Here is a 60,948-nt window from a genome sequence, read left to right as displayed (position 1 = left end):
TTATTTCAAAAGGAAAATAGTATTCTTAAACCTATAAAAGAGGTTCATACCTCATATTGAAGTAAAAGTTTTAAAGACAAAAATGATATAAATGATAAAATTTAGTTCATCCCATATTAGAGAAAAGAGAGGTTCCAACTTGATTAGTTTTTATTTTTCTCTTTTTTTGTTTAATAAGATTTATTCATAAATTAAACTCTTTGGAAGTGATTACACAGCTTGAGTATATTTGTGATTTTGATTTTATTTATAAAGAAATTGGAAGAACCTTCGTGGTTTGTGAGTGAGAGATTATATAGATACGTTGAAAGAATTCAATAGACTTTTTAACTCAAAGCAAATACTGTTTTAAGAGAAGATATTTTGGAAGATAATTTTCTTTTGTAAAAGTTGTTAACACTTTTGTAAACTAGTGAAGTATGCCTTTTAATGTATGTTTGGTTATAGGATTAAATAAGAGAGAATTAAATTATTCCTAGATTTTTTTTTTCAAGGGATAACATTACCAATCCCATATTATAATTTTAATCTACTATTTGGTTTATAAAAGACTATATGAAGGATATTTAAACCAAATTATTAGCCGATTGGTAAAGTGACTATAGCTACTAGCATAATCATCACCCTAAAACATGCTAAAGACTAGTTTTGCAGTTCTTTTTTTAATCAGAAGAAGGAGACTTCCAAATGGATCATTATTTGGGTTGCAACTATGATTTAGAACATTTAGTTAGAACGCAATAATAGAGTGCTTATTAATATATATAAAGATGTGGATGCTCTTCATCATAAAATAACCTCCATATTTTATTGCTGGGCAGGATCGCAATGAAGGGAGGCAAAAAAAAGGGCAAAAAAGATGGTATAGGTGATGGAGATCAAGGATGATTAACTAAACTAGGTTTGCTGCTTCCCTACTTAGATGAATATTTTGGTTTTGTGTTTAGTTATCTTGTGCTAGAGATGAACGTTTGAATTTTTCTTTAATTGTCTATACTTTGATGTAGTTGCTATGTTTTGTTTAGGTTGGAGTTTTATGAAAGTCCTCTGTTTTGATTTGTTGCTAGCTTAATGGTTATTTTCTTTGATTAGTGGAGTGCCATGCTGAACTCAGTAAGTTTCTTAACCTATCAAGTCGAAACCTCTTTTCTACTCTGGTTATGATGTTTTATTTTATTTAAATGAAATAGAGTACTATATACTTTTTATCGAAAGAAAAATAAAGTAACGCCAATCACTATCTTAAATTATTATTAATTATCTCAAACTTAAATTGTATCATAAAATTAAATTATATTAATTATAAAAATTAATCACGTTCAATTCAAACTTTTATAGAATAATCATATACATAACTTATTCTATAATACATAAAATAAAAATATATATTATAAAATAAATATCGAGTTAACTCGAGCTGAGCTCGAGCTGAGCTAAGTCGAGCCCCCGGCTCAACTTGATTACTATTTTGAGTAAAAGAATTTAAGTTTGACTCGGCTTCGCTATAATATCGAGTTGGAGCCGAGCTTCCGAGCTAATGAGCCTGGGGCTATTTCGACAGCTCTATCCCAAACAGTACTGAATAAAGGTTGACTAGCTTTCTAATTGTCTTTACTGAGAAGAATAAAAGAACTCTATGATATGACCCACATAAAAATCTTTTAGGACAGCGCCAATCCATCTCAGCTACCAATAAAAACAAAAGAAAAATAAGAAGAAAAGAAAAGAAAAGAAATGGTTAGCTCGCCAAAGTGGCAGCATATAACCGCGTTCCCTCTCCCGACCCCATTTAATCCCCTTCCTTTCGCACCAAACATAGTAAGTTCTAAGTCTCTTTCTCTCACCTCGCATTCGCTTTTCTCGCTTCCGCTTTCCAAATCTTCGACCAAAACCCTAACTCCGCCCCGCCGATCTCCGGCGAAAATGTCGGCCTCCGACGGAGAGAATAAGACGGAGGAGTTGGAGAATGCAGAGGCGGCTTATGGCGAGCTGCTCTACTGCGGTGGGACGAACTGGGATGCCATGGGCCGGAAGGTTTTGGGTTCGCTCGCCGTCAACTTGGTCTCTCCGACGCGGCTACGGCCCCTTATGGGAGTGGATATTCGTTTCGTAGCCTCGGGCTGTAGTGAGTTCGATCTCTTCTTGCGTTGCTCGTTTTGTTTGGATGCTACTTTTTTCTTGTTGTTGCATGTTCGATTCATTTGGATATAGGCATTTTGTTTGTTTTCTCTCTTTCTGTGAGATATTTGATCTTGATTTTTTTCTCGTAACTATATAAAGTCATAATTTTTGGTCACTGAATGTTGTGTTTGACTCTTAAGCAAATTTTATTTACATGTGGTTTTTTTCATTCTGCGCTTGGAAGTTTTGCGTTGTTGTGCTAGGCTGCATTTTGATAGGTTTATGCCTATCGAACTTGAGAAGATGTTTAATTTATTTAGTAGTCATCAACTGGTGGAGTGCCTTAAGAATGTAGTACTCCAAGAACAAAATGCGGTTTTTTCTTAAGGATAATTTATTCGCATGTGATATTTTCTCTATGCCTGATTTTTTACGGCTGTTTATATATACTTGGAAGAAAGTTATATTTGAAGTTGTTGATCTGCTCATACATGCTTCTGTATATCTTACTTTTTCCAAGATTGCTGTATGGCTCCTTCTCTTGATTTGTTGCCTTGACTATAATCCAAATCAGTACTATAAGTTCTTGAGTCCTATTTAGAATTGGATTGTGGCCAGTAAATTCCTGAGTATTTAAATGGAAGTTTACATACTACTTCCTCTCAATTCTCCTCTAGTTAACCTTCCGCATATATTGGGATTATCTTCTCTTTTCCTCTCTCTTTTCTCCTCTAGTACAATGTCCTGGGTTGATATTTGTCCCATTATGTCAATGCCCCATTATCACAACTAAGCCCGCCTCGTTATTCTATTCAGATTTATTCTCAAGTCTGCACGTCACCTTTACCCTTTGCCGTTTAAGGGGTAATCCAAATGGACCTAGACCTTCTACTGTCTGATTTAGATATTCTGTATTTACAAGTGCTTCATCCAGATTTATTTCAGTAGGCTACTGTAACCATATGAACCTTGTCCAATAGCGAAGATAAACAGCTAGACGAGAAGCAACTAAAAGTTGCACAAACAATAACTCTTTATCCTCTGGTTGAAATCTATCTCTGCTGAACATGATAACAGATGAAATTATGCCCTCAAATCTGATGCAGTAGCAATAAGCTAAGCAGTACTGTGATAGTCATGCTAGTGGCATGCAGAGTATTGATTATCGTTTGATATTGCCAACCAACACAACTGGCACAGCATTGGCCCGCAATCAATATGGGTCTACATGTTCCAATACAGGTTTGTGTCAAGTACTCTTTCGTATCAATCCTGATAAGACACCAGCACAATATGCGGAAATCATGGACAGTAATTGAAAATTGCTGTAGAAGAACTTGTGTATGATCCTATACAAAGCAGGAGATCATATCCATTCAAAATTTTGTGAGGTTGGTATTAGAGATTGCAGAATCACTATTGACAACCTGATTAGATGAAATGATCTTGGGTCTCATCAAATTTTGAAGACCCTGTATTTGTAGATTGGAATACATTTCTGGCTGACTAGGCCACCTGGCCTTATAGGCAGAGGTGAGTATTAGTTGAGAGGCCAACAATAAGACAAATCAAGTTGGGTTTGGAAGATTCCACTTGCCCTACAAGCTATACTATGGGCATAACTTATGAATTTGGAGGAGGTTCACATTAGTTATTCATATTACAATCCACTCATTATTTATAGATTGAACTGCTCTTCTTTGTTTTTGTTACTAGCAACAACCATGAAAAAGAATTGCTTGAAGTGGTTAGCATTGTTGATATACATCTATGTATTTTATCCATAGAGGCATATTTGACTATACTATACATATACATGTATAGATAATACATAGATAAAAGTGGTGCATATTCCTAGTGTCATATCCAAGGTTTCAAAACTCGGTATGGAGATTGAGATTGGCCATTAGAAAAAATGAGACTTATTGGTTATATTGGCTGTATTGGCTGTATTGGCTGTTTGTATTGGATCAGACTATATTTTATTATATAAAATTCTTAATATTATTTTTAAAATGCACAAAATATTTTAAAAATTGAGAAAAAATAAAAAATGAATAAGAAAATAAAAATTAGTCATATATGAGGCCTAAAAACTAAAAAAAAATCACTAAAAAACTATGATGCATTCCAATTTGAATTTGACAATTTTTTAATGAAAAGAAGCTAAAATGTGGGTGAAAAAGAGAAAGAAAAGAAATGAGAAGAAAAAAACACTCATCTGAGTTCACCTGCATAGTAGTCGGAGGGGCTTATTGGATCAACCATCGAATGAACTCGGTAAAGTGTGAGGGGTGGGATGAGAGAGTGTGTGTAAGAAATAGAGGGCAAAAATTGAAAACTTAAAAATAAGGCAGCCGAGGGCATCAATTGTGGGAGATATATTTTAGAATTTAGATTCAAAATGAATTTTTAATAATTTTTTAGTTTTGGTCGATAAGGTAGAACGGGTTGATCCTAGACTGATCTGACTCGACATCTTCTAATTTTGGGAATCATGATCATATCCTCATTTTTAAGATTGTCATATTGATGACTGATTTGACTCGACATCTTCTAATTTTGGGAATCATGATCATATCCTCATTTTTAAGATTGTCATATTGATGTATCAATATTGTGTTGTATTCGTATCTATATCTGTATCATGCTTTACAATGTATTGAAAGGCAGCCACTCAGGCGGTCATCCCATCGCCTAGTGCTAAGGTGGATGCTAAGGTGGTTTAGTATTTTTAATACTAAAATTTCTTTAATAATAAAAAATAATTATATATGATAATATATATGTATATATTAATGTAGTATATATAAATATTTTAATAGTGTAATTTACAATCATAATAATAAAATATCATAATTTACAAATATGTATACATATATATATATATATTTATATTACATATTTTATTAATGTATTTAAAATTAATAAAAGTGGCTCTATGGGTGCATGTAGCTATTGAGAGGGAGAGAATTTTGGGTGAGCACGTTGCCTTTTAAAGCTTCTCCCTTTTTTTTGAGACAGTCCTTTCTGGCTTTCTTTAAGAGGTCCCATTTAGAGAGAGAGAGAGAGGGAGAGAGAGAGAGAGAGAAGGCGATCGCCACCTTAGTAGTTGCTTGCTGTCGTTGGCGCTGAGAGTGAAAGGGAAGAAGAAAGAAGAAAGAAGAAAGAAGAAAGAGAAGAGGAAAAGAGAAGAAAGAAGAGTTACTTGCTTGTTATTGACGCTCCCGTTGCTGCTATCGCTTGTTATCATCGATCAAGAGAGAAAGGAGAGGAAGATGAGGGGATTGGGTATTTGGGTTAGGGCTAGCAGTTCTTTTTTTATATCCGTTGGATAGTGCGACTTTACCCAATCTACTATAACAACTAAGCGGGTCGCGCAGGTTGCCAAAAGAAAAAGGCAGGCCGCCAAATGACAAGGCGGCCCGTTCAAAAATAAATGGTGGCCTGCTCGCCATTAGCAGGTTGCATAACTGCATGGCAAGGTGGTTGGGTTGCCACCCCGCCAAGGTGGCCGCCTTTAAAAACATTGATGCTTCATAACACTACAGTGTTGCCATATGGCAATGTACGACATTTATGAGATTTTCTGTTTTTGGTTCCATCACGGGGAATAATGAAGTAGTACTAGTTGCGTTATCTTCCATGACAGGCTATGATATAATTAAAAATGAACTCTTGGCTAGATTATGCCTAAACCACAGCTGTACACTACTACTTCACAGCATATGTAATGTTTCTTTAATATTTTACTGTATGTAGTGCTTTATAGCACTCCTAAAAACAGAGCTCTTATATTGAGCTTTCAGATATTCCACTTTTTTCCCCTCATCTAAACTAGTATACTGTCTTCATCCTACGATGAGTTATTTTCTGGCTTTCTTTTTTCCTGCTATGCATGCTATCAGATAAGTGTTACTCTTGAAGTGCCAGTTATATGAATTATGAAGTTATAAACTATGAAGTTTGCTTCTCTTTTGCACTATGTTACTAAAAGTGGTTTGTTTTGTTTTTCCTATTTTTTTTGGGGCCAATGCAAAGTTCTTCTTGTTCATAAAGAATGTTATTGTCTTCCACTCTTCCTGTCATCAAAACTAGTCCAGCATAACATGTTCTGCCATTAGCTGCATATATGCTTGTTGATACTATTTAAACAGTCAGTAACTTGGTAACTATTTGCCAATGATACTGTAGCTTCTTGCCATTGTGTGGCTCTGGATGTTGAAGGCCGCTGCTATACATGGGGGCGAAATGAGGTATGAACACTACTTCGTGACTGTTGGATTTTGCCAAATACTTAATCTACAATATGTTGGCAGAAGGGACAGCTAGGGCATGGTGATACCCTTCAACATAATATGCCAACAATTGTGTCTGAACTATCCAAGTAAGATTTATTGGCAACTACTACTTTTAGTTGCTTGAATCAGCACAAATTTTTTTGTGATATGTCATTAAATAGATTTGTTAAAATATAGTGACAGTGTCAGCTTTTACATATATTGCTCATTTTGAGTTGTGGACACTGAATGCATATCATAGTTCCTTTTGTTAGCTTGTTATAAGTAGTTCCATGTGCAATTTTTGGGATTTGTAGACAACATTACTTAACTGGACAGTGATGTGTACATTTATATTTATCTGGCAAAATAATTAGATCTTTTGAATTTTGTTTTAAGAACAAAAGGGTGGCAACTTGATGCCTTATCAAAACTTTGCTTTATTTTGAAATTCACTAATTGTTAGATGTCACTTTGTGCCCTAAGGAGTTCCTGTTCTTGACCTTAATCATTTGTTGATATCCCATTGCTTATATATCATTTTGTCTCATATGATTCATCAACTTATCAAAGTGCTATAGTACAATTGTTGGATCTAGGGTGAAATAGTGAAAAAAACAACATAAATTGTGCACACAGAATTACATAATTTGCCAATTTCCTACGTCAACGAGAGAGGGAGAGAGCCACTGGTTTTACTATTTTTAAAAGGAAGGTGCACCATGACATATAGATATCTGGAAATCAGGGGTTTTGTTGTGCTTTTCTCCCTCAAGCAACTTTCCTTCTATATTTATTCTTTGAGAATATAAGCCTCTCTCTTCAAAGGCAATCATCAAATTATGTTATTACTATTTCTGAATCTATCTATTCTTAGACCAATTTGGGCTGACGAGAATACTAAAAATGAGATAAAACAACTTGCTTGTAGGGAGATTGGACTGGTTGGTTTCATAACCTTCTATTCCTGTGTCTCCCTTAGGTTAAAGTCTCTTGTTAAAAAGTAAAGATTTTTAATTTTATATGAAAAGCTATATTCACTTCCATTGGAAATATTACTTTAAAGAGTTTCATGGCTTTATATATGCTTTTTGATCTTCTCTTGTGCAAACCCATTATGTCCTTTCCTTCGATGTACCGCCATCATCTATGTGCATGTATTCCCATACAATAGTTTGGAGAGTCCTGGCATGTGCGCTGGTGCTTGCATATCTGCATACTGGAGCAGCTGATGCAGAAATTTTGTGATCACCGTTGGAAAAATAGAAGAGAGAAAGAGAGGAGGAGAAGTAAACTAGAACTAACACTCAATTTTATAAGTAGTGTATTCTCCATCATACACCACTTCTCCTTAAATAGAGATTAATACTAAAGCAAATAAAACTCCTAAAATTACTAGAAATCCAATCTAGATGGGAAACTAACAACTATTAGGAAACTAAATAATTAGGAAAGACATTTAAAATAGGAAACTACATAGAAAACCTACATAAGAAACCTTTTGAAATTAGGAATCCTATAGAATTAGAAAACCTTTGAGAATTAGGAAACCTTAAGATTAGGTTTCCTTTTAGAAGTGGGAAAGACTTGATACTACATCACATATGGATCATATATGCATTGAATAAGCATGTGCCTGCACTTCATGTGATATAACTTTCAGTTGTATTTGGTTTTAATGGATTTGAACTTTTATGATATGGCCATCTCAGCCATCTGTCAATTTTATCCAATTGGAGGCTACTGACAATACAAGTAACTATCTTCCCATTCTTTTCCATCTCTCACCCCAACCCAAAGATAGAATTTAGATCAATCTCTGTATAGTCAGCTATGTTCAACTAAAATTAATGAAGCTGGTATAACACTTCTTTGCTGCTGCTTCTTCGGGAAATCTTTCACAGGCTTCTACCAAGAATTGCTTGTATGATTATTGTAATTCTTATAAGTAATATTTGCATCTTTTTCTTTTGGCATTGTATGTAGTTTGATGAGGCATTAAAAACTTCTATTTCTAACAATGGTCAGTAGATGAAAGTTAAACAACTACTTGACCATAAGTATTTTTATTACTATTTTGCAACTGTTATCTGAGAGATTGCTTTCCTTCTGTGAAAATTGCAAATAATACTTTTAACCATGCCACCTCTCAAGTTGTTGCCCATTCCAAGGCTTGCATCGGCGGACTCAGAGTTTGTGCAAATCAAAGCAATTTAGGTGTCTTCTTGTAGGTCAAATTATAGTCGTAATGCTTCTGTGTTTTAGTTGTTTGAGTTCAGGAACAATACGAAGCTATTCTTCATTGCAGATTTTTCTCATTCCGGATGTTGGTGATATATAGTGTTCTTTGATGATTCACCCTTCTTTGGTGGCTACTTGTGCTCATGCACTCAACTCATTGTAATATTTCAAGTGTATTAAATTATTCATTGACTTGGTCCAGATGGAACTGATTTCTTGGATAAAGGAGTTGATATGATGATTTTTCTTTGCAATCCTGTCTGATTTGCTGTACTTAGTTCCATGGAACAATTATTTCTAAATTTACTATCAAATTATAGGTTATTATGTTCTGCAAGCTTTTCAACCCCGTTTATAGTTTATACTTTATAGCATTACATTGTGCATGTTGTTAGATGCTGTCAGGTCACATTTGCTGCATCATATAAGACAGTTGGATGACACTGAAGCTGACATAAGGTTGCTGATGGTACAGATATAAGATTGTAAGAGCAGGCGTTGGAAGGAATCATACAGTTGTTGTAAGTGAAGATCGGAAATCCTTTTCTTTTGGTATGAATAAGCATGGACAGTTGGGAACAGGTTCTACGAAGAATGGTATGTCTATCTTTTGGTCGGTTATGATTATGCTATGCGTTACAAACTTGCTACCTTAATTATATTTCTTATTTTATTACCTTCTCAAAGTCATGCATTTGAAATATTGAATGAACTACAATATGGAGAGACCTAACTGAACAAGTTATGCCACTAATTATAACAATTTGTATCTCTGGTCATTTTTAGTAGCATCCAATGTTACTCCTTTATTTACATCAATTTTGTCAATATTGCTGTTTTAAAAAGCGGAAAAGGCGGCCGCCATGGCGGGACGGCGCACTGGCCGCCTTGCCTTGTTGAAAGGCACCGACAAAAGGCAGCCAAGCGCCTTGGCAGGTTGCCTAGGTGCTAAATAGCGCTAGGCGGGCCGTGACTTGGTGGGCAAGCGCTTCGGCTCGCCAAGTCGAGATGCGGTTATTAGTGAGTGGGTCGGGTTTTATAGCTGATCGAGTTTAATAAAACTAACCAATATAAAAAAACCAAATGCCACGCTGATCTCTATTGTTCTCTCTCTCTCTCTCTGTGTGTCTCTCTCTCTTTGTCTCTCGCTGCATATCTCTCACTGGCAAACTCTAGAATAAGCTCTTTCATAGCCGGCAGTAGGGAAAAACGACGACACAGCGAAGGCGACAAGCGGTCGGCAGTAGCATGCGATGCTCTCTCTCCCACTCTCAGTTAATTTCTCTCACAATGATACTCATCTCTTCTCTCTCTCTCACTCACTCTCTCAGTCTCTCTTAGTTTCTTTCTCTCCCACTCTCTCGCATTATGAATCAATGGGTTTACTGTTTTCTTTTCCCAAGCTTAAATTTTCCTAATTTTTACTAGCTTAATTTTTTAATTACTTTTAATCTGCTATGATATACGATTATAGGAATTAATTAGAAATTTAGAGGAGTTAATTGCTAATTGGTTTATGATTTATTGAATTAAGATATGAGAAGGAATTTTTTTTTTCACTGTCATGCATTATCAATTGGGAGAATTACTAATTGCCTGCTATTTAAGTATATAGTTTCTGATTAGATGATTTTGAATGGCACGGTGCTTGGCACAGGGTGTGCTAGTGGCATGGCATGTAAAGGCATGCTACTGGCACACAAGGGTGTGCTGAGGTGTGTTGCTCGGCACATCTTGTGTCGACTAGCACGTGCCGTTGGCAGGGCCATCGTTGGTGGAGAGGGCATTTAATATTGCTAGCCTCATCTCATTTGTAAGATGAGGTCCTTTTGGGTTCTTATACCTAGAAGAAAGAACTTAAATAAAATCTATTATTGCCAATTTTGCAATGTGTGGGCAACTACTTAGACACAGTGTCTAGGTAGCTAGTGGAGCTTGAAAGTGAAATTGGTTAGTGTCATATTATATACATGTCTAACAATTAATTCTATTAAAAATCTTGTGTATTGATACACTATGACAGTCTTTCTACTTTTTAAAATTAAGACATAATACCAAGGTTTTAACTTTGTAAGTTTCTGCAGCATAATGTGTGTTACTTAGCATGTATTGTCCCGGGATGGTAAAGGAGCGCAGAAATGTTGTTGCCAAAGCACCAACCATTTCTACTTAGGTGGTGACCTGTACTAATTATTGCTTGATGGCCCATTAAGAGCTCCTCACTGGTCTGGTTCTCCTAAAATTATTAATAACAGCTAATAATTATGTCATTTTTATTTAGGGGAATGAAGTGAAAAATGATCTATAATGCAGATTACCTTGACATGATGCATACAATTATTCATCTCTAGCAAATCTTGAGTTATTTTAGCTTGTGATAGATAGACAAGCTAACTTCATTGTGAAGTTTGGGCCAAAAGATTTGATTTAATAATTAAGTCATTTTCTGTTGTTTTCCAGAAATTGAACCATATCCAGTCCCCTGTTTGGTTACTGAAGCAACAAATGCTGTTTGTGGTGCTGATTTTACTGTATGGCTAACACAGACTGAAGGCTCCTCTATACTGTATGTTTTGCAGGAATATGATTTTTAATTCCTAAATACATTTATCTTGGTTCAGTGGATTTGAACTTATAGGCCTGTAGTAAATAGGGCTGCACATCAATTTTTTGAAGAATTGTTCTCTTCTACTATGGTATGTAGGTCAGGTGGTCTTCCGCAATATGGCCAACTTGGACATGGAACTGACAATGAGGTCTGGATGATCGTTCCTTTGACAGGAGCTATTAATAAATTTACCTGTGATACATTTGATGTGTTTCATCTTGCAGTATAATGTGAAAGATGGATCTGTGAAGCTAGCTTATGAGCCTCAGCCTCGTCCACGACCGATAGCTGCATTATCTGGGAAAACTATTGTAAAAGTTGCTTGTGGGACAAATCACACAGGTTTTCTCATGACTTTTCCTTTTATTCCAAGTTATCATGCATTCTGACAAAAAATTGATGTTGTTGTTCTCTTGATCCACGCATTTGCGTCTAGTTGCTGTCGATTCAAGCGGCTTTGTTTACACGTAGGTGCCATAACCATTTTCATTGTTTTCTCCTGCTTGTATGATTTTTTTTCATTTGTTGTGATTAACTAAGTTGTCTTTGTCTTCGTATCTGCGTCTTCTTTTCACATACATGGCTAGCATTCATAGTATTAAGAATTCTTCTGATTTTTAAATTTCTCTGAACTTTGCTTGCACTCCCTTTTTCTTTTTTTGCCTCCAGATGGGGATTTGGTGGATATGGAAGGTGAGCATGGTTAAAAAGCAACTTTTTGGTTCATTTTTGTTTCTCTTTGGTTGGATAGTAACTACACTAGGCTGTAAATATAAAACAGATATGTTACGTCTGAGCTAGATGAATATGAATTAGTTCTTTCAAAAATTTCCTTGATTTAGGCTGGGTCATCGAGAACAAAAGGATGAGTGGGTTCCTCGTCTTGTTGAAGTATTTCAAAAGCACAATGTTCTGCCACCCAGTGCTGTGGTTTCGGCTGGTTCTGCCAGTTCCGCTTGTACTGCTGGTAATCCCTCTTATCCCTGCAAGTCTGATATGAATGCTTCTTTTTCTTGATTTAATTTTATTTTCTTTAACTCCAGACATTAGATTTTTCCCTAATAATAGCTTGGTTTTGTATGTTGCTTGTGTATGCCTTTCTATGTCATTTTGACCAACATGAAGGCAATATTTACTCTTAATTTCTTGGTTTAGGATTTTGGGTGTAAATTATTCTTGTCCTTTATTACTTAATTTTAAACTGATGGTACCAGTTTCCATCTACGGCAAGTTTAATGCTTGTCTTTATAGTTTATACTAAATCAGAAGTGTCTTAACCCTTGGTGATTATTAAATTAATTGAACTATTTCACATGATGGACAAGAAGTCTGTGATTATCGACATGTGCTTTAAATGTGTCCTATAGCTGCCCTTTGTTAGTTACAGGATTTGACGTAATGTATGTAAACATATGTTACTTTGCACATTCATGCATGAACTTTTCAGCCACACCCAAATTGGCTTTCCGAATTGTTTTAAGAGTTGAGAACCTGATTGGATGATTTGATCGTAGTATCCAACCTTTTTATAGGATCCCATTCATTGCTTTAATGTGATATTATTTTTACTGTATACATGCAACTTCATGTTTTTCAACAAAGAGAGAAACTTTCTGTTGTTGCTTCTAGATTAAAAAATTCGCTGAGTCAGACACATGCTTATGTTTCACATAATAGCATGCATCTCTATTCTATCTGCCACAGTCAATAGAAATTTGTATTCATCTATTTTCCTGCTGGAAAAGTTGTTTTTAATTGAGAAGTATGTCCTGCATATGTGCATCAGAAACTCAAGATACATTTTTATAAGTTGAGACTGTTTTCTTTGGTTTCATGTGTAGTTGGTTTTTTCTTTATTTGCTGAGGAGTTAAAAGTTTTCCATTATTTCTTTTATAACCTTGGCTTGTTAACCTTCACTGAATTGGCTCAGCTGGTTCTTATTAAGCCCCTTAACCTGGCCACTTCATGACAATGATCAACCTTTCATAAATCTCAGCAACCTAACTACTATTGCATTTGATTTTGATGTAGCTAACGGTGAAATTATTTATTTTGAGCCCTTCACAGTGTGAAAGAGGTGGAAAAGATATCCCCAAGGTATTCCCTTTGTTTGAGTTTAAACACTCTTGCCCTTCATTCCTTCCTCACCAGGCGAGATGTCTACATTATTGATTTATTGTGATTGATTAGATGCCTTCCATGGTAATGATACCTTGCTTCTCCTATTTCTCAAACTTGGAACAGCCATGGTTGTTCTTTTGATGTGACACTTTAAGGAGCCAAGTACATAACATCGATTATTACGAGATCACAACTAGAACATCACAGGCTATGCTCTTAGCACAACCTGCAGCTCATCATTGACCAAACTTTGGATGTACCTCACATGAAGACTGTCTGTCCCTAGTGGTGGCAATCGGGTCGTGTTAAGTAGGTTTGGGCCGGGTTAGATTCATCTTGACAAGAACATGACCTAATTATTAAATGGATTGCATTTAGTATATACGAACATGACCCATGTAACTCATTTAATAAACGGGTCATGTTAACATGACCCATTAACATAGTACGATAATCTATTTAACATGACACAAATAACATTTACCCATATATAAATCAATATTTACTGATTTATCCTATATAAATGGTCAATTATACAAATAAAATAGTATCTTTTCAACTCAAAATTTATACAATACAAAAATAACAGTTCTAAGCATTCAACCATAAATTCAATTCGAATAAAATCCATACATTAATTCAACCATTAACAACCAACATTAAGTAAATAAGTCTAGATACTAATTTTAATTTTAGCTTCTAACCTTCAAATCTAACAATCTCCCAATTACAATAAATCAAATATAGTTTCAAATTCACAATTTTACCACCAACATCTACCAACATTAAGTACATAATCCATTATAAATTACAAATAGTTTGAAATAAATAAATAATAACATTGAGCTCTCTGTTTTATTGTTCAAATATTACGATCCTGTCAAAAAGAATAAAAGAGAATGTAAATAACTAAGATAAGGATGATAGAGAAAAAGAAAGGCTTAGATTCTCATACCAAACATCAATATTATATATAGAAACTATTGCAATAAAAATTTGGTGCCAGTGGCATAATTGATCTTTTTATATAGGTTTCTTCTTCATTATTAATTCTAGGAGCATCTGCCAGCAGATGCGGCCCAACTTTTCCACTAGCTTTCTGGCTACTAACTGGTGAAGAGAAAATAAAACGATTACATTGAAACCAAAGACATGGACCAAATGCATACAGATATGCAAGTGGAAATGAATTTCATAAAGTTGATACTTCCCCTCTACAGTTTGTATATGACATACGTTGGAAATTAGTTCAGCATATTCACATTTATGATCAAGGGTAAAAAGGCATATGGATAAGATGCCACTATAGGATGAGTAAGATATTTGACAAAAAAATTCTGAGGGAAACAATATTCATCAATTCTTCTTAAAACAGAGGTCATACTTCATCTTATAGGCATATTGCAAGAAACGCCATGATCCATGATCAAACCTGATCTGATACATTCTTAAAGATCCTACTTTGATCTTGACAAATGTCCCAGTCATCGAAGATGTCTAGTAAAATTTTTGAGCAAAGTTACAGCAGATTTTAGTACACGTACAGTAAAAATATGCTAACAAGCAGATCTAAGTATTTAACCAGCAGATCTAACAATGCAGTAAAACATTGGAACATATAATGCTACTAGCAAATTGGAACATGTCAATGCAGTAAAAGATTAGAGTAAATCAGTGATTAAACAAATCTAACAAACCAATTGAATAGATCTAAAGCATTGTAGTAAAAATGGTTAGTGAAAAATGTAGTCAGCATTATAGAGAATATCTCAATGCCATCGCAAAGCAAGCACGAATTTCATCATACTTGATGTACCATTCTAGTTAAAAATCTCAATTTTGCTAATATAGTTTGATCTACAACCTAGAACATGAACTCATAAAACCCCTAAAACCAATTAAGCATCTAATAAAGGCCAGCATACCAGCTCTTCTTGATGTACTCAGCCCCTTCGGGGTGGAGTGGAAGAAGCGGAGGATGTGGGAAATGGGAGGAGGCGATGACCATGTGGAAGAGTGAGGAGATCTGATGGGCCACAATGGTGTGAGGAGTGAGGAGTGAGGAGATCTGGCTGGCGACGACAGTGTGAGAAGTGCGGAGAGACGAGGCTTTCTTTTGATGGGGGATAATACCGTTGTGAGAGTGAGTGAGCGAGTTAGAGACTTAGGGATTTAGGGTTAGCAATATATATATATCCATTAGGTTTGCGAGTTGACTCTACTCGATCCGTATATTTAAACGAGTTAAATTGGTCAAACAGGTCAGTGGTATAAACCTGAACATGACCCGATTAATAATTGATTTAGGCGGATTGAACCATTTATAACCCGAACTCAATTAAACTAAACCCAAACTGGTATATCGTGTCAGGTTATCGAGTCAATTCTTGCCACCCCTAGCTGTCTCTCCTATTTGGTTAAGAAGGGTTGAAACATTCAACTTTATGCTGATAGTTTATTGTATATTTTATTGTTGAACCTGCCCTAATCTTTTATAATTTAGATTATTTGGCTGGATTTGGGATCTTTTACACCCAAATTTTACTCCCTGAGCTAACCCAAAAGGACTAATTATTTCTTATTCACTTTCTTTTTCTCACTATTTTTTGAGTCAAACCCGTACCCTCTACATGTCCTCTTTCCTCTTATAATATCCAGCATGATTGTTATGTCAACACTGCAATTGGGCCTTAGATACCACGGATTAATTGAGAAAAACTAAAGCAACCAAAGATATGTATAGTTGTCATCATATGATATTTTCTCTATTCTATCCTTTTATCTTATTTTCCTTTTCTTTTATAAGAGAGATCTCATTGTTACTAGTGGCTGCTGCCACCTGTATAAGTATGATTTATCCCATAGTTCTTTGTGTGTTCGTGTGGTATTTCATTCTGCAAAACTTTCTATTACTTTTATCATGGATGGCTATGCACTTGCCGTGCCGGTAATGGTACGGCATTTGGCACGGGGTGTGCCAGTGGCACAACCTCGTGCTGACCTGTGTCGAGTAGTGTCGAGCTGGCATGGCCCCGTGCCAGTCATTATGCCATATGGAGCCATTCTTTTTAAATTTTTTTAATTTTCATCAGTCATTGTCAAATCAACTGATCAATTGATCATTTAGAATGCTTAGATAAAATTGATGATAATGAGACTAGAGATGATAATAATGATAGTGATGGTGATAGTGATGGTGATGATGATAATAACAAGATTCAGTCCGTTGGCGGTGATAATGGAGATAAGACATGTGCCTTTGTTACACAACCTTTTTAGAGGTATTTTTTTTATAGAGGACTTAAGTGTGTAGGTAACAGGACATTAGGAGAGGTGCACCCACAGGATGATGAGTTTATTATAATTACCATTATATTAATCACACCCACTAGAGCCAGAACATCATTATTATACTCTATATCTATAATCTGCATATGCTTATGGTGTATCTGTCGTTCATTACCGTACATGTACAATATTCATATCATATTATAGGATAATTATAAAATTTCTATTTGTATGAAGACGATGTGAGACGTTACAATAAGCAATACTATCACTGAATAAGTTTTGAAGAATATCGACAGTATTTAATATAATATTTTTGTGTTATTCTTGTGCCGACAAATGAAGTATTTGATTCTCCTTATCATTTTACGTATAAGTAGATATTAATTTTAATTATTAAACTATTATTGATTAATATTATGTGTTCAATTATATTATAGAGTGTTCAATCATTAATATTAGTTTTAATGAATGTCTTCAATTATAGTACGTGTTGAAGATTATTTAAAATTTAACTGTTGCTTTATCTTTAATAAAATATGTCATTTACAAAAATAATTTAAAGATAAAACATTATAATGTAGATTTTAAACTTTTAATACATATATTTAAACAAAAAAACTAAAGATTGACATTTCGAAGACGGAAAAAACATCTTTAAATATCTTAAATAGTTTATTAAAAATATTTTAAATGTGTGCCACTGGCACGATGGAGCGTGCTGAGGTGTGCCGATGGTGGCACGACACGGCCATCGTTGACTTTTAAACTTTTTTACTGGTTTCCTAACTCTTGTTTAAGATTTTTTATTTTATTTAAAAAAAGAACTTGAAATTGCCAAAAGCAAAGGCGGATTTTTACCTATAGAACCTCAAACCTTTTATATGGATTATATAACACATAACAGGCTAGAAATAATTATATTCAACATAAATAGTTGTGCATGCATATTTTTAGATTCCTGTAGTACTGCATGATGTTATATTCTTAAGCTTTTTTTAGTACTTTAGTGGCACCAAAAATCTATATGTTTCTTTTATTTATTTTTTAATTTGTGGCTCGATCAAAGTCATGCCTAGTTGTTTATCTTAATCATATCTGTCTTAAGTGGCTTATTTTAAATTTGAAGGAAATATTTTATGTTTATCTTTAATCTCCTCTTGCATTATCTTTGAGTTGATTTATGTTTAATTAAATGGCTATCTCTTGAACTCTCCCTAGTTGATCAACCAATTAGATGGTACTACTAATGAAATGGTGGGAAAATTGTATTTTCCCATACTAAGTATTTTTCATGGATTTTGCACTTCAGACCCTACCTTTCAGTTTTACATTTTGATCCCACTAGTTCAGATTTTATTCTCAGCAGCTTGTACGTTTCATAAGGTTGACAGAAAGGGTTCAAAGAAAGAATATTCAATTAGAATCAAACTCGATTTTCTGAAAAGTGCTTTGTGCGTGAAGTTGGGAGAAATTCAGAAAAATTGCTCCATCAAATATTCTTGTTGTTAAGTTGATAGAGTTTTTGCTTTTTTCAGGAGGAGGGCAGTTGTACATGTGGGGGAAAATGAAGAACACTGGTGATGATTGGATGTACCCTAAGCCAGTTATGGATTTAAGGTCCCTTCCCTCATACTTTCCTTTTTAGACTGTTAGTTAAAGCTCTTACAATCTTAATTTTTTTTTCTTTCTTTTCCTGTTTAAGAAGCGTTGCAACTACTACTTTTTTAAATTACTACAAAGAACAGAAACAATAAATGATCATAAAGCCTCCCACTAAAATTAAGCAAGATTAGGTTCAACTTATACTTAATAATTTAGTAAGTCTGAATTTATAACCAAAAGAAAGACCAAAAAGAATAATGTATCAACTCTTAGTCTTAGATCAAATCAGCATGGGCTAAAGATAGGTCTAAGCTTCAAGAATTCATAGATAGCTGTAAGATTTTCTAGTGAGGCATTGAAATGATCAAAATAGGGTATATAAAGTAGGATATTGCTCCCACCCAATGTGAAGGTAATGTTTAGCCTTACGTCTTGCCTTCATCTTCAACCTTGGGCTCCAATGGTTCTCATTTAATTGCAGAAAATTCCTCAACAAAAAATGCATAAAAGTAGAGCAAAGTGATAAAGTAGAAATCTACAATGATTATGGCAGGTTTTTAGAAAGGAGATAGCGATGGAAATCCACAAAGACTATTGGAGGGATTTAGTGTAGAAGAGAAAATGAGATATTTATGTGGAGAAGAAAAATACTAGATTACCTTCCAACAATTTCTTCCTCGAGGGGCTTCGTAGATTTTATAAAAAAGAGGGGACGACGAAATGTTAAAGGGAGTTAATAAGTCATGTTGGTAAGTCCAAAGGATCCTTGGGAAATCCAAAAGTTCCTTGGGAAATCCAAAGGTTGAGTAGAAAGCCTAAGAGTTTTCTTGAGGATTCCAAAATGTTTAGATCTAATTACCTAGACTAATAACCAATCCAATAGCCAAGCAAAATAGTCCAGACATCCCTCCGCACATTAGGCTAATATAATAATTGTTTAAATGATCTAACTGGAAATTGATGCCACATTAAAGTTATTATAAAATGAAGGAAACATTCAGAAAAATAACATGGGGGAAAAAATCATCCATCGCTCTCTAGTCTCTACCCCTCTCTTTCCAGTAGCTCTCTGTCTCTCTTTTTATCTCTCTTAGGCTACTATAGCAATAAAGATAGGGTTGCAACAGTGAAGAGAAAGGGAGAGAGCAGAGCAAGTGAAAAGAGATGGAGAGATGAAAAAATTCCCTAATCAAAGAAATATGTATATGCACATATACATATTGCCGAAGATCTACTTGTCAGAGGTTGATCTCGTCATCAATGCTCATTGTGGCTTGCCGTCATCGGTTCAAGAAGGCCGAGATGCAATAGGAGATAGACTGAAGGGGAAAAGTTGAAAGCGTGAGAAAGAACAAAACGCTAATATTAATATAGGTTTCAAATCCAGGTTGGACTCGACTTGTCAACATTTGGTCCGAAAATTGCTCATTTCGGCCTGGTCCAATTGAAACTGACCCAAAACCAGTCTAGAAGGTTGGTTTCAAGGAAAGATCTCTGATCCCAATATGTTTCGACAGATCTGGATTGGAATTGACTGAAACTTTATTTCTTGATTTGTTGAGAAAAACTATGGAGTCTAGGGTTTTCCTTTTCTTTTCAATGCATTTCGAGAGGAGATGATAGAGGAGAGAAGAGAATATGTGAGGGAGATCAGAGATTTTTTAGGCAGCTATGGTGTGCGTGGAAGCTTGGTTAATTGAAGTGTGTAATCAATTGGGCATAATCGGTTGACCACGAATGGTACATAGGTGGGGCATTAAAGGCATTTTGGTAAATCCATCATAACTCAAGGTGTTTTCTGCAGTATTGAGCTGGGCTTTGTCTAAGATTTGCAAGATCTCCATCAATTGACTCTCACACCAAGTCAAATGTTCAAAATAAGAGTTATATGTAAGGGTTGGTTATATCTATTAGATCATGACCTGATGAGCAAGAGGGCTATACACTTAACACCAAAATCTAAGCCTAATTCTATAATGCCCTATGGCAGCAGCTGCCTTCTTTTTTTTTTTCTTTATCTTGAGCTGTTGGGTCTAATTTGATGACTACGATCAATGAACTTGAAGAAGAGAAGAAAATATCCTAACACACACACACACACACACACACACACACAAGAACGTTGTGCTCCATTATATATTAGATAATGGACTAGATAGTTAGGCTAACCTTCCTAATAACTGAGCTATAAACAGACCCACCTAGCCTAGCCAAAATATCAAACTGCCCAATCCAACCTCTAAGCGGATATATGCCGCCAAGCCATTGCTAAACCGTTGTCAAGCTGGCAACTTCGAGCCAAAACATTGCCGAGCCAAGCGGGCAAAGTTGTTTCTTTTTTCTTTTGCTCACTTTTTCTTGCATAAGATGGGGATTGAACCTGAGATCACTTGACTCATAGGCTGGGGTATCACCTAGCTATTCTTTGTTGGATCATGATATTATTAATATGTTCAATCATATTTTTCAATTGAGAAAATTCTAGAGTACTCAGCAAAAATCCAGAAAAAGTAGAAATACTTCATTAAAATCTAGAAGTTCTATCACGTTATGTGTTTCCTTTTTAATGCTTATTCATGCAAATAATACATGTTTTATGTAAGGATGGTCGTGTCGATGGTGGCAGGGGCACTTGGCACGGGGTGTGCTAGTGGCACACTCCTGTGCCGATGTCGAGCTGTTTTTTTTCCCTATTTTTGTTACTTATTATGAAATCAACTTCAGTCATTTTCTTAACAAATATGATTTGACATATGAAGCCTATTTTTTTAAACTTTTTTTAAATTTTTTATCAATCAATTTTAATATTATTTGTTGAATGTTATTATGTGTTTAATTATATTATGGAATATTTAATTATATTATGGAATATTTAATTATATTATGGAGTGTTCAGTTATTAATATTAGTTTTAATAAATATATTTAATCATATTATGTGTTGAATAGTATTTGTATTTGACAATTGTTTTATCTTTTATAAAATAAGTCATTTACAAATATAATCTAAAGATAAAAGACTATTATGTTTGTTTTAATACATATTTTTGAACTAGAAAGTAAAGACTAACATATCGAAGACTTAAAAACATCTCTATATATTCTAAAGTTATTTTTTTTAATAATTATATTAGATGTGTGTCATTGGTACATCAGGATGTGCCGAGGGCGTGCTAATAGTGGCACGGCATGGCATGTGCCACTAGCACGACTATCGTTGGTTTTATGTACAAAAGAAAGAGGAAGGAATAAAATAATGTTTTTCTTTTTGCTTGCATTCACTCTTTTTCTTGGATGGATGGCCATTTATGTGATTGTGATTGGCTTAACTGGAGGTTATTTTTCATGGACTTAATTAACTAGGGTTCTTTATGGACTATAGGGAGCAAGGAATCTACAAAAACCCCGATACACCCTAAAATTATTGAAACAACTAATTGTCTGATTGGAGGTGCAGTTTGCAGTTTGGAAAATATCACCCAAACATACCTTTTTCCACTACTTTCTTTCTACCTTGATATCTCTAGTAAAGATATAAATAAGCTGCCTTTTGGAATTCTAACCTGAAGGGAATTTCTCTTATCTTGGCTTTACATGGCTTAAGCTAGATTTCCACCTTGAGTAGAAACCCAAACTTGATATTTTATTGACATTTTACATTGATGTTTTTCTCATGGTATTTTGATGTATGTTATCCATCTATTTGTTTCATATATCTCAACCAAACACATTAAATTTACTTTTTGTTTTTACCTTGATTTCCACGTTTTATCCATTAAAATTGTCATTCTCTTCTGTCTACTTTTTTTCACATGTTAAAACATTTATATAAGCTCTGCTTTATTGCCATTCTGTTTTTTCAATCTGAATCTTTGCCTGATAGATAATATCTTTCATTTGCAGCGGTTGGAATATCCGCTGTATGGCTTCTGGTAACATGCACCATGTTGTTGGTGCTGACGATTCATGCATATCTTGGGGTCATGCTCAACATGGGGAGCTGGGATATGGACCCCAAGGACAGAAGTATGTTTCCTTCGGCAATGTTGATAACTTGTTCCAATTCTATGACTATATTCTATGGTTGTTTTTTGGAAGTGTCCTAGTAGACTTTTTGAATATATGAGCCTCTTTGCATTTATAGGTCTTCTGCAAATCCAAAAAAGGTTGATATCCTTGACGGTATGCATGTGACTAGGTAAATAATCAATTTCCTGATTTCATACTGAATTCTGATATATTTTATATATGTGTGAGTATATATTCTCTTTAAGTGTATGTTTTCATGTATATATTTCTTTTTTTAACTTGAAAATACCTGCTGTAGTGTTGGATGTGGATGGGGCCTTTCTATGATTGTCATAGATAGAGCAAAAGCAGGTGATCGGCTGGAGAAGGTGATTATAAATATGATTTCTATTCTGTATTCCCTTTTGCTTACATATCTTGATGATTTGTCCTTATCTTATAATTTTTGTGTTTGATAATTTTCATATCAAACTAGAACAAAAGTATATCATAACAATTAAGTTAATGGTGATATATATTTTCAGAATTAAAGCAGCTTATTAATTACTACTTCAGTAAGTAGGTAGGGACTCAAAGGAGACATTTATCTTAGAGGTGGAGGGAGGGACTCAAGGAGGTGATTATACCACATGATGCACATGGACATTATCAGGGTTTTTTTTGTTCCTGCTGATGCTACAGTCATATCTACTCGGAGGGGTTGAGACATTGTTATAGTTATGGAACTATAGTGGTATTTAGCATGATGCTTGGGAAGCATATCAAGACTTAAGAGCATCAAGTCTACTGTTTCTTTCTACAACATGGAAGGACTTATGAGATCGATATTCTATGAGTATGATCCTCATCATTAGTATCATTTTTGTTGCCGTGATGAGGATGATGACGACCACCAACATTTGCATGATCCTTGATGAAGTTTCCTCAATTTGTAGTGATTATTGATTTATTTCTTTATAATGTGTGAGTTCCTAACTGTCTGATTTTTCTTAAATTTTCTGTCATCTTTTTAGAATTATATATTTTTTTATTATTTGAAAAAGATCAAAACCAAAAAGGCCAAAACTTTGAAACCAATCAAAACTCCAAAATGTTTTTTTTTGGGGGCTGAAATGGAAATCGAAACTTTGAACCTTCATTGATACAGCTTGGCGACTTGTACTACAGTTATGGTCCTGTGGTGCTTATTCGAAATATTATAGAAATAGATAGTAGTAGTCTTATCGTTGGTTAAGTTTTGATTGTGTGTGTTGTACCTTCCTTTTCATTCTTCGTCTTTTCTAAAGCATATCAGAACTTTCTTGTATATTGTTACTACAACCAAAATTCAAGTTGTGGCAGTGATTTTCACAGAATTTTGTTTCATTGTGAATTTCCTTGAAAGAGTTTTTATATACAAAGTAGCACGAGATATTTGTGTTGCCTGCACTTGTTTAACGAGTGATGACTGTCTTGCCTTGATAAAAAGAGAGAGAGAGGTGGGAGGAAATGATAGTTGGCGGAGGGGGAGAGAGAAAGGAGGGGAGGAAGAGGAGATAGGGTAGCAATGATTATGTGGGTAAGAAGTAAGGAGAAGAAGATTAGAAATGGGTTCCTCGGTTGGATATGCCCTACCCCTACGGGATCTGTATCTGTTAAACTTATGAAAAATGTGTTTGGTTCGATATAGTTTTTGTACTCGATTGACCAGACCCAAAAACCTATAATTTAGGTTATAGAATTTTGGCTAAATCATGCCCAAACTCTTTAGTTATGACCTGGTTTCACTTGGACCCCTAAAGTAAAGAAGTTGATACTAAAGACATCTAGAAAAGTTTATTTCACAAAATTGCCTGAAGTACTTATGCACTTGGACTGCAGCAGAGGGAGAGAGGTTGGCAGATATTGGGAAGGAACGTATGCTAATTAAAGGGTTATGTCGAAACATAAGTAGTTCAGGGGTTAATAGTGTCAACTTTTATTTTTTAAGGGGGTCTAGGTGATATTGGGACATAGTCCTCAGAGGATCTAAGTGTTATTTTGCTAAAAGTGTTTGAGCAAATCAAATTGAGTTGTCTGGTCTGATCTAGGTTATTTAATCCTTTCTTCATCATCTTTTTTCTTGATCCTGTTGCTGCATCGCAAATCGTATCTTACTTCCCTCTCCGTCCACATCTCCCTTAGTCTCACCTACATGAAGACTGCGCTGGATGGGAATGGTTGTGCAATCCGACACACTCCTTCCAGAGTAGTTTAGAGAGCCAAGTCTTATAAAAATCTTGTGGCAGAGTGAAATCACTTTATTATTCTTACATGTATTGGAAAGCCCTTATTTCTTCATGATGTCTATTATTTGTTTCACCAATTTGCTTTCTCAGGACAAAGGTAATATGAATTTTCATAAAAACTTTTTTCCTTTAAAAGATACTTGTATCATTATTAAAATCTTTAAATCAATGTTAAAAATTGAGAAATCACACACTGGGCCAAAAGCTTACGAAAGTCTTACATCCTTACTTTTCTATTTGATTGCATCATTTTTCTGTTCAGCACAATATATTGTTTGTTACATCGTTTATGTTATATCTTTATGTTCTGATTTTCCAAAGTTATAGTTAGTCTTCTTACTATTATTACAGTTTCTGTACTTGTGGCTGGCTAGAAGATAGTTTTTGCTCATATTATTTAGATCTACTTTCTCAACTAACGGAAAATACTTACAGCTTGAGGTCTATGATGGTGATGCATCCAATGAAGGTAAGCTATTTCTCTTCTATCTATAGTCTATTTACCATATTCATTACAAATTATTGCTTTTCTCCTTTGATTAAACTTTTAAATTCTATTTAGGAAACTCCTGGCCCCATTTCATGCGATGGGGGTTTAATACTAACACTATATTTGGATGGAGAGAATAAGAAGGAAAAGAAGAAACAGGAGAGGAAAAAGACTGAGAAAGGAAAAATAAAAGAAGATTTTCTCTCCTTTTGTTTCTATACATGTAAAAGGAAAAGAAAACCTATTCTTTTCTCCCTTACACTTTTGGAGAGGAAAAAAGACTTAGAACTTGGAAGGACTTCTTTTCTCTCCCCTTCTTTCCATTAAATGAAATAGTCAATCCAAACAGGAGAAAGCTGTTTTCTCCCGCAACTTTCTCCTCTTTTTCTCTCCATCCAAGTAGGGTTTAAGTTATGAGTATCTATGTGATCATTAAAAGCTTATTAATGTATATAACCATGCCACCATATGGATGCCAACGTTCAAAAACAATGTCTTACCTAAAGCTTTGCTGCAGGCACAGTAAAGGATGGTAACGAGACTTCCACAACTAGTAAGAGCACATCTAAAAGGAGTGTTGCTAATTCTGCTCCAAGTTCCAGAAATAGGAAGAAGCATGAAGATTCATCAGAGTCAGAGGAAGAAGAAGATGAAAGTGAGGATGATGAAGATGCAAATGGGGAGATTGGAGGCAGTAATGGTAAGCGTGGACGCAAGCCTTCTCACAGAGGCCGAGGAAGGGGAACTAAAGGGGTGGCCACAGTGGACAAGCAGTCAGGGCGGAAAAGAGGGCGCCCTAAAAATGACAAGGGTTCTCCTGAGAAAGCAGCAAGTTCTGGCCGAGGTCGTGGGAGAGGAAAATCTGGGAAAAGAGGGAGGTCTAGGTGATGATTAACAATATATGCCTCAGTATTTTTTTTTTTTACTTGTTTGGCTGAGGGGATACTAATTGTATGTTTTGAGTCGGCTGCCATTACTGCATGCTGTAACTTCTGATGGGTTATTTAGCATGCTCATTGACAAGAAACTAGTTACATAGGATTTGCCTCACCATTCGAGGAAAAAACGAGGGCTATGGAATGTTATTGATTACATTTATCTTTTGGTTCCTTTTGGAGGAATTTGGTTCAATAGAACGTTGTCTTCAATTCTATTGTTTTTATTTCCTTCTTATGTTGGAAGATTTTGGTTTCCTTTCATTTCATTGCACAACTGTTGGCTGATGTCAAAAGACTAGTATGTTGATGAACTTGTTGCTAAGCTGCTTAGAGCCCTTGGTTATACATTAATCTACAGAAGCATATGTATCAGAAAATACATGTATATGTAGAGACTGCATCTAGAGAAGCAAATCACTTGTTTGGTTGTTCTTATTATGTAAAACTGTTTTCGTTAAACATATGCTTAGTTTTATGCATTATTTGCTTGTTTGTGAAAAATTAATTTGGTACCTAGGATAATACTAAATTACTATCAAATGCTACACTTTTACAAAGAACTAAGCAGTGCACTTGTGGAATAAGAATAAATTTATTCTAGAATGAGTCTCCTTATTTTGCTATAGTAGTTAAACAATATTTTAGCTTAGTTTAGTGTAGTAACTAAATAGTATTTTAGTTTATTTTAGTATAGTAATTTATCGTTCTCTCTTATTTTATTCCATATAATTTCTAAAAATTAATTTAATAATAACTTATAATTATTGTATTGTTCTTAGATAGGGGCACATATTGGATGAGGTTCAAATTCGAATAACGTCGGTTAAATTAGTATGTCATTAAGTTCTCATTATTTCTAAAGGAAGAAAAGGTTAAGCTGAATAAATTAAGGCAAAGAAAATGAACAATTTTAAATTACAAACAAGCATGTACCTTTATCTCGAGGTTAAGTATTAAGTATTAAAATATCTATTTAGCATAAGTGTTAAAAGTACTTGTTGGACAAGAGAACTACTTGGCAAAATAAAAATTCAAATATTAACCAGACATAAGCAGCCATATATATATATATATATATATTATGTATAAAAGAGGTTTAGAATGCAGAGGTGTAAGCAAAATTTACTAGATAGCTGAGGATTCGTCGAAGGAGAGACAATTCTTACTAGGATAGTAAGGTTCCCATTTCCTGTCAAGATGTAGGTAGTCCAAGCTGATAATCCAAATATTCAGTTGTTTATCTCCCACTAAGTTTTCCACCATATATTATCGCCATTAGCATGTCTAGACTTTTGGAAATGGATGTAGGAACTGTTGTCCCTCCACGTTTTGAGATTATCCCATGATTTCGGGCAGGTGTATATGTGTAGCTTAGTAGCTAGTGTGTTGTATAATCTTTGTATGAATCCACAATTGCAGAGAATGTGTTGTATTGACTCATCTGCTTCGTTGCAAAGTACATAGGTTGGAGGACCCTGAATACTTTCCTTCAACAGATTGACTTTGGTATGAAGTCTTGTTTAATTGTGCTAGCTATAGAAACACGTTAATTTTGATTGGAATCGTTAGTTTCCATATATCTTGATCTGATCCAATCCTTAAGTAATTTAGCAAATTTCATGTATTTATCTTCTGGAGTGCCATATAATTTTATCTCGGTTTGTTGTGAGATGTTTGTCCCTGAAAATGAGTTGAATCTCTTGAATCTCCTGCCTCTGAATGATAGTTTCCTCGATGAGAGAAACTTTGAATATTCTGCTTGATTTGATCTTAGAAAGAGGACTACTAAGCTATCCTTGTTGACATGGAAGTTTCGGTGAGCCAAGAGGAAGAGAGTGACAATTGAGGGCCAATCCATTATCCACAATATAGTTAACTCCAATTTGAAAGGATACCTTGTCTTTTGGGATGTCTTTCTAAGCGCAGGAATGACCAAATGAGTATAGTTACTTTGGACGTATTCTCCTACGGGTACAGGTGACAATTGAGTCCGGTTAGTCGAATTTGAATCTTGTCCGATTTGGATCAAGTTAAAATATGGTAAATATGAACACGATCTATTTATTAAACAAGTTATATGAGTCATGTGATTTATCGAATAGTATAATTTATTAAATTTTTTATAAATTAATCAAGTTATAATTATATTTTTTTCAAGTTTTAAACGGATTTTTTAGGTTATAAACGGGTTATCATGTCATAAACATGTTATTGTGTTATAAACGAGTTCATGAGTCATATCATAAACATATTAAATAAGTTAAACAGGTTGAGATAGTAAATACGAACATGACTCATTTAATAATCAAGTTAGATTGGTTGACATATTTATGGCACGAACATGATTAAACTACACTCAAATCGGTTAGTCGAGTTATCACGTTAGGTTATCTAGTCGGGTCAAGTTTTGCCAACCCTATCTGTAGGTTGTATGTTGTAAGGATAAGATTCTTTTAAGGAGATGCCTGATCATCACCTAATAATTTTTACCATCATTTGGCTAATAATGCAATGTTCTAATAAGAGCCCTGTATGTTCTTGCCCTTTTAGACCTTTTCCCAGTTAACCAAGCACCGAAACACTTTTATCTTTTGCTTGCCTAGCCAAAGGAATGCTTTCTTGATTGAACCAATCTTGTAGAGAATGTTAATTGGTAAGTAGAAGACTTAAATGAAGTAAGAGGGCAATATTGATAGGATGACATCTAGTAGTACGAAGTGGCCACGGATTGAGAGAGATTTGGCCATCAAGCTACCAAGCCTTTGTTCAAGCTTGCAAATGATAGGGTACAATCAATTGAGGTGAGCGATCCAATCCTTAGAGAAAAGGAGATATTATATGGGAAAGCTTTCGATCAAGCACCCTAGGATTTTTGTCCATCTTATTAGGTTCTTCCCATGAGGTGGTTGTGGTATTGAGGCATGCCCTTGCACTATTAAATATGAGACTCAATTTCATATTGGGTCTCAATCCACCTAATCATCATGACAAGTTGGAGAAGGCATAATCAGTGATTTGGCTAACTATTGAAAGGGAGGAGCATGATTTGGTGTGGATTCTTTGCCTATTCTAGGAGGATTGTTGTAGCTCTTCAAGGATTAAGTCTACCTTTCTCAAGGCAAGTGTGGCTTCCCAGGTGGGGTCAGGGGCAGTACGGGAGGTGAGTGGTGTTGCGAATTAGATCTGGACTGATCTAGACGTAAGAAAATTATAAAAATTTATATAGGGATAGCCTCAAAAGTTAGGATTCAAATGGATTTGGTTCATAAGAATTTGACGTTTGGATAGAAAGATATTAATAAAATAGTAGAGTAGGGTAAAATAAAGTAAAACGATAAATATCCGATATTGCAGCGGTCGTTGGAGGGTGGTGGACGACCGTATGATAGGGTGGCTGCTGGTAAAAGAAGATGGCTAGAGTTTAGAAGATAATAATGCTTCTATGGCTATCATGTACTCCTAGAAAGATAAACACGATTTAACGGCTATGGTAAAAGATAAAGATGAAAATATTAACTTGGTTAAATTCAGAACATATGTCCACTTCTATTTATAGGAGTAAAAATCTCTAGTGGATCAGATCTAAATGCGAAATACTCAACTTATTTGAAATTCAAAATAATAAGATAAAACTAATTAACTAACTTGACTCAACTTGACTTGACTTAACCCACGTGGTCGGATTGTAAATTCTCAATAGCACTATTATCACCACCACCATGCAAGATGTTCTGGGAGGATAAGGAAGCTTTGCCCTTTTGTGGATAGCTGAGATAGACTGTTTCTTTGTGGTGGCCTTTCATGCTTATCTCGATAGACTTAGCTTTTTGCCTCCCTATTCCCATTCTTCTCCAAATACTCTCTTAGGACCTTGTACAAAGCATTTAAATTGGCACGTGAGTCCTTTTGTGCTGCTAATGGAGGACAAATCGATTCCCACATCTTTTTAAGGGATGCGATTGAGTTCATCATAAGAGATAATAGCCTTGGGATGCTCCTTGCTTAGGGTTTGTGAATGAATTCACCACCTAATACGTAGAATTCCCTAAGAGTAGTTTCCTTTAGGAGTTCTTGAGTAGGAAAGGCCACAACAAAGCATCCTTTTGTGATCTTTGTTGGACACGCTGCCACTTCTTGATTTTCATGTACGTGAGTATAGCTAATTTAATGCCTTTGAAGTAATGAGATGATTCGCTAGGACAATTGCAAATTGGGGGAGGTTGTTATAAGTTTGCTTGATTGCCCGAGGTGCAAAGAGGTATAATGTTCTTCTTCTATTCTATTAAGTGTGTCTATCATGGGTGTAGCTCGGTAGGTGAAGCTCATGTAACCCACTTTACTATATTTGAAGCACCTAGTAGGGTTTCTACTTGTGGATACTTTGTGGTCCCTATCTCCACAGCAAAATTAGAAGTTTTGGAAGAGTGACTAGAGTTTGAAGGTAAGAGGGGATAGAGAGGAAGGAAAATTCTTGTCTCCTTTCTTGTGCCACCCAATAGAAGGGAGGGTAGGCCAAATAAAGAGAAAAAAGGAAAGTGAAGGGGTTTGAAGGTCGTGAGGATTTATTTGACTTAGGAGTATATCTTTGAGAGTGGGGTTAGATGTGATCATCGAGTGGGTCGGGCCGGGTTCGGGTCAACCGGGCTAAAATATTCTAGCCTGTTATCGCCCATTAGCCTATTAGATATTGGGCTTGAGTGGGTATAATAGGTCTAACATAATGGGTTAAATATAAAAAAATATTATATTTTTTTGGGTTGAGTTTAATGGGCTTTTATAAAGATATTTTAGTTATCTTTCATGGGAACATACTTATATATTAATATATAGTTTACTAAATATCTAATGTGGGACTAAAAAAATTATAGGAATATGCATGCATTATGGGTTGGACCATAGATGAGAGTAGTAGATCGGACTTTCGGACTAAGTTGGGCGGGCAAAAGCTTAACTCATGCAGCCTGCTACTATCTCGGGCTTGGGTCAGGTCGGGCTTAAATAGGGTTCTAGCTAGGGTTAGCCCAATTAAAATCGAGCTAGTTCAGGTCGGGTTTAGGCAGGTTGGGCCTGATAATCATGTTTAGGTGGGGTAAGTATTAGACTATTCCTTCAATCCTCACCATTTGTAGATTAGATGGTGAGAATTTCAACAAATACGATTTGGATGGTACCTTCTCTTTCTAGGAGAAACTATCTATTAGTCATCCCCATCAAAATTAATGTGAGTTGCTCCATCGACGGTGAGAGGATTTCAGTTATTGCACCTTATACTATTCTTTTGGTTTGATTTGGAGTGAAGACTCTCTTTTAGTTTGGTTTGCTCCTCCTAGAATTGCCACCAAATCTCCAAATTAGATTAAAACGATGATGATCGTTATCGGATGGAAAGTATGATATTCCTTTTAGTTGACTTTTGTATAAAATAAACGACCATCTCTAAGTGAGAAACTCCAAACATATCTTAAATAGTGATATCAAATTAAGAGGTGAAAATTTATGTCATGATAACTTGAGTGATTCTTAGAGCCATGTTGGTTACTCCTTCCCTAATGTCACTACTTCACCCCTCCTCTTGTGGTCACTACCAATGTGTAACAGCTAGAGAGACAACTAGGAATGAGTTGAATTCTTCCTTCAACTTTTCAAAGTCATCCTTCAATTCTTTCTCTTTTCCTTTCATTTGTTTAACACTTATGTATTATATGAATCAGGCAATTTTAGCCAAATGCCTTGTTCCTTTTTATCAAAATTGCATCCTATCGTATCGATATTTATCATTTGACTCTTGTATTTTACTTTTAATGCCTCAAAAATATCTTGACATTAGTTCTGCTCATCGATAGTTATTATATAGATGAGTTAAATTAATTATAGATGTAAAATGACCTCTTGAGTACATTTTTCAAGTAAAGGTAAAAATAAAAGGGAACTAGATTTGAATGTCAAACGAGGTGCATAGGTGCATATTAGATATTTTAATTTTTATTTACAAAAGTAAAAGGAATATGTGCAAGAAAGAGGTCATTGATATACAATTCTTTAACAAATGGTGCAAGATAATTTGTTTCCTTAATAGATCGAAGAGATTAATCTCTTCTCCACATACTTTGTCTAACCTTGCTCATGTGCTGGATTCTCTTAACATGGTATTAGAGCCAATTTTTCTATAGGCCATGGGTCCAAATCTCATCAACCTACCTAAATTTTCTATCCTTTAGTACACGTTACAGTGATCTTTGGTGAACCAAACATATTATTATTTTGGAAAATTTGCATATGACACCCAATATTTTAACAAAATTATGGTTTATATTATATTTTTATTATTTACAAATCGAGCCTATGATTTAGTGAGTATGTCTAGAAAATACACTAGGTTAGATTTGAACTAATACCGTTGGAGCAGATGAGATTATCTCATTAAATATAATTTTTTTTAAATAATTAAAATATCCTCAATACCTTTTGTTAGTTTTTATTTATGAAATTTAACACAAAACATTCATACAACAGAGTAAATCTAGAATATATCCTCAGTATCTCTATGCAGATTTATTCGCCTATCTTTTCTCCAAGGTACAACCTAGAATCTTGTTCCTATATTGACAGATCACACAATCTTTCGATGCTTCTCTGTGAGAATAGTGCTCCTCTAATATAATCAAAATAATATATAAGAGAAAATTGAGAGAGAGAAAAATAGCCAAAATTTTGTATTTGACTTGAGATTTTGTAAAATATCTTTTCATAAATAAATGGGGATATATATATATATATATATATATATATGTTTGAGACTTTTTGAATTTCTTCAACACTTATAACCTCCAAGTAAATTCAGCCTATTAACTATTTAAAGTAGCCGTAACTGTTACAGAACTTTTTTGTAGAATTCTTATAACATTTGAATTTTAAATTCCTTTAATTACTAATTTTAAATTTTAAATTAATTCTGAAACTAATAACAATCTCCCACAAAGGGATTTAAAATCACAATAATTTAAAAATTATTATATATTATTGCAGTTCTTGATTTAGGTGCATAGTAAAACTGCTTCAATTTGTATCAATATCTATTTATATTTTAGGAAAATAAAATAGTTTTTGGCAACATGCGTTTGAACGCAAGGGGATGCGTTCGAATGCAAAGAGATGCATTCGAACGCCTAATCTTGTGTTCGCACATACAGTGAACGTGTTTTGGTCGTTCAAAAGTGATCAGGGTGAGTTCAAATGCACAACAGGAAAGTTGAGTTGTAATGTGATTTGCTTAGGATTTTTGGATGTTTGGCTAATCTCTATATATATGGAAGAGTAGCCTTTATTGCTTACTGATTATTGGAATTGGTTTTTATCTAGGCTTGAACCATCTTCTTCCTCTTCCTTTTTCTCCCTTGGTATCCAACCCAAGTTTTTGACTTCGATCAAGATTAATTCTCAGTCGCTTCTCCCTCCTCTCTCTAGCAACCAGCCATACTTGGAAGCTCTCATCCAAGTTATAAGTACTAATCCATTCACCATATCATAATCATCTTTCATAATCTTAACAACGTATTGCATGTCCATCCCGGCTACCTCTTGACGTAACTTTTGATCTACTCATCTAATTCGATCATCTTTCTACTAAACGTATGCAAAAGCATAAGGTGCCATAAATACGTCCCTTGTAGTTCCTCTGTTACGCTGGACACACACATTAGATACCTTTGTATGATGAGCTACTCACGAAATGGGAACTACATGTCCCAAGCGTATCTGCCCCTCGACCAGCAACTATGTATCCATGGCCAAAGGGGATGAGGAAGGGGCTACGACAGTTCCTTATTCATACTCGTCATTTATATGGTTACAGGTAGAGGAACAACATATCTGAATATCATATAATCCAACAGTTATATCAATCCCAATTATGTTTGCAAGTTTCGTGCTGATTTTTGTCTAGATTATCAAATCGGATAGAAACTTATCCTTCAACAAATGCGACCGTAACATACATACATATATATATATATATATATATATATATATATATATATATAAGATTATCGGATTGAGTTTTTTATACTATGTATCAATAATAAGTACTTTTCATTTTGAACTTGCACCTTGCAATAATTTTGTAATATTGATAATCAATGGTGGATTATACCTCGAACCAAATACTATTATCAATCTTTTATAATTTTGCAGAAGGACTATTTTGTAATTTGTTGAAATTATTAGGACTAAAATGCAAACATCTCAATCGGGTAGCAATTAAGAGCAGCATTTACAGCATTAAAACAGAAATAATTTAAATTGATTTTCGAGTCTTGTTTTAGACTTATAGCTTTAATTCCGAATTTACGACATTTATAAAATTTATCATTTGAGGAACAATATATTATAAGAAGTGACAATCTCCAAAAGAGTCATAATCATTTAACACAAAACTAAAATAACACTTTTATTTAGATTGTTAGTTTCAAATTTAACATAAAAATATTCATGAATCTAGTTTTATGTTTAGAAAAATAAAATAAATATTATTTAATATAAATAATGATAGTAAAGATAAGAAGTTCTGATCTATGAGGCACACCAAAGCGTAGCAGCTCTAAAAGAAAATAGTGTCCTTAGTGCAAGTTTACCCGCCTTTCTTTTCTCAATGATACAATATAGAATTTCATTCTTGCATCGCCAGATAGCACAGTCCTTCAATATTTTTTGTGAGAGTAATATTCTTTCAATCCGATTAAATAATATATGGGAGGAAATTGAGAAAGAAGTAGCCAAAAGACTTGAAATTTTGTGATATATGTTTTCATAGACAAAAGATGGCATATATACGGGTGTTTGAGGCTTTTTTAAAGTAGTCCTTATAGTTGTTACAATTTTTTCAAAAAATATTCTTGTAATATTTGAGTTTTAAATTCCTTTAGTTACTAATTTTAAATTTAAATAAAATTATGAAATTAAGATCACCTTGTTCATCTTCTTCTTTCTTCCTCTCTCTTAGGGCATAATGTGGATTGCTTCTTCCAATCAAGAAAATATAAGTTCTTTACACATTAGGTATAGCTTTAGATTTTCGCATAGCTTATTTTTCATTTTTATAAAGAGAACTACTCTTCTCTTCCACACATAAATAGTTTTGGGTTGGGATAGATTTGTGTATAAGTTGGGTTAGATTGGGTTAGATTAGATTGGATTGGATTAGGTTAGGTTGAGTTTAGTTAAGTTGAGTATAAGTTGGGTAAATATAACTTAGCTAATAGTATTTTCATAAAATTTCTAGTATATTTAACTTAGCCTAGGGGTTTGATTAAGTTTATCTAATAGATCTAACAGCAGAGTGTTCTTTGTACATATTCGTCGAATCATAAGGCTTAATTTGTAAAATAGTAAAATTACTGTAATTTTATCATAAAGTAAGGTGTCATACGTAAATTTCCTTATTATTTATCATCTTTTTGCAAATATTATTAGGGATGGCATGTGAGGGGACTTGTGAAAGCATGATATGTATATTATTGACATAATATCTAATAGCTTAATATTTTAGGTCAACCACCTACCTAATATTGTACTAGAATAATCTTGATCTAATAATAAGGTCTTCTCTCACAAACTCATTAAACACAAACAATCATACTTTGCTTATGATTAGTCTAGTAACTACTGCAATATCACAATCAAAACTTAGGTTTATTGCTCTCTCCCAAATATAACAGGCGATATTACTGCTACTGTCCAATTATGGGATAGATGCAACAACATAGAGGTATAATTTGATCTTGAAGTGAGATATTTCCAAAATCATTATTAAGTTAAAATATGAAATCTCTAATTTACGTCATGATTCTTGGACTATTATTAATTATTAAAAATATTATCTAAGGCCTTTTGCGACCAGTTATATAGCTTGTGTTCTTAAGTGTCACTTGTGGTGCATCGAATGAGTCATCTACTATGTAGGACATTGATCGAGTTTCTTAATTTTAATGGACTTTAATAATTTTTATTCTTGCATATTCAATAAAATTCTCGCCATGAATCCTCTTTGTCACGCTGCGATGGTCATGAATCTCTAGAATTAAATCCAGATAATTATGAAAGCTCAAATAATAATTAAATCTCCAGTGAAGGTTGATATGATATAGTGAAAATTTACTTACTTTTTAGAGTCCTCTCTAATTACTTTCTTAATTTGTTTTGCAAAAATGACATATTCTCATGAGCTAAATGCCTAGGAATTAACTTACTATATTAGGAAGATATCTAATAACAAAAAATAATTATGTGATACATATAGTTGTAGAACTAGGAAATAACTTACTATATTATGAAGACATCTAATAACAAAAAACAATTATGTGATACATATAGTTGTAGAACATGAATCATTATGCTATTCTCTCACTCCCTTATTTAGGAACATAATGGTTGCCATCTCTAGAATTAAATTTGAACAATCATAAAAGCCTAAATGATAATCAGATTCTAAATGAAGATTGACACAACAAAAATATAAAGTCTTGAGAGTCCTATCTAATCGATTTTTTTAATTTTCTACAAAATAATAAATCCTCGTAAGCTAGATGCCCAATAAATAACCCATTCTACTAGGAATATATTTGATGGCAAAAATCAACAAGTTACACATATAGTAATATAACAAGAATCATAGTACTACACATAAGCCATCTTAGAAAATAAATAACTTTGTTATCTCTTGTCTCATTTCAAAATTTAATACATGCTAAATTAAATTATTAATCATTCAAATTGTCTCATTGAATAAATTAATATAACAAGATTTAATATATGAAAGAAGAAAGTAGGAAATTAGGCGAGGTCTAACCGACTCTCATGGACCATAACACATCATTCTATTTTAGTGGGGTAGAAAAGATATTTTACCCTTTTCACTTATTTGGTTTAGTTGTTGGAGAGTTTTATTAGTTTAGGGGTCACCTTGTAGAGAAAAAATTGTTAGGGATGAGAGTATAATTATTGTTATTATATTATTTTAATAGGGATATCAAAAGTTTCATCTACAAAATTGTACATTTTATAATAAAGTTAGTAAGTACTTTCCTTTATGACTAAGGAGTCCCAATAAAAAGTGAAAAGCTAGATTTTATAAAAACTAAAAAGTACGTTCCTCCCTCATCTATCTAGTCCTCGCCCTTTCTTGTGATCTCGACCCCTTCTCCCTTTCATCCTTATCCCCTAAACACCATAATCCATCCACATCCATCGCCATTATCATTCCTAATCTCATCATCACCACCACCCCTCTCTCTCTCACCATTACCCTTGCCTTTACGTAATTTTGTCCCAGTTGCATTCAGAATCTGTGAGGAGTATAAATACAAAAACGTAGATCATGATGTTAAGGATCAACAACCCTTAGTTTCATAATATTCCGACTACGGTAGAATATCTGGTGAATATTTTCTCTCCACTACGCGAGTTGCTTTCCTGCATTCAATCCAGATCGAGAAGCAGACGTACGGATCATAACACTCTATTAATTAAAAATTGAGCCACTGAATTTCACAAGTTGCGTTAGCCATGAATCTATATTCTACCTCATTAGATGATCTGGATACAATCGGTTGTTCCTTGGACTGCCAAGAAATGAGATTATGACCAAGAAAACTTAAATAGCCGATTGTAGATCGCCTTGATGTTGGACAAGCTGCCCAATTAGCATAGGCACAGACTTGTAATGATAAGGAACTAGAAGATGAGAAAAAATGCTCGTGCTTGGAGCACTTTTAATGTAATGAAGCACACAGAGTACAGTCTTTCAATGAATATCATATGGCCGAGACATAAATTGACTGAGAAAATTAACAACATAAGTGATGTCTGGGCAAGTGATGATGAGATATAGGAACCGCCCGATGAGGCGTCTGTAAAGGGAAGGATCTACTAATGGGTCCTTAGAGTTGACATAGATTTTGTGATTAAATTTAATTAGGCTACTTGTAGGAGATGCACCAAGAAGGCCGAAATCCTTGAGAATATTTAAGGCATGTTTCCATTGAGAAAGGAAATTGCCAGAGGGTAATCGTATAACCTCAATGCCTAGGAAGTATTTGAGAGTACCAAGATCTCTAATCTTGAATTGAGCATGCAAAAGTCTTTTGAGAAGAGGGATGGACAGATGATCCCCTATAACAATGATGCCATCCACATAGACAAGGGCAACAATGATCAATGTCCCTCACTTGCTAGTGAAGATAGAGTAGTTGGTGCGAGATTGCTTAAAACCAGCAGCGAGGATGGCCGAGGAAAATTTGGCAAACCAGTTGCAAGAGGCTTGCTTGAGCTCATAGAGTGGTAAGACCATATACACTTATGTAGGTCAATGTGTAGGAAAGCATTGTTTATATCAAGCTAGTATAAGGACCTAATACACCTAGTTAGAGTTTTTTTTTATTGCATTAGTTATTCATTTTCATTAGCAGGACTATTGACGAAATGTAGACACAGATAAGAGACAATAAACTGTTACAAGTTTAGCTACTAATGCAAAAGCCTTATGGTAATCGAGGTCCTTTGTCTGAGTTAAACCTTTAGCCACTAATTGTGTCTTATAGCGAGCAATAGAGCCATCTGAGTTATATTTGATCTTATACACCCATTTACACCTAATTATTTTTCTCCTAGGTGGAAACATAGTAGAGTCTAAGTGTTGTTAGCCTCAAGTGTCTAAATCTTAACCTACATGGTAGCCCTTTAATGTGAATGTTGCTTAGCTTCGGTGAAGCTAGTAGGTTTTGTAGTAAGGGTTAGAGCAAAAAGGAAAGCAATATGTTTAGAATTAAAAATAGAATAAGAAAGGTGATAAGAGATAGGATGTCGTACCATAGTAGTTATCGACAAAGGAGAGATTCCCAAGGCCAAGAGACTTGTTATTAGTCTTTGAGATAAGTAGGAGGCTTAGTTGTGTGGGATGGGCAAGAAGAAGGAAGTGGTATGGTGGGAAAGGTAGTCTGAGTGAGGATAGGATTCGAAAGAAGTAGTGACTCGGATGAAATATCAGGTGATGAGTAAGGGATCACAAAGTTGTTGTTACGGTGAGAGGGGTAACTGTGAGGCGAAAAAGAATGCTCATGGAATACAACGTCATGGCTAGTGAAGACGTCATTCATGGTGATATCCAAGAGCCGATAACCCTACTGATTTGCTGGGTGACCAATAACAATATAGACCTGAGCTCGTGGGTTGAGTTTGTACAAATATTCAAGGTGACTAGTAGAGGCATAACAAAGACATCCAAAAGCTCATAAGTGGCCGAATGATGGTGTTTGAGAGAAAATGATCTTATAGGATGTGTGACTAGGGGTGAAAACAGGTCGGATTAAGTCCGACCCGACCCACTACCTGATTCAGAACGGATCGGATACGGATAGAAAAATCCTATTCGATCCGGATCCGGATACGGATACGGATAGCCATTTACAAAAATGTCCGGATCCGGATCCGGATACAGATAGCCTTTTAGAAAAAAATTCGGATCCGGATACGAATATGGGTATAGTTAATTTTATTGGATACGGATTCGAATAACGGATATCCGTTTATTTGCTTATATAAATACCCAACTAAACCCTACCCCTCTATCTCTCATCTCCCATCTCTCCCAAATCTTAGCACGACACAAATGTCGCCTCCATCTAAAATCCCCCATCGCCATCACCGCCCTCCCTCTTCCGGTCCTCCCTCCTCTGGCCCTCCCTCCTCGAGCTATGTCCTCCCTCCTCCCTCCTCCTCTGATCCTCCCTACACTTTGCTTTTAAAAAGTGAAATCTTAGGGAACGATTCTAAAGCTTGTGCTCAGCGAAGCCTACTATGAAGCATGGCTTCTCCTTATTGAAAAGCTATGCTGGAAATTCTATTAGAATTTTGTGTGCAAAAATGCAGATTCATTTTTTCTGCATATAATTTTTCATATGGATGCGTTGTTTTCACCTCATCTCTTGAATCAATAGGTTAGCCTTACACTCATGTTAATTATCCTGCCAAAACTGCATTTTTTATGTCAATGTATCTCAAAACCAGTTCAGCTCATTTTCTAGTCATCATAATCTGCAGAATATTATGATCTCAATCGATCAATGTTGGAGCTAGTTTTTGCCCCTGCAGAGGAATGGATCTCTCACAATGATAGTGCAATTATTGATACGACTATAAAAGAACTAGCAAAGCTTTTTCCTAATGAAATTGCTGCAAAGCAGAGCAAGGCAAAGATTCTGAAGTACCATATTGTCAAAGCTGCAAGGTCTACAGGAAAACCTATCTCTTCTCTTGCAATACATTTTATTCTCATTTATGATTTGATTATAAAGTCAAGGAAAAGAACTTCTCCCATAAGAACATTGGTAATTGTCATTTAAATTACATTATAGAAATTAGAACAGAACAAGCAATATAATTACTGAAGAAATGCTAGAAGAATATAAATTCAGACAATAAATGATATGTATCTGTTTAAGATCCGAAAATTCATTCGAAAACTATCCAATCCGTATCCAAAAACTATCTGTATCCGTTTTCTTAGGATATGGTTTTAATTTTTGCTATCCGTCAAATATCTGTATCCGAATTCGTATCCGGATACAAAATATGGATTTGAATGTGGGTTGAGCATTATCTGATCCGTATTGGAATTTGTATCCGGATACAAAATATGGATCTGGATGTGGGTTGAGCACTATCTGATCCGTATTGGATCCTTTTTCACCCCTATGTGCGACCGTCCAAAAAAGGAGTAGGAATTCAGTTGATGAGGTGTGTTGTCATAAGGACACAATCGCCCTAGTATTTTTTGGAGAGTCCATATTAGAAGCACAAAGCATGTGCAACATCAAGGAGGTGTTGATGTTTGCGCTCAACAACAACGTTCTATTTGGAGGAGGCAATGCAAGTATGCTAATGTATGATGCCAAGATTGGAAAGAAGTTGGTTTATGCGGGAGTTAAAAAAATGTCTCGTCATCCGTTCTTATACATTTAATTGTGTAGCCATATTGGGTCTAAACATAAGAGATGAATTGATGGAGGAAATGAAAGTTTTGAGATTTAAATATCATGAGAAACACCTATGTATATCTCGAAAAATCATCGACAATAGTTAGAAAAAAATTGAGCACTAGTTCGAGTTGAAATCAAATAAGAACCCTATAAGTCACGGTGCAATAATTCAAAAGGTGCATTTTTAGATGACGTACTGAAAATAAATGGCAATTTAGCGTGAGGGCAGATTGTACAAGATAAATGAGTTTTATTTGGACCAAAAAAGAGCAGATGGCTTAATTTATTGAGCTTATCCAGAGATAGATTTGAAGGAGGGAAAATGATAAACAGAAGGTACAATTATGTGTGAGAAAATCTTAGTTGAGCCAATCCCTTGAATGAGAACTATGTCACCATTAGGAATGACAAGGCCGGTGAGAAAAGAGACTCGGGATGAAGTTAAGTTGTAAAGGATTCCTTACATGGGGTTATGTGTGTGGTAGCGCCAGAGTCCAAAATCCAAGAACTGCATGGAGAGGACGAGGATATGCATATCCTTGTCAAGTTGGTTTGACGTTTTTTTGGAGATTCTTGAGAAGGATTTACCTCATGCAAAAGATGAACTATTCATATTGGTCGGCAGAAAGTTGTGGTGCCGAAAAAGTTGCGGTGGGAGTAGTCGAGCTGCCAGAGGTAGTGGAGACATGAGAGATTGCACGTTTAGCTCTGCATTAAATATTTTTGTAGTGGGCTGGCAAACCATTGAGACGGTAACAAGCATTCTTAGAATGACCATTGATCTTGCAATAGGAGCATCGAACCTTGGTTCGTTCAGCCTTAGACCCACCTAATGTTTTGCCATAATAATTCATGGTAAGAGTTCTAGATTGAGCCAACATGGTTGTGACATCCTAGGTTGAAGGATATTCTTGCATAAGTCATTGGGATTCATCTTGTAATACAAGAGAGTAGGCACGATTGATCGATGGAAGAGGATCCATGAGTAGAGTTGACTTCGAACTAGAGAATAAGCATCACCTAAGCTCATCAGGAACTGAATAAGTTGTGTTAGAATCACACCAGGAAACATAGTAAAATAGAGAGGATTTGTAATGCTAAAAATTTTCTTACTAAAAAAACTGATTTGCACCATAATTGGCGCTTCAAATATAACTCAGAAATTAAAACAAAAAATTAATGTGACACTAGCTTAAACTAACATTCATTTCCCTAAGTTTGTTGTGTCTTCTTCACAGTCCGTAACCCAATCCTTTCCCTCATTTCCAGAAATTTGAGTCTTCCCAAAGGTTTAGTTAGAATGTCAGCAAGCTGATCATTTGTCCCAATGTGCTCGACCACAATCTTCCCTTCTTCTACACATTCCCTTATGTAATGAAAACGAGTATCGATATGCTTACTTCTGTCATGGTGTATTAGATTCTTACACAAAGAGATGGTGGATTTGTTGTCAATATTGAGCATCACCTTACCAGGATTTTGGTTCAAGAGATCGGCAAGGAGAGATCCTATCCAAACTCCCTGACATGCCACGAACACTGCTGCTATATATTTTGCTTCACATGAGGATAGTGCAACCACCATTGGCTTTCTTGACAGCCAGCTAATCAGATTAGAGCCCAAGAATAAAGCAACACCGGTTGTGCTTTTACGATCATCTACATCACCGGCCATGTCACTATCACTATAACCCACGAAGCGCATCTCTACTCCTTTCTTTCTCTCATAGTAACAGCCCATACCAATTGTACCTTTAACATATCTCAATATCTGTTTTACAACCATATGCTCAGTCATTGGAGACTCCATGTATCTGCTCACAATTCCAACCGAATAGGCTAGATCTGACCTAGTGTTTATGAGATATCTCAAACTACCCACAATGCTTCTGAACGTGGTTTGATTCACTGGAGGTGAAGAACTTTTCTTACTTAATTTGAGTCTTGCTTCCATTGGAGTTTGAATTGAATTGCAATTTGCCATACCGCAGTCATGAAGAATCCTTTTTGCAAAAGTCTCCTGATAGAAAAAAAAACCATTTGGCAATTGATGAACTTCTATGCCGAGATAGTAGCTCAACAAGCCTAGATTGCTCATCTTGAACATCTCCTTCATCTGCTGTTTGAATTTTGCAATTTCTTCCTCACAATTTCTTGTAATTACTAAATCATCCACATACACACCAACAAGGAGACAATTCTCCCCTTTGCCCTTCGTGTATACAGCATGCTCAAATGGGCTTTTCTCAAGTCCAAGTGACGTTAATGTGCTGTCCAACTTGGAGTTCCAAGCTCTCGGTGCCTGTTTCAAACCGTACAAAGTTTTGTACAATTTCAGTACCTTATGTTCACTTCCCTTCTCCTCGAAACTAGGCGGCTGTTTTACGTTCTTCTTCTAATTCTCCATTCAAGAAGGTCAATTTAACATCCATGTGATGAAGCCACCATCCTTCTTGAGCTGCTAGAGCAATGAGCAATCTCACTATTTCCATTCTTGCGACTGGTGCAAACCTTCTTCAAAATCAATTCCTTGTTTCTGCACGTATCCCTTCGCCACAAGGCGTGCTTTGTGTTTCACCACCTTTCCATCAGAATCCTTCTTTACTTTATAAACCCATTTGAGTCCTATGACTCGCTGACCAGCAGGAGAATCTACTAAACTCCACGTTTGATTGTTGCGGATGGAGTCAATCTCCTACTGCATAGCGCACCTCCAGCTTTCTTCTTTCTCGGCATCTTGGAAATTTGTTGGCTCTTCTATACCCAGCAAATAGAGGCCAGAGAAATCAAGCTGCATAGGTTCAGTCACATCATAAAGTTCATATAAAGTGTGCATTTGTTCTGGTGCTTTCAATGATGAATCTGATTCCTCAATTGTGCCATGTGCTGAAGGTGCCTCAAATGTAGTAGGGGATGTCAATATTCTTCTTTCCTCTACTTCACCTTCCTCTCCTTACACTACACCTTGCACTGGAGTGGACGGCGTCTGTTGTGGTTCATGTTCACCGATGTTCTCATTGCTGCTTGCAGTCGTAACTTGTTCATAAGCTACATGAAACACCTCACCAGATGGGACTTCCTCCGTATGTTGCATGGTGCCCCAGTCCCACGCCTTCTCCTCCTCAAAAACATCACGTGTTACGTATACCTTCCTGGCAGAGGGATCATACACACGGTATGCCTTCGAATCACTCTCATATCCAATAAACACCATCGGGGAGCTGCGGGCCGCGAATTTTCTAATATGGCCATTTACCTGCTTCACATGTATTACACACCCAAACGTGCACATGTGATGTACTGCTGGTTTTCGTTTGTGCCATGCTTCATACGGCGTCATCCCAATCACACTCTTGGTTGGTGCACGATTTAGGATGTATACTGCAGTTGTGACAGCTTCTCCCCAAAACTTTGCAGGCATATTCATACTCTTCATCATGCTGCGTGCCATGGCAGCAACTGTCTGGTTTCTTCGCTCGACCACCCCATTTTGTTGAGGAGAATAAGGAGCAGTCAAGTATCTTTTGACTCCCATCTGCTTGCAATAGGCAGTGAACTTATTCGACCTGAATTCATTTCCACGATCGGTACGGAATGCTTTCAATTTCACACCTGTTTCAACCTCAGCTACCACCTTAATCTCCTTGAACACCTGGAAAGCTTTGTCTTTGGATTTCAACAGTACAATCCACATGTATCTACTATAGTCATCAACCATCAGTAGAAAGTACCTGTTATCAGCCGGGGTTGGAGGTGTGATGGGTCCACACAGATCACCATGTACTAACTCCAACACGCCGCTTGCTCTGAAGTTCGCCTCCTGTGGGAATGGTGTGCGGCGTTGTTTACCAACTAGGCAGTCGTCACATAATTGTTCTACATAGTTAACCAGTGGGAGGCCGTCGACTAAACCCTCCTGGCAATGCGCAGTGCTTGGAAATTTAGGTGCCCTTAGCATGCGTGCCATCTCCAAACATCTTTGTCGAGGCGTGCCATCTCCAAACATCTTTGTTGAGGCATGCCATTAAGCACATTGGTATGCAAGATCAAGATTTAGGATGTACAGTCTATTCCTTGCTTTTTCGACCCGAACCAACAACTGTCCCTTGTGATCAAACACGTGCAGGTAGCCATCTTCCATCACGACTTTGCATCCGCGTTCCTCGAGTTGACCCAAACTGATGATGTTGCTAGTTAGCTTCGAAATATAATATACATCAGTTAATGCCTTGTGTTCTCCTGTGCGTCCCTTGATTAGCATAGTGCCACGACCATCGATGGATACCATTGATCCATCGCCAAATTTAACCGTGCCTCCAATACATGTGTTAAGTTTGTGAAATGCTTCCTACAGCCAGTCATATGATTACTAGCACCCGTGTCAAGGTACCAAACATTTCCGTCATTCACTCCTAGATGGAGTTGAATATCATCCTCCATGAGTGTTACCACATCAATGGTTGCTTCCTTGGTTTCCATCAGTTCACATGTTTCAAGCATTAAGAGAGTAGGCTCATCATCTCCCTTCTCCGCCAAAAATACCCTCTCCTTCTTGGGCTTGCGGCATTCTGATGCAAAATGCCCATATTCTGAATAGTTGAAACACTTAATTTTGGACTTGTCAAACTTCCGGTATGATTTTTTCTCGTTATCATTTCCCCACCCACTTCCTTGGCTATAACCTTGTCTACTATCAAAACCTTCATTGCCCTTCTTTTCTTTTATGGACAATGCTTCCCATTGTGCACGTGTGAGCATCACCTGCTCTTCTTCTTGCTTGTGATGTTGCCGCCCCTTTAGACTCTCTTCGAACACCCTCAGGTGTCCTAGTGGATTTCACCCACTGTGCTAGTGAGTTTTTGAGAGAACTCAAGAATGTTTGTAGAATCTTCTATGACCATACGATCAAATTGTCGTTTCAGCACTTGTGCCCTTGCCTTTCTGACAAGATCCTCTCCTACACTCATCTCTTTGATAACCTCCCATGCTTCCTTTGCCGACTCCTTCTCTGTAATTGCCATCATTACAACATCTGACACGGCCTAGGAGATCGCAGCTAGAGCGCCATGATCTTTGTCTTCTTCGATTGGTGCTTTACCCTCTATTGCCTCCCACACACCAAGTGCGCACAAGATGATTTTCATTTTTACAGCCCACAAGCCATAGTTTGCATCATTCTGGATAGCGTACTGAATTGGCATACCACCTCCTCTCACCATTGCTTTAGGCATCTGTATCTTCTTCTCTTCACCAGTATCACCCATTTCCTTCTCTGACCTGTTCCTTGATACCAGATATTAGAATCACACTAGGAAACACAGTGAAAGAGAGATGATTTGTGGTGCTGAAAATTTTCTTACTAAAAAAAAACTGATTTGCACCATAATTGGCGCTTCAAATATAACTCAGAAATTAAAACAAAAAATTAACGTGACACAACTAGCTTAAACTAAACTAACAGTTGTCGTTGTGGGAGGCAAGATCGCTTGAGGGAAGAGGACCATATTGGGCGAATTCGTCCCAATAGCTTTTGAGTGTGTTATAGTGTTTTGCAACTGAATCATTGCTTTGTTGCGAGGTGGCAATGGATCATTTCAAGCTATAGATTAGATAGGGAGAAACGTGCTCAAAGATCTTTCCAAACAACGATAGTGGATTCGACATATAAAACAACAACGTGCAATATCACAATAAATAGAATCAAGAAACCAAGATAGTATCATATTGTTGGTACAATCCCAAGAGGTGTGAAGCGAATACTCAATATCCAACTGGAGAATAGTACCATTGACAAAACCAACTTGCTTTTGCCCGTGAGAGCCATTGATATGGCATGGCGCCAAGTGTGTAGTTCTCACTGTTGAGAACGGTGAAACAAAAACAATGCCAAGATGATTCGAGGAATAGAGGAGTAGAGGGTTCTCTGGTCCATCAATGCTGGGGATAGACAACATGGCGTTCGTGAGAAATGGTGGGAAGAAGATGTATGCCAGACTCTAATTTATCTCTCTAATTGTATTCCTTATGCATATATATACAAGAGCATGTTCTCTTTAGTGTAATCATGAGATGCCACGTACATACATGGTTATATTGATTACAGGTTTGTTGCCTTTAGTGTAATCATTAAGAAAAGTTCATGCATGTGTTGTTTGTATAATTTGTTTGGACTGCGGAGTGAACTGAATGCCTGAGTCCAAGACTAATGTACACATTTAATTACTCTCTGGAAAGTCTGATCTAATCATCATCATCTAAAGTGGCAATTTGCACTTAACCACTTTATCTAAAGTAGAAAGAAAACTGAAACTTAAAAGATTGGGTTTGCCATGGGGATTAATATTTCTCATAGACTTGGTGGCGGCTTAGTTCGTCAAGTATAATTAGCTTATTTCTCCACTAATTTTAATTTGATTAAAAAATGATTTCTACCAAACCCTCGATAGTAGATCGCTATTAAACAACATAAGAAAATTTGTTTTCATTTCACTCCCCATATTACTTGTTATTTCAGTTTAGACCCTTTTATTGCTTTCTCATGACAAATATAAGGTGGCCGACTCTATCCGGATGCCTTCTTTATAGTTTTAATAATGGGGAAATTATATTTTATTTTTATATAATTTTATTTGTGTCACTTTACACTTTGATATTTATATTTAAAATAATTTTTTTATTTTTTTATTATATTTAACCAATTTATAAATTAAATTTATAACTACTCTGATAGAGATAAAGTTATAGATACTTGTATAATTATTTCAACCATCTAAAATAATATTAACTAAATTCCAGATAACAAATTTATGATAAAAATATACATACAGTCAATATATTTATTATATTTTTATCATCTAAAATCCGATTAATATTAATTTTAGTGAGTTGAAAAACTTATCTAATTATTTATAATTTTATGTATCTTCAAATTTGATATGTAATTTGGTGATATATGATTAAAAATAAAAATATAACTATAAAGAAATAAAATTAGGCATAAACCATAACGGTAAAAATATAGTTTACCTTTGAAAAATTCCAGGAGTTGAAGATATAATAAATATATATTGTAGGGTGTGAAATAATAAAAACACTCCAAAAGGCTAGAGATCCGCAGCATCCGGCGTGACATTGACGCAATACCCGATATCTCGCGAGTCTCGTGACCGCCGTCGTTTGGAGGTTGGAATAGGATGCTTCCATTCTGTCACCGAACCGATAACATCCAAGCCCACGGTAGGGTTACCTACCCTGACTTCGCACCAAAAGTGTCACGAAACGGAAACGGGAACGGCAACGGCCGCTTATCTTACTTATATTCACCCTCGGGAAAATGCGTTGGAGAACGGAAACGGTTGGGTCGACAAATGGCGGACGCCAGACCTTGGGATTACACCCGATTTGATTATATCCACTTCAGTTCCGACAGCTTTATCTGTGGACACTATTTTCGTTTTTCACCCAATATTATTGGTATATTTCGATCAAAACCTGACTAAAAAGTTGTTCAAATTCAATAGGAGTATTTTAGTAATTTAGTAGGAAGATTTGCCTATTTTAGTTTTAAAATTAAAGTTACAGGTTGGATTTGACTGCGAAAAGATAGAGATATAGGCGAATAAATAAATAATGCAAGGTGTGAAGTGAAAAATATTCAGATTAAAGACAGCTATGAGAGAGAAGATAACGGCAGCTGAAACCGAGCTGTGAAACCAAGGAGCAGGTATTGTGTCCATCTACTGTTAGATAAAAATAGAGAGTAGACGAACAAAGGAGAAAGAAAGCGATCAAAAGAGGAATTTGGGTGGAGATGGTCGGGAGATCGAAGAGCGGCTGCTTCAGGATCCTCGCTTGCGCTGGCGGCGGCGATGTCGACGACGAAGAGGTATGTCTCGGTTTGGATTCTTTTCCAAGAATGTGCCTGATGTATTGTAGTTTGAGGAACGGTGATTTGAACTTGTTGGATTTTCTCTTTGTTCGTGCGAGATCTTGCAGTGATTTTCCTTGTAGTTTTGGTAGAGAATCATGTCAGGTTGTGCTTAGCTGCAAGAGAATTTGATCTTTGGAAAGTCGGGGGGTTGCTATTTCGCCGATCTGGATTGGGGAAGATGGAAAGTTAGGTAGTACAGGGATATTTGACCCAGAAGATCTCTTCTCTCACTGTGGATCGTACAGATTTGAAATTTTTTGTTAAGTTTAAGTTTGATTTATGGAGTAGATTCTGGGTTGCTGACCAATTGAATGACTTGAGCTGTGGATCTGTGTATATCAAGCATCTCTGTCAGTTGATCTTCTCATCAGTGATCTTGGAGATGGTAATGTTAGAGTTAGATCTGGCTCGGGTAATCTTAGCGTGGTCTTTGAATAGAAGAGGATTTTGATTGGGTTTGGTGGGTTGAAAAAAGAAAGATATAATTGCTAATATATCTAAAAGTCAAAATTGAGAAAGAGTTAATTATGCAAGGGCAATCTTGTTCTAAATGGGGGTTATCTGTTACTAGTTGTCAAAATATAAAATAAGAGTGAATTTATGTATATTTTTTTGGAAAATAGTAAAACTTCAAAAGAGCATCCTAATGCTCCAAGCTTCCCTAGTCCAAGGTCTTGGGAGGAAAGATGTTTAAACCTTACCCTAATTACTGGAAAGATTGTTTCCATAACTTGGCCATAGTTTCAAGATGAGACTTCATTTTTAAATTTTTTTATTTAGATATTTGCTTCTAACTTTTTAAATGAATTTTAGGGGATACAATCTAAGCATTATCCAATTGGAAATAAATATTTCAGACTGACTACTGGCCTGATGGCAATATGGTTTGCTGTGTAAATCTTTAGAGTACATCCTTTCTTGCTGGCTGCTCAATTTCTTCTTATGAGAAGATTTACATTCTTTTTTCTTTCCTCTGTTCAGGGCAAAGCTACATCAGATAAGAAAAGCCACAGTTGTTGGAAAAGATCAACCAAGTCTCAAGTATTGAGCAACAGTGCTATTGCAGAACCTGTCTCTGTTAGCCCTAACAAGGGTATATCAGATGACACAAGATGCAATGTTTGTTCACCAAAATCCTCCTCTTCTCTCGAAAATCTCCTAGAACAAGAAGAAAAGCCAACTGGAAAAATATTACTGCCAGTAGCTGAAGTAGATTCAACAGAAACATATATTTCAGTTGATTATGGTAGTAGCATCCCGATTGATCAAAACCACCCTAACAAGGATTTGTCAGCTGTCACAACTGACAATGTTTGTTCTCCCAAATGCTCTTCTCCTCCAGAAAAACTCCTAGAGAAAGATAAGCCAAATGAAACAATATTGCTATCTCCAGCTAAAGTAGATTCAGAAGCTAATTTTAGTCCAATTAATGATGGGAGTAGCACGCAGATTGATGAAAACCACCATGAGACTGCTACTGTGGTCATTCAGTCTTATGTTAGAAGATACTTGGTAACTTTCGGTTTCACAGTACTCTGTCTAAAAAGCTTCCTTGATTGGCTTTGCTTCATATTTGATTCCTGCACCCTAAATTATTTCAGGCTAGGCGAGAACATCAAAAACTTAGAAGTGCTATGAAGATGCAAGCTGTTGTGCGTGGATACTTGGTTAGGAGAGAAGCTTTTGGAACATTGCGTTGCATGCTTGCTATTATGAAAATGCAAGCTCTTGTGCGGGCTCATCAATCACATCAATCACATCAATCAGTTGAAAATTTGGCTGCACAAGAGGACAAGGTATCTCATATATGCATGAGAGTTCTCTATGTTGATAATCATTCTTCTTGCTTGATTATATAGCACAAGGACCACAAGTTATTGAATAAGCATTATAAGATTTGATCTTTCTGTTTTCTACAAGAAGCATCCCGGAATTTATATCTGATAAAGTTGCTTGGCTTTTACTTATCTATCAGTGTCTGTTTATTTTCCCATATTACTTGTGAGACAGGAAGGGTTACCTTTTGCATCAGGTTCCATTTACTATTAGACTATCTTCACATTGTAGAAACATTATTTTGGTTAGCATCTTTGTCCATATTTCTTCAAACAATTGCACAACAGATCCATCCAGTTCATCCTACAAATAGGCTAAGATGGTCAAACTAGATAGCTTACACACTGGAAGATATATTAGTGAGTGAACTTTGCTGCTTAGTCTAAGCATTGTGTGAACTGCCTATGACTGACTTATTGACATTTTTTTCATATATATGAGATGAAATTAACTCTTTCTGTCTCGTACAATTTCAGGTGAAAGAAAATTCTTATTCGGAACCACGTAAAACATATGCTTCTATGGAGAAATTACTTTTGAATGGATTTGCTCGTCAGGTATGACCATTGACCAATTTATGCTTCAGTACTAAATGAGGAGTTTCAACTTTTTGTCCTTAATTACTTCTTTTGTAACCTTATGTTTTTATATCTTCTACAAGATTATGGAGACTATGCCAAGGACAAAATCCATTCACGTAAAGTGTGATCCTTCAAAATCTGATTCAGCATGGAGATGGTTAGAGAGGTGGATGACATTAACTTCATCTGATATGGGGCAATGGCAGGAGCAATGTCATAATGCCTGCTACCAGGGGCACGATGAAAGCAATAAGCTAGCTGATAACCACGGAGTAGATGATGTTCCAGACATCTCTTTATCATCTATTTCAAAATTAACCAATGGAGAAATAGTAATGCCAGCTGTGAATGAAGGGACACTTACAAATAAAAGTTCCAGATTGGAGTTTCAGGCTTCAGTACATGCTACAGATAATTTCTCTAGTTCTTCAGTGGAAACTAGACAGGAAATAAACCTTCCTGAGAATGAGGCTGCTAGTGTCAAGCAGGATGATCTCTCTAAGTCTGAAGGCATTACTGAAATTACTTTAGCTCAGAATGATTCACAAACAGATACCACAACAGAACCAATACTCGATTCTAATAACAAGTCTGAACCATACAGTCAAAATTTAATGCAGACATCAGATTTGGCATCTTGTGAACAACTAGAGACTGAAGAAGAAAATATTTATTCTGGAAAATCATGTGAGGTAGCAATGTCAACTGTCAATGAAGGAATATTTACAACTAAAATTTCCACATGGGACTCTCAGGCTTCAACATCTAGTTCTTCAGTGGAAACTAGACAGGAATTAAATCTGCCCGAGAAAGATGATGCTGGTGGCATTCAGGAGGATCCTTCAAAGACTGATGGAATTACTGAATGTACTTCAGCTTCCTTTCCTGATCAGAATGATATGCAAAGTGATACAACAACAGAATCAATACTCAGTTCCATTAATAAGTCTGAACCTGACAGTCACAATTTAATGCATGCATCAGATTTGGCATCTTGTGAACAACTAGAGACTGAAGGAGAAATTATTCATTCAGGAAAATCATGTGAGATAATAATGTCAACCATGAGCGAAGGGACATTTATGACTGAAAGTTCCAGATTGGGGTTCCAGGCTTCAGTATTTCCTACAGATAGTTCCTCTAGTTCTTCAGTGGAAACTAGACAGGAAAAATACCTGCCTGAGAATGAGGCTGCTAGTCTCATGCAGGATGATCCCTCGAAGAATGAAGCAATTACTGAAAGAACTTCAGCTTCCAGCACTGGTCAGAATGATTTGCAAACAGATGCAACAATAGAATCTATACTTGATCATGTTAATAAGTCTGAATCTCACAGCGACAAGTTAATGCATGCATCAGATTTGGCATCTTGTGAACAGCCAGAGACTGAAGAAAAAGAGACTCTTTCAGGAAAATCATACGATCAAGATGATATGAGCCAATCCTTATTTGAAGAGCTCAGCACAAATTCAACTATCAGTAGACCCATCAAATCTGATTGTCAAGATGATAAGAGCCAAGCAACAGTATTAGCTAACCTTCCCTCAGAGGAGGATGCTTCAAAAGAGATTAATGGCATAAACCCGTCAGAGATCTCAATGTCTGATGATCTCCCTGTTCATAATGTTGCTTCAAAATGTGGGACTGAAATTGCTCTCTCCTCCACACTTGATCAGCCTAATAGACATGAAAATGAAGATGGTAATATAGTCATTCAAACAGAGGTTTCAGAGAAAGCCGGCTATGAAGTAAATTCCGATGGTGATATTGATATTGATCTCTTAAATATGCATGTTGGAGCAAAAAACTCTTCCTCAAATTTGGAAGTCCAGCAGCTGCAAAGACTTGAGAAAGATGAAGGACGGGTTGTTGATGCAGTGCATGTTGACAAGCAACAGGATGAGACTACCATGTTGAGTATGCATACTCAAATGAAAAGTTTAACAGACCCTCAAATTAGGTTATCACCAGAAGGAACTCCAAAAGGCCAGGCTACAGTGTCTGAATCTCATGGAACACCATTAACTCAGATTTCTGAAAATGCTAAAGGGGGCGAGACAAATAACAGTGGCCCTAGTAAAAGGCAAAGATCTCATAAACTAAGCAAAAAGCTATGGTCAAGTCCAAGCAACGATTTAGGAGAAAATAGCACAGAAAATATACCAAAAGATCCCAAGAGTATTAAGAGACGTAGCTCATTTGGGATGGCTAAACCTGATCGTGTTGACCATGAGTATAAGATGAGTGATAGCAGTACCCTTCCAAGTTATATGCAAGCCACACAATCTGCAAGAGCGAAGGCCCACGCAAGTAATTCTCTCAGCCTGAGTCCAGATGTATGTGATAACCCTGAAAAGAGAAGACATTCCTTACCGAGTGGAAATGGGAAGCATGGCTCATCCCCGCGAATGCTGAGATCGAGATCTCAAGCACAGCAGAGTCCAAAAGGTACAGGCATTCTGCTGGTGACTATTTTTTATTCTATTAAAGTTTTGAGAAAAGACCATCTTATATTCTAAAACTGAGGGTATTTTTCTCCATCTTTCATGAAATAAGTAATAACTATAAAGTGAGGTTTGCGATAATAAGTTGTCATTAAATTTATTCTTTCATCTTTTATCTTATGGCTTATTTTGGAGTGCCAATTAATTTCTTTTTCATTTTTTTTCCTGAGGGAATGATTATTTCCAAATTGGATACCTAACTCATTTTAAATGAATAATCTCGTGTTACCTACTGTCTCCTATTCTATAACTGTAGTTGATACAGTTAGTTACACATGCTAGCAGTAAATATGTTTTGTTTGTAGATGTATTATTATTATTTTTTATATGACATTTGCCGCCAGTGTCAGATATACAATACTTTACTATCTGAAATTGTTTTCTGTTACAAATTCATACGTACAGCACATATTTAAACTCTTAACTTCTGATATTCTTTCTACTACAGAGAGAAGATGGGTAATATGATCAAGCCCTGTGGAGCAGCTGATGTGAAATTTTTCTTTTTCTTTTTCTTTTCATTTTTTTTAATTTTTTTTTTTGGTGAGAAGAGATGTGAAATTTTTCTTAGCATTGTCGGCATGTTGAGGTCCATGATAGGCAGTCAATATGGTCTCCGTGTCTTTGATTTGTTTCTCAGGCATGTGTTGTATAATATGGATGGGCAAGAAGAGAGCAGCTTATGATATGATGTAGATTACTGGTTCCGAGTGCTTCCACCCATAAATTGCCAGATTCTGTGTGTTCTGTGTTAGTTGGGTTTATTTTTGAGAGGGCACTGGTGTTGCTTAGTAGGATCAAATTTGATTTGTTCATGTACAATGATTTGTAAAAGCTGTGGCTTGGCTTGAAATAAATGGGGATTTTCTACTCTCTTGTTTACTTCTATCAGAAGTTGGATTCATTTTATACTTTGAATTTGATGCCGTAGATGTTATGAATTAAAGACGAAAGAGAGGATTCCATGTAAAGAAAATGTGAAAGCTCCTCAGGTTAAGAGGATCAGCAGGAAGGTTTCAACCACATATTAGCAACATTATTAGATTAAATTCATTAAAGAAAGAACATCTATAAATCGTTCTCATTTAGAGGTGGATGCCACGACTTCCGTAGGAGAGGACTCAAATGATTCGGGAAACGGATAGCCCTTTTAGCTAGGTAGCTTTTTCAAGTTCACTGAGAGAATTTTAGATACACGAATGTTAGAATCATATTGCTCCAAAGTAGGATATTTGGTGAAAGATTAACTTGAACCCAAGCTCAACTATATAGTATTGCATGATCAAAGTATTCTAATGGGATGTCTGGGAAATTTACCCATACTGGAGACATAGTATTAAAGCTCTTTGCCTACCGGAAAGTTTCCGACTCTCGCTGCTGCAGTGACAGGAGCTTCCACCACCGATGGCCCAGAAGTTATAACTAGTTCCAATCTTCCTTGGTTTTGAATTTGAAAACGTAAACATCGATACAAGCCATTGGAATTTTTCCCCTCCTAGGAACTGACTGAAGAGGACGTTGGCCAATTGAATTATTTATAGAGTTACTTACAGCATTACACACATATGGCATGATTGATTATATATTGTATTCTGGGTATGTTCGCTGCGAGAGATGAAGAGTCCTTTTTCAAGTAGATTCCCTATCTTGGTGATGTTCACATAAGGTAGTGATAGTTTGTAGTGGATGATTTAGATACAAGAATTATGCTAGAGTGATTGAACAAACTAGTCCCCTCCCAACTTTTATTTATTAAAATAGATTGCTCCTTAAATTTATCAACAAAAGAGGTCTATTTCATTTTAGCCTTATCTAAAATGCTGAATTTATAAATGACTAGTTCGACATTTTTAATCTAAGGCTAAAACACTGAAAATGTCGACGTTTCGTTTATAAAAATTCATTTAAAGTTAGTTTTTTTAATGTTTAAATTAAAAGTTTACTTTTATATAAAAATACTTATCTTAGTTGCATTTCTTCTTAGCTCGCCACCTTGTTCTTTTAACAATCATTTTCTCAGTGACATCAGTCCTGCTTTGGTGATCAATTAGCTACCATAATGAAGAAAGGAAAAGCATTGAAGGCACCACTCTTCCGGCATTATCAGCAGTAGACTTTCACCGGCTTTGACACAAAGTTTTTAATGTTCCAATAAGTGAACAGGGTCATTAAATATTAATTAGGAGAGAGTTTAGGCTTTGTACAAGAGAAAAAAAGAAGAGTAGTCTGCTGGTATTGTTGTAGTTGAACATAAGACCCAATCACGAAGAGAATATTTTAAAGATCTTTCCTCTCCCTTTGTGATAGAACTCCTCCACCTGATGGCTTTGCTTAAGGTAATTTATATCCTTGCTTGTTTAATGATGTGATCTCATCCTTGAATGCATTCTTTAACTGAGTCCATCCTTGAATGCATTCCAGGAACGTAACCAAGTCATATGGGAGGTGATTGTCGATCTACAACCTAAATATGTGTCTTTTGTTAGCAGAACGAATCCATGTCTTGCAATAGTAAGCACTCAAGGTATATTTCCGTGGTGCAATTTGTAGTATTTAACGGACCTACGCTTAAAATTTTTAGATACATTCTATATTTTTACTATTTATAAATTAAGCCTGTATAATTTAATGAATATACGTAAAAAATATTTTATCATCAAATCTGATAATTAAACTTAATTAAAGTTCCATGTGAAGTTAACTATTTTAGAAATTTACGAAAATATTGTCGGCTAAATTATATATGCCAACCTATAATCAACTTAATCGAGCCTAGTATAATTCAATATAACTCAATCCAACCCAATCCAACAGCAACGTAACCAATACCTGACTGAAATTGAATTACTAAATCCATCCCGACTAAGAAAAATAAGAAGTCCTAAGATTAGTACATTTTAATTTTTTAGATGTTCTTTTTATCATAACCTAAATTAGAGTCTTGGTGGTTAGTCTAAGTAAACAATCTGCCTTTCAGTTCAATATCAAAAATATCAGTGTCTCTAATAAAATTGTTAAAGAGACACATATCAACAGCATTGAAAGAATTAGTGCCTCTTTCCCAGATGAAATGAATCTCATTAAAAGTCAACACTAAAAACAAAGTAAGCAGCCTTAAAATGAAAGGAGTTGTTTTAAGTCATTCCAAAATAGCCTTTTAACACTTAACTCAAGAGGACCACATACATTAGTGATCAAGAAATAACCGTTGAATTGGTGTGAAAGGACAGAAGTTAAAAAAGAGTACAAACTTTTAAAAAAGTAAGATGAAAGCAGAAGATTACCAACCAATAAGACCACCCGAAAGACCGGAAGCCTTCTTTCAAATAACAATGGAGGGGATCCAGCAACTTAAATTCTTGAATACAAATAATATTACATTGTTAGAATCTAACAAAAGATACCAACCAATTCTAACAGAGATGATAGATACTTTTTCTATAATTAAGTAGAGTTAGTAGGTACTTTCTCCATAACTAAGAGGGTCATAAGTTCGATTCTAACTCCAAATAAAATTATGAAAAAATATACATATGACTTGAAGTCTAGACTATAAATGTTGCTATTTAAAAGAACTATTCAAACTCTAAATGTTCAAAAATAGAATATTCTTAAGGAAAGATAATAAGAAAACATAATACCAGCAATCAAACTAATCAACATTGGATGTCGCCTTGAGATGAGCAAGTAAGAGTAAAAAAAATATAGCACTAGCTGACGTGAAAAAAATATTAAAAACCAAAACTGATTTGGTTTAGAAATTTTTAATTTGATGAGCGAAAAATCACGTAAGATTAGAAATAAAATTATTAAGACCGAGTAGAAAGAGTAAAGTATGACAAATACACTATGACACTTTCTTTAACATAGAAAAAATCTCTTTTGTATAGAGTGAAAAAAAAAATATACTCATTGATAAATATATAATAAAAACAAGATTCATTTACAACCCCTGTCGAGGCTCTAATACTTAAATATTTAAATAATCTCTTGAAATACGAATAGGGTGACTAATTACTTTTGTAAAGTAGAAGGATTTCCTTTGGTAATTACCTAAGCGAGGAATGACCTTGTAATCTTCGTGTCATTGTGATGGCAGAATGTCCTCCTTTGTTGATTTTAAATCATTCTATTTTGTTTTAAGCACAAACAATCAAATACTCACAATAGATAAAAAATATACTCGACCCTAAAATTCATAAAGAAGGCATGATCATCCTCCTCTCAATCAAGAAATTTCTGTTGTCATTGACTTAATTCCAAGATGGGGAAGCTTAGAGATTCATATCTCATGGATCTTTTACTACCAAATCTTATCTATCTTGCTCTAATGGTAAGACTTTTCTGCCTTCCCACATATGTTTTGTTTTTGGTTGAGAAAATTCTTTACCAAATATATTATCATCACTAGTTCGTTTATGAAATCAGAGCTAGTCTTAAAGATTCAAAGGGGTTGGTGTCTAAACTTAGCTAACCATGGCTCGTAGGACCATTATCCAAATGATATGAGTCCCTATCATGATATGATAGGCAAGGACACATGAATCTCTCGTTGCAAAGCAAGAATGATCGCTCTTTCTTTCCTAGGACAATTAAGGATGATACTTTTTTATCTCCTATGCGAGAACACCGCTGAATATTGCACTGGTTGGGCCCTCCCCATTACAGCCCAAAAGGGAGTTTTTGACCAAACTAGTATTATCCTTAAATTTATTACTAAATGAGATCTAATTTATTATAGTTTAAATAAAAATACTGAACTAATGAGCATTTGTGTCTGATCCTAAAACACTAAATTAATCAGTATTTTATATATATATTTAATTTAGTCTCTCGGTAGTTAAAGTTAAAAAATACCTAATAATGAAAAAAAAAACTGATCAGTTCAATATTTTTATTAAGACTATAATGAATTAGGCTTTATTTAGTAATAAATTTGAATGAAGCCTATAAATATAAAATAAGTCTAATTTGATTACAATTTATCAAGAAAAAGAAACACTGTGCTATGACCTGGCCCCCATTTATATGAGAGAAGTGGTATCTATGAGAAGGTTAAACCCCCACCCCCCGTTTTGTTCATCATTAGTATTTATATAAGAGGGTTAGAATATCTTTGACATCGTAGGGTGCAACGTTTCCCTCCCAGAAGAGATCAGCAATAGATATCAACAAAAGAATAAACAGGCATAGCTGCTGCTCTTATTTTAGGATTAATTACACTTAGCTGTTCTAAATCATTATTTTTTTCTTACCGCATAGACTCTCAACCTAAGAAATTTTTTAATTTAGAGAGTCATATAGTTACTTTAAATTTAAATTTCTTTTTACTTTTTAAGTTTTGGAGTTCTACGTGAATAATTATTAAAAAAAAACTCAGGTATGTATGTAGAAAACTACGATAGTAAAAGAAAACAGAAAAACTTCGGATGATATGTTTTGCAAGATTTTGGGATTTACAATCCAATTAATATCAAGAAGGGTAAATTATATTTACACCTATGTGGTTAGGCCTAATTCACTTTTAACCTTAATAGATCTACCAAATTCACTTCGACCTCTATAGACCTTTTAAGTTTTATCGCATTTTTATCAGCTGAAAATAATCCATATAAGAAGCATCGTAGAACTAATCAGATCATTTTTAATTTTGTCTAATGAGTATACCTAAATTCGATCTATAGTTTAAAAATATATATATAAAAAATAATAATAACAATTTCAGTTTTAATTTTTTTTTAATTAATGATTTAGTTTGATATAATCATAAGGAGAAAAAAATGATACAAATAAAACGGTAGGAGAGTATAATATACATGACAGTTCCATTCTAGCTAGAGATTATTTCTCATTCATATCTTATATTACATTGGAGATATCTTCCTGCTGTTAATTTTTTTGACTAATTTCACACATCCATCTCTTTTCTATAGTATAAGATTGGCATCTCTACAAAAATTCCACTAATCGCATAGACTATATATATATATATATATATAATCATTCTTTCAAGTATGCACCATTCTAACAGAATTCGTCAAAATTTTGATTCAAGGTAAGAAGCAAAATTCAGTATCACCTTCTATAGAGTCTGACATGCAGAGTATGCAATTACAGTAAACAGTTCATTCTTAGGAACAAGAGTAACATATATTCCAAATTTTGTTTTAAGCTCATATAGCTTAGCATGTCAATGAAAGAAGCAAAGCAACATTAATCAACATATAGCAGGAAACAAGAGATGATGTTAATCACACTATGATAGTCAGATCAAACAGGAAGATATATAGCAAAGTTACACATTACATAACTTACAACAAGGCAAAGTCTGACCGACATTATATTATTCCCTCACAATAATTGCACGTCTCAATAGCCTATACAGAAGAAAATCCAAAGAACTGTACTCTCTCCTCACATGAAGCACTCTGAAACAAAATAAAGTTCCAGTTTCCATCTAACTATGACCATATGCAAAATGCCCAAATAATCAAACTAGTAGCCAATGGAATATGAGGCAGTGGAAAGCAGAATATGGAGGCTAATGCTAGCACTTGGCAAAATGCCAGTCAGATTCAATACATGTAAGCTTCTATCAGCAGTAAAGATCAGCAACTGAAAGGAATTTTGTAGGAAAAAAATTTGGAATTTCATCAAACAGATAAGAGGCACAAAGAACAATGAAAAAAATTTCATGTATAAAGGAGCTGTAAGTTCCCTCTATGAGTTGAAGCAGATCTAATACTGGGCGAAGAATTTTGAATTGCAAATGCACAAGATCTAGAAATGACATAAAGTACCTGAATGAACAAGATTACATGAGTTCAATTCATTGGGAAGAAAGAGACAAGAAGAAGAAAAGAAATGAAACTCTACATGAAAGCAAAAGGAAAAAAGAAGAAGAAGAAAAAAAAAAATACTCAAACAGACAATAGCAAATCAGATCAGATCCACCTATAATGTCAGCCAGGATAACAGATCCAGTAAAAGTAATTGAGGAATTGGAACCAAACACAATCAGATCTTTATTATAAAATGAAATCAATTACAAAACAAAATAGAGATCAACAACAAAACATCT

General features: G+C 35.3%; 3 protein-coding genes across 4 annotated transcripts in view; 2 read left to right on the top strand and 1 right to left on the bottom strand.

The window, feature by feature from the left end:
• Window positions 1-1,803: 1,803 nt before the first annotated feature.
• Window positions 1,804-26,203, top strand: LOC140770733 (uncharacterized). The gene is made up of 16 exons (XM_073111993.1): window positions 1,804-2,125; window positions 6,316-6,377; window positions 6,441-6,508; window positions 9,118-9,239; window positions 11,103-11,208; window positions 11,347-11,398; window positions 11,475-11,592; window positions 11,687-11,717; window positions 11,920-11,943; window positions 12,093-12,217; window positions 18,199-18,280; window positions 22,168-22,290; window positions 22,409-22,462; window positions 22,592-22,661; window positions 24,996-25,029; window positions 25,568-26,203. The coding sequence occupies exons 1-16, from the start codon at window positions 1,924-1,926 to the stop codon at window positions 25,936-25,938; spliced, it is 1,644 nt and encodes a 547-aa protein (XP_072968094.1). The 5' UTR covers window positions 1,804-1,923; the 3' UTR covers window positions 25,939-26,203.
• Window positions 26,204-48,705: 22,502 nt separating this feature from the next.
• On the top strand, window positions 48,706-54,737 carry LOC140770027 (uncharacterized). Its single transcript, XM_073110980.1, has 6 exons — window positions 48,706-48,901; window positions 49,928-50,458; window positions 50,548-50,742; window positions 51,259-51,339; window positions 51,444-53,811; window positions 54,316-54,737. Exons 1-6 carry the CDS (start codon window positions 48,827-48,829, stop codon window positions 54,333-54,335), a joined length of 3,270 nt encoding a protein of 1,089 aa, XP_072967081.1. The 5' UTR covers window positions 48,706-48,826; the 3' UTR covers window positions 54,336-54,737.
• A 6,131-nt stretch (window positions 54,738-60,868) lies between these two features.
• Window positions 60,869-60,948, bottom strand: part of LOC140771375 (GDP-mannose 4,6 dehydratase 1-like) — a 1,550-nt gene continuing 1,470 nt past the window's right edge. For both annotated transcript variants that reach the window (XM_073112890.1, XM_073112889.1), the window contains exon 2: window positions 60,869-60,948. This exon is cut by the window's right edge. The gene's annotated coding sequence lies outside the window, so the exon portion shown is untranslated.

This window comes from Typha angustifolia, chromosome 11 (assembly GCF_048772165.1).
Source record: "Typha angustifolia cultivar Huaian chromosome 11, ASM4877216v1, whole genome shotgun sequence".
In the NCBI taxonomy this organism is placed as follows: domain Eukaryota; kingdom Viridiplantae; phylum Streptophyta; class Magnoliopsida; order Poales; family Typhaceae; genus Typha; species Typha angustifolia.
This window is presented reverse-complemented; position numbering and strand designations above follow the sequence as displayed.

What these genes read in the sequence shown, in the direction of transcription:
- LOC140770027 (XM_073110980.1), top strand. Translation starts at nt 48,827, where the DNA reads ATGGTCGGGAGATCGAAGAGCGGCTGCTTCAGGATCCTCGCTTGCGCT. An exon ending in GCGATGTCGACGACGAAGAG is followed by an intron (nt 48,902 to 49,927) that starts GTATGTCTCGGT and finishes TCCTCTGTTCAG; the next exon opens with GGCAAAGCTACATCAGATAA. An exon ending in CTTATGTTAGAAGATACTTG is followed by an intron (nt 50,459 to 50,547) that starts GTAACTTTCGGT and finishes AAATTATTTCAG; the next exon opens with GCTAGGCGAGAACATCAAAA.
- LOC140770733 (XM_073111993.1), top strand. Translation starts at nt 1,924, where the DNA reads ATGTCGGCCTCCGACGGAGAGAATAAGACGGAGGAGTTGGAGAATGCA. An exon ending in ATACATGGGGGCGAAATGAG is followed by an intron (nt 6,378 to 6,440) that starts GTATGAACACTA and finishes ATATGTTGGCAG; the next exon opens with AAGGGACAGCTAGGGCATGG. An exon ending in TTGTGGGACAAATCACACAG is followed by an intron (nt 11,593 to 11,686) that starts GTTTTCTCATGA and finishes ATTTGCGTCTAG; the next exon opens with TTGCTGTCGATTCAAGCGGC.